Genomic DNA, 72,089 nt, shown 5'->3' on the forward strand with positions numbered 1-72,089 from the left:
CCGCGTGCGCCAAACTCGTGCTGCTGTTTTTTTGGAAATTTTTTTCTTACATATTTGGCAGCTTGACTGCCGCTTCGGCTGCGTGTGAGCCGCTTTTGATGATTTCAATTTGGTTTATTTATATTTTGCTTTTGTTGTTGCCATTTAATTTGTTGCATGTTTTCCATTTGCTAATTCAAACCTTATCGCATTGTCGCCTGTCTGCATGATGGCTGTCAATCAATTAAATGCGCCACTGCAACTAAGCTTGCCGCCGACCGACATTGTCGCCTACGAACATTGTGCTTTGTGTGTTGCAGCTTTGTGTGGCAAGGTCGCGTTTACATTGAACAACTTACAACAAAACAGCGGACGTGCAACATTTTTTTTGGCTTTCCTGCTGTGCTACATTTGAAAGGATTTTGCTTTGTGTTTTAATGTTTACGTTTAGCTTTTTTGGTATAGCTTTCGCTCATTTTTAGTTTTTTTTTTTTATTTGCTTCGGTTTCCTTGGCACATTAGCGGTTGGCGGTCACCATTTGACAAGGCGAATAGCGCATGGCCACCCATAAAGTGGCATTGGCAGGCGCGCGTGTGCTCTAGTTTAATTTTGTTGTTGTTGTTGCGGTGAGAAGTGTAAAAAGCGTCATGAGTTGGCGGATATGAATGAATGTTTGGGGTTACATATGACTTGCAATTTTACAAACAACAACAACAACAAGCAAAGTCGAAGCAGTTTTCTTTAATACATTGTCGTTAATTTTCTTTTAAAGTCTTTTTTTTCATCACAAGTCTTATTATACTCAGCTGAGCAGAGCTCACAGAGTATATTAACTTTGTTAGCATAACGGTAATCCGTAACGGCATAAACTAATCGAGATAGATGTAGACTTTTATATATCAAAATGATCTGGGCGAAAAAAGAAATTCATTTAGCCATGTCCGTCCGTCCGTCCGTAAACACGATAAATTGAGTAAATTTTGAGGTATCTTGATGAAATTTGGTATGTCGATTCCTGGGTGCTCATCTCACATCGCTATTTAAAATTAACGAAAGCGGACTACAACCACGCCCACTTTTTCGATATCGGAAATTTCGAAAAACCGAAAAAGTGCGATAATTCATTACCAAAGACAGATAAAGCGATGAAACTTGGCAGGTGGGTTGACCTTACCACGCAGAATAGAAAATTAGTAAAATTTTGGACAATGAGCGTGGCACCGGACACTTTCAAAAGAAGGTAATCTACAAGTTTTGCAAGCTGTAATTTGGCAGTCGTTGAAGATATCATTATGAAATTTGGCAGGAACGTTACTCCTATTACTATATGTGTTCCAAATAAAAATTAGCAAAATCGGATGACGAACACGCCCACTTAAAAAAATGTTTTTAAAGTAAAATTTTAACAAAAAATTTAATATCTTTACAGTATATAAGTAAATTATGTCAACATTCAACTCCAGTAATGATATGGTGCAACAAAATACAAAAATAAAAAAAATTTCAAAATCGGCGTGGCTCCTATTTTTTTCATTTAATTCGTCTAGAATACTTTTAATGCCATAAGTCGAACAAAAATTTACCAATCCTTGTGAAATTTTGTAGGGGCATAGGCTCTATGACGATAACTGTTTTCTGTGAAAATGGGCGAACTCGGTTGAAGCCACGCCCAGTTTTTATACACAGTCGACCTTCTGTCCTTCCGCTTGGCCGTTAACACGATTATGGCGATATGCGGAAATGGCGTCCACCTATAGAACTATGGACCACTCCCTTTTAAAATACTCTTGAATACCTTTCATTTAAAACCCATTCCAGGGTTACCCTAGGTTCATTTTGCTAAATGGTGATTTTCCCTTATTTTGTCTCCAAAGCTCTCAGCTGAGTATGTAATGTTCGGTTAAACCCGAACTTAGCCTTCCTTACTTGTTTTTCTAGATTAACAACACAAATCGTGCCGCTTTTGACTCCCACGCGCTAATGCTCATGCGCATGCGCACGTACCACACATTGGAATATTTGTTGTTTTTACGCTTTGACAGCGCTGTGTATATGCATGAATGTGTTGGCTGCTGTTTGAATACTGAAAATCCTCAGATACGTCCCTCGACCACAGACATTTTTCATTTTTTTTAGTATCAGTTTTTTTTATGCTGCCCTACAATCTCGATCGGTAAGTTTAATGCGAAAAAAATATATCAAAGAAAATTTACATGACACATTTGTAATTTTTTTGCGTGGAATAACCTTTTTTGATCCACAATTTAATGTTTTGGACAAAAGAAATAGTAATCGATCAAAGTGAAATATTTGTCATTGACAAATTTGTCAGTCATAGATAGATTGATGGACGGGGTATTGCACCTCAAATTCCTGAGCAAGCATTCTTCTCACTGTACCTACTTAATAGCAGAACTTTAGAGCAGAGGGGTGGTGAAGAGGGAGGAAGAGCGTCGGCACAGGAAATTGGGCACGTCACGGGAAGGGGGGCGGTTGTTTGTTGTCCCGTGCTTGGCGTAGAGGTAATGAACTACCGGCTATTGGATCTTGAGGAAGTAGTAAATTTTTGTATACATTAAGGGATATTTTACAGAGTAACCTAGGTCTCGTAACCAAGTTGTTTGAGTCATGCAGATAAGTTGTTAAACACAGCAAAAAAGGTGTTAACGCAGAAGTACGGAGTTCCTGAATTTATATTACCCTCTGCATAACATCTTAAGTTCGAGGCAGTGCTAAGGATGCATCAATTAGCTTAGAACGCTGTCGAGGGGCAATTGGCAATAGCTTGGACTCTCTCCAAAGGTGGTACATTGGCTGTACATTATGTTGGCCAAGCCAGTTCCCTTCTATAGAAATTTGGTCTGCTGGAGAGCTAGGCAATTCTTCCACTTTCAGAAGACGGTGCTATTGGTCATTGGTTGTAATAAGAAGAGCTTATCGTACAGCACCTCTAAAATGGCATTTAACGCATTGCTGAATCTATACTCGGTTGGCATTGTGGGCAAAAAGGCCACAGCCCGAGCGGCAGTGTGGTTTCTTGACGCGTGATGTGAATTTAGGACACTCCAGCACTCTGACCAGGCTCGACTTCGTCCCTTGTGTTAGTATTGTGGAAATATTATTGTTAACTGTGGTCCATTTTGTTGTGTTATATGACATCTGCAGCAAATGCAAGAGGTGGGAGAACCCTACTTTTCTGGTTTTAAGTAAAATTGAAGTGAATTGACTCACCAGAACAACTGTGTCGTAATGAAAAGTTGCCCTACTGTCAGGAACTTCTCTTCACAAGTAAATGAGGAAACACTCTGTAGTTTTTAATTGTATTTGTATTGACATACATATAATAATATATAGTTTGTATTACATTAATTTATTAGTTTTAAGATTTAAAAAGAATGAATCGCCAATCTGTGTGTATTCAATTAAAAACGTTGAAGAAGTGCTGATGCCGGAAGTTTAGAATCTATGCCGCGTTCCACTGAGTTGGAAGTTTATTGTACAAACTATGCCGCGTCCCACTGAGTTGGAAATTTATGGTAATGAAAAGATTAATGTTGCTCGTTGCATATTGTACACCTTGCAAAGCAGAATATTTTGCGTCGGCTTCCGATTCTGTTGTCACACTCACCCATCATTTTATCTTAAGGGAGAAATCGAGTGGGGAACTAATATGGGACGGGAGTCTCGTAAATATGTTTACGGACGAGTGGGTAGGGGTGTAGTATTCTGCCTTGAGCCTGGTGTAAGCTGGAAATTTAGGCTGGCCGATCACTGCAAGCGATTGCAATGAATTGCTTAGCTTCACTTGAAGTGTAACTTTTTGATCAAAACTACCTGAAAGCATAGGCATTAAAATATACCTGGCAAATATCTAGGTAATTTCTTCGCACGGGAGGCACTCCTGAACTGAACGTGTCTTCTAATGAAAACTTTTGGACTGCTCTGGCCACCTACTCTCTGCTTCAAGAAAAGTGGACTTTTTGGGATGCCAACAGGGAATTGTCCAATGGATATCCATGACGTGCAACTTAATAGACTGGACATCCCTAGCTGTGTTTGCTGTATGGAGGACGACGGGGTGGCATCATCAAGTTACTGTATGCTTATTTGTCCAGCCTTTGCTGGGAAAAGGCGTGAATATTTCGGTTGCGATATATTTAACTCTCAGAAGGATATTTCCGTGATCGATGTGTACCTCACTCGAGGTTTTATCATTGCCATTTAGCGATTCGCTAAACAACTAAAATCCCATTTCAACCCGGCCAACATAAAAGTGTCCAAGTTTCGTTGACAAGACAAATGCCACCCAACCCAACCTAACCTCCTTTAAACCCACCACCCTTACGAAGCTTTACGAGCTTTACGCAGTCATAAACGTAGTCCAACGAATTAAAACTCAGCGGCTCCGATGGCTGGGCCATTTTATGCGAATAAAAGATGATAAAGCTAAGTATTTTTAACTGAACTCGCTTCCGGAAGTAGAGGAAGAGGCCGGCTCCCACTTCGCTGGAAGGAAATAACCGTGGTTCCCATGGTGTTACCAATTGGTGCTAGTTAGCATAGCAAAAAAGCGTATGGAGCGCCTTGCTGGATAGCCATAACCGTTTAAATGGTTAGTATGTATTGTACACGGCACCAAGTTGAGATTGCCCTATGAAGGCTCAATAAAATCTAAATTTAATCACTGCGCGACACCCCCTAACCTTTTCTAATTGGGACCAAATTGCATATGTATTATCGCCAACTTTAGTATTGTAAGGAATTCTGGCGATTTCTGATAATTATGCACCTTCTGCTAACGTTCGTACCGCTGAACTGTCGAATAAATAACTCCAATATTCAGTATTGCAAATTGGTCTTTATTATATTACTTTGGGAGTAGTACAATTGTACTTCACAACTATTCTTTACTTCACAACTAATAGCGTTTTTAAATCAATCTCACTACTGATTCCTCAGCTTGCGCTGCTTTTATACTCTCGATTTCCTCGTTCACCCATTTCTTCTAAAGTCTAGTAATTTCGGGAAAATGTGTTCGAGAACAGTTTTATCTCATGCTTGGTTACCAACTATATACATTTACATTTGTAGTTTATGCTTTCCTACTAGCCATCTGCGTGTTTGTAGAAAATTATACTAGCTGCAGAACTTAACCGCTCTGGAACAATATGTTATAAAAGCGGGCAATTACTGTCGTATGTTGATGACATTGATATCATCGGACCAAACACCCGCGCCGTTAGTTTTGCTTACTCCAATCTGGAAAAAGAAGCGGTAAAGATTGGTTTTATAGTGAGTGAAGACAAAACGAAGTACCTGCTGTCATCGAGCAAAGAGTCAGCGCATATGCGACTTGGCAACCAAGCTACTGTTGGTAGCCATAATTTCGAAATAGTTAAATACTACGTTTACAACATTAGCTCCGAAATCCAGCGAAAAAACAATCTTGCCAATAAATGCTACTTTAGGCTAGGTAGGCAATTGACAAGTAAAGTCCTCTCTCGGCCAACGAAAATCCTACTCTACAAGTTACTTGTCGTACCCGTCCTGCTTTTTTGTGCAGAAGCATGGGTCATGACAACATCAGATGAAGCGGCTCTGGGAGTGTTCGAGAGAAAAGTTTTTCGAAAGATTTATGGACCTCAACGCTTTGGCGATAGCGAGTACCGAAGAAGCTTTAACGATGACCTGTACGAGCTCTGCGCAGACATCAATATTTTATTTATTTATTTATTACTTAAAGTCGACGACAAACTATGGTCGACTGCATAATATAAAAGATATATAAATATACAACTCAAAAGATAAAATTTAAGATATATCGAGATTTCAAAAATGTCATATTACAAACAAAGATATATTAATGAACATTACACTTTAGTTTCAGAATATAATAATAATAAGAAATATGAGAAGAAATAAGATCTTATACCGAGATCTTATACTGGCGGAATGCATCAGATTCCGCTCAGCATGATTTCGGAATGAAGTGGATTCCAATTTTGCTGTTGGAATTCAACAAGATTCCAATCAGCATTTCATGCCTGATGATGCCTGATGCCTGACCCATAAGTTTATATTGCCGGAACGCATACGAAAAGCATGTTTTTTACGTTGTTGGAATGCACCAGATTCCAATCAACACCGTACTGTCTTGTTCCTTCTTAATGATACATGTTGATACATTTTCCTCCAACCTTAGAGATAGTTCCTGTTTTTATGGAAGAAATAAATGCCGGCAAATTAAGTTAAATTAGCTTGTATCTCTTAAATTAGATAGGCAAGTATTGCAGTACGTATAGTGGAAAAAGTACATTCAAGACTGATACAGCTATAAAAGTCATTGTAGTGCGCGCACCAGATAAGAAGAGAATTACTTTTTAGCAAAGTTTTGTCGACAAAGGGGTAAATAAAAAGGAACGTAGTGTATGGATACTCTAGGGGGAACCGCAAAAAATAAGCGGCTGAGAAGGTCCGCAGAATCAATTTCCAAATAATGAGCTTATGGATGAACCATACCCCCAGTAATATTCTCCGATATTCCAGAGTGGGTAAGATAAGAAGAAGTCTACTTCTGTATGGAGGAAGGTGGAGACTTGAGTCCCTATTAAGGCAGCGCAATGCGAATATCAAAAATTGCTTTTGAACTGACTCAAACCGCTTTATATGCTTTTGAGAAACAGGGGACCACACGCAGGAGCAATACTCGAGTATTGGACGAACCAGCGATGTCTAAAGAACCTTAGTGAGGTACGGATCATCGAACTCTTTATCCCATCTTTTAACAAATCCAAGTAAACTCAACGCTTTGTGGGCAATAGATGAAATATGCATGTTAAAATTCAATTTCGGATCAAAAAGAACACCTAGATCATTTGCAATAGATATACGCTCCAAAGGCGTACCATCTATTACATAAGGTTTCAATGCTGGCTTCACTCGGTGAAATGTCATATGCTTACATTTAGAGCAATTTAAATCTAGTAAATTTGTTGTGCACCAACATTGGAACGAGTCCAAGTCGGCCTGAAGAAGATCCAAGGAACTCAAATCGGTAGGACAGTAAGTGTAGCAAAGTTTTACATCATCCGCATACATTATAGTATGGGAATATAATATTGTCTGTGGCAAGTTATTAATGAAAATGGCAAAGAGCAAAAGGCCTAGAAGACTTCCCTGGGTTACACCGGAGGAAACTCCGAACGATTCCGACAGATTGCACTTGAACAGGACTTTTTGGGTGCGGTTAGAAAGATAGCTTTTCAGCCACATTAATAGATGGAACGGAAAGCCCAGTAAATCAAACTTATGAATAAGTAACTCATGGTTGACGGTATCAAATGCTTTGCTGAAGTCCGTGTAGATAACATCCGTTTGCTTGTTCGCTAAAAATCCTTCCATAACTATAGAGGTGAATACAAGCAAATTTGTAGTGGTTGACCTTTGACGAATGATCCTTGTTGGCATGGAGATAAAAGACTAGAATTCTGATATTGGAATTGACTGGTAACAATCTGTTCAAAGACTTTAGGAATGACTGAAAGTTTAGCAATACCCCTGTAGTTTTCAACTTTTGACCTACTACCTTTTTTATACAGGGGTATAATAAACGACTGTTTCCAAAGTGCCGGGAATGACGCGGATCACAGAGATTGCTCATATAATTTTAAAATAGGCTCATACATGTTTTCGACGCAGTACCTAAGCACGCAACTAGGAACACCGTCCGGTTCCGGAGAAAAGGTGGACTTCAAAGATTGAAGACTCTGAAGAACAATATTACCATCAATAGCAGGATTCCTAATGGAATTCGAGCTATCTAAGCGATAGGGATATTGACCGGAATGAAAACCACTGGATGAATACGTGGACTTAAAGAACTCAGAAAATAGTTCAGCAACGTAGCCATCAGTGCAAGCTTTTTTACATCCAAAGGTTAATGAGGAAGGATTACTTACTTACTTAATTGGCGCTTAATCGTCTAAACGGTTATGGCCGTCCAACAAGGCGCACCAGTCGCTCCTCCGCTCCGCCAACCGGCGCCAATTGATCACACCAAGGGAGTTTAAATCGTTTTCCACCTGGTCCTTCCAACGGAGTGGGGGCCGCCCTCTACCTCTGCTTCCATAGGCGGGTTCCGATAGAAACACTTTCTTGGCCGGAGCATCATCTTTCATTCGCATAACATGGCCTAGCCAGCGCAGCCGCTGCGTTTTAATTCGCTGGACTATGTTGGTGTCTGCGTATAGCTCGTACAGCTCATCATTAAATCTTCTTCGGTACTCGCCATCGCCAACGCGTAGAGGTCCATAAATCTTTCGAAGAACTTTTCTCTCGAACACTCCCAAAGCCGCTTCATCTGCTGTTGTCATGGTCCATGCTTCTGCCCCATATAGCAGGACGGGTACGATAAGTGACTTGTAGAGTATGATTTTCGTTCGCCGAGAGAGGACTTTACTTTTCAATTGCCTACTTAGTTCAAAGTAGCATTTATTGGCAAGATTGATTCTTCGCTGGATTTCAATGAGGAAGGATACACAGAAGTTTTCCGCTTTGAATTTACGAAACTGTAAAACTTTTTTGGATTTTAAAAAAATTGGGCTTTAACTCAAGTAATTTTTAAAACAAAGCTGATTAAGACGGTGAAATTTAGAACAAGCTATTAGATATTTAGAAAAGTCTGCAGATGCTCCAGATTTCTTGAATCTCTTATAAAGCCTATATTTAATGTTATTAAGTCTAATAAGTTGCCTAGAAAACCAAGGGGGCTTATTCGAACATAGGGTATAGCGAGTGGGAATGCAGGTATCAAAGAAGGCATCAAGCGTACTGTAAAATATAGAGATTACAGAATCGGCCAATCATGGGAAGCCAACAGATCATTGAGGATAATGAAATTCGCTTTGTAAAAGCATCTAGATCGGGGACGGATTTTCGTAAGGGCAATACCAACCGAGCCATCCACAAATACTAAATCCAGCATTTTATTTTCACTATTTGGAACATTGTTAATCTGTAAAAGAGATGAGTCTAACAAGCAATTGAGAAACTCATGCTGAGCAGTGGGAGTTAAAACGTTTGAATCACTTGTATTAACCGAACTAACTGTTGGCAAGTTAAAGTCACCAACAACAACAAGTCGATCGTTATCTCCCAACTGCGAATGCAAATCGCAGATGGCCGAGCTATGACTAGCATAAACGTCCATATCCGAACGAGGTGGTATATACAAACAGCAAACAATTCCGCTATAGCTACCGAATGAAAGCCTAACTCCTATGAATTCGATATGAGAGATATTGTCCAGCGAAATCAACTCAGATGATAGGTTAGATTCAACAGCAATAAGGACACCTCCCGCTCTAGAGATGCGATCACGCCGATAAACAGCATATTTATTTGGAAAACCCTCAGAATTGTAATTATCAGGCTTAAGCCAGGTCTCCGTAAAAGCTACAACTTGTGTAGAAAAGTTGAAAGAATTAACAAAGAATGGAACAAGTTTTGATCGTAAACCACGAAAATTTTGGTAACTAATGAGAAGACGGGACAGATCAGCAATTACCTTTGTGTTGTTATTACTGTGTTGGTCATACCGTCCAGTCCAGCGAATTAAAACGCAGCGGCTGTGCTGGTTAGGCCATGTTATGCGAATAAAAGATGACGTTCCGGCCAAGAAGGTGTTTCTAGCGGAACCAGCCTATGGAACCAGATGTAGAGGGTGGCTACCACTCCACTGGAAGGACCAGGTGGAAAGCGATTTTTACTTCCTTGGTGTAACCAATTGGCACCGGTTGGCAGAGATAAGGAGCGACTGATGCGTCTTGTTTGACGGCCATAACCGTTTAAACAGTTAAGCGCCAATTAAGTAAGTAAGAAATATGCGTGTTTATGTTTGAGTATCAACTTCTGCTCTTAGCGGATGACTACATATGTGTACGTGAGATATTCTTCACTTCGAGCTGCTGGTTATGTGTGTGTATGTCCATAAATTTGGCTGCTTTCTGTATTTGGTGTTATGATTACTTACTAACAGCATAGTGATGCTAATAACACCACAGTACTATTGATTTTGGGTATCATTTATTAATAAAAATTATAAATTTTTAGTTTTTGGTATCCACAGAGAAATTTAATCTAGAAGGGGTGATTCTGGAAAAATTGTTTAAGGATTTGTAAGGGCCACCCCAATATTCATATATAAGATACTAGAAACAACATTTACACAACATGATAATATATTTGTGAATAGGTAGGAGCACAGGTTTAGGGAGTAGCCAATGCACTACCAATTTTGGACAATAAGAAACATAATAAAAAACACTTGTACATATTCTTTGCGAATTTTTATATCTGTGTCTATTAAAAAAATATTGTTCAGTTCACATATTATGCACATTATCAGCTTTGGCAGTTGTGCGTGACAGCAATAAATCAATTTCATCGCAAACTGAAATTGAGTGAATTCAAATGAAAGACATTTAGGAGTTACTGTCAGAAAATGTCTACAATCAAAGTATGTACCCGAATCAGTTTCTAGATCTATATTAGGGTGTTGCATTTTTCAAACTTTTTTTTAGTATAGCTAGTCGGTGTTCTGTTCACATCAAATGGTGCCTACAATCAACCTGGGCCCGTATTACGTGTTACGGTGAGTGACTGAAAACCATTTTCACTCAAACAATAACTATGCAACTGTCAAACTTTTTTTTTTAATTATAATAAGTAATGGATCTAACGAGTACTATTTGTCGCTAGTTCAAATATGGCATTCATCAGATCCACCTTTCAAGAGCTATTGTGATTTAAAAAATAAGCTTCGATTATGGATCGCAACACGTAATACGGGCCCTGCTGATATCTTTTACATAGTAGTTAGCTACTACCTTAAGTTCCGTCAGTATATAGCTGCCCATAACAGTTATAAACCTTGTGTTAGCTTGGTCTGGGCATTTACACAGGTAGTGTGCGACTGTTTCTTTGTTGACTACTTTTATGCAGCTTCTGCAAATGCTGTTTAAAGGAGTCCACATTCTCTCGCATGCAGGCCTAGCGGCAAGCGTCCCATGATTGTGGCAAATGATCATAAAGATTTCTTTTCTTGACCTATTAAATAGGTCCTCTATTCTCTTACTATCGCGATTCGGTCAGGCTTGCTTGGTTGCAGACTGCTAACTCCTTGAATCTACCATGAATGTGTTTCTTTTGATTGATGTAAGTAGATGATGTATCTTGACCGTCTGCGCAAGATCCAGCGGGGCCCTTGCCTATGCAAGCTCCTCTGCCTTTTCATTGCCCTGAAGGATTTTGTTTGCAAATCAGCTTCGCTTGAAGCGACCACTTGCAGCTGCTGACGGCCTTCAACGAAGTGATGGGGAGCCATAAGCGCTGCTTGGCTATCTCTGCTAAATGGACATTTCGCGCACCGAGTTCTCCGACAAAAGCGTACGTGTCCTCTCTATACCCAGAACTTGCGCTTGGAAGATACTAGCAAAGTTTGCAAGACAGACTGATGCTCACAGAACACAACCACTCACATACCTCAGTCCATTTTGGAACCATCGGTGTAGAATAAAATGACGTTCTTCCCTTGTACTCTATACACCCTCCAGGTCCGTCTTGAGCGAAATTTAACGTTATTACATTATTTAATAAAAACTATCTGTTGGCTTGTGATAATCTGATGATAACGCCTCACCGGAAAGCCTTCTGAGGATGTACATTAGTACTGCCTTGAGTCAGACTCGCGAAGTGCTATTGCCGAACAAGTTGCAGTTTTAATTATGAAGCTCCAGAGGTAGCTCAGTTATGAGCATTAGACTGGGTCGATTTATTAACCGATATCTCGCCATGGATTTTTCGATAGGATTTGGGATCTGGAAAAAAAGTTCCACTACGTATACCCAAAAAAATAATTTTCGAGCCTGCAAAAAAAATGACAAAAGGGTAAATTTTTCGACCAAAACATTCCCCTAAACCCAAAAACTATTTTTTCCAAAAAACTGTTATCACCAACGTTTTTACAACAGTTTTTTGAAGAAAGAAAATATTTTTTGGGTTTTGGGGAATGTTTTGGTCGAAAAATTTACCCTTTCGTCATTTTTTTTGGAACTTTTTTTCCTGAGCCCAAATCCTATCGAACAATCGATGGCGCGATATCGGTTAGCTTTCGTCCATACAAATCGACCCAGGTTAATGAGCATATTTGGCACATTAGTTAAATACGACCTTAATGCACCAGTTACACCCCCGAAGTCTGCCTGCTGTACTCTATTAATCTATTTAATTTTGTTCTCTTTGTCTGGCGACGGCCGTGTATAAACACATAGCAAGTCTGGCTTTTAGATCCTAGTTTATTTTACACAGGTTATATGAGCATTTTCAACCCTTTGTTCGATATTAGATTTCCAGTTCAGCTTGCTTGAAAATCAGATACTTGACTCTCGTAAACAGAGTGAAAGGATTTAGAAAGGGTAGTAGTGGAATCTGCTTTTCTGTTCTTGTTAGAATCAGCTCTCTTTTAGAAGGATTTACGTTAACACCTCTCTTGGCTGCGCAGACTTAAAACCTTCTAAGCGCCCCTTCTAGTATTTCATTTAAAGTGGAAAGGTATAGATCTGATACAGCAATTATGACGTCGTCTGCATATGTGACCTTCCTCTATTGAAATTTAACTCCAATAGTATTTGGTCGGCCACCCGTTTAAGAGGTGATAGAACTTCTCCCTGGGGAGTTATTCTGCTCATTAGGCAGTTATTTGTAACCGAACCCATGTTGGCTTATATTACTCTACTCCCTCGCACTGATTTCGGCGATTGGCAGATAATTTACGTAAGTATGACTTTTACAGCAAAAAGATAACATGATCAGTAAAAAAGTCATAAGAAAACGCTAAAAAAAATTTAGTTTATATTTTTAGTATGCAAAATAGTAGCAGCCAAGTAACTCTGACATTTCCTTAATCTCTGCATTATAAAAATATTGAAAATGCTTTTACGTTAACGAGAATACACAAAAAAAAAAAGAACTTACTAAACAATCTTTAAAAAAATTTTTTTATTTTTTGCGTGATTTAGGAAGAAATGTTTAATTTGTTCAGGAAACCCAAATTGTATAACTTCGAATAAAAATTCTAATTTCGAAAAAACTACATAGTATATCAAGGAAAACAAGTAAGGAAAGCTAAGTTCGGGTGTAACCGAACATTACATACTCAGTTGAGAGCTTTGGAGACAAATTTGTCTTTTTCATGGCTACATACAAATGGTAATACTAAAAAGTGGAGCAACTTGCCTTTGCTATCTTTCTTCAGCTCTCAGTTCGTTTTATTTGGAAATTTTTTTAAATATGAAAATTTTGCTAAATTTGAAGGCATTTTCTTATAATTTTTTTTAGGTCACCCCTGAACTATTTTCGAAGCGTTCTTAATTATGTGTACGATAAGAGTCCGAAATATGTTAGAAATATTTGCCTCGAAAAAATCCAAACCTATAATCATAAAAGACTCATATATGGCTCCTATAAGGTGGAAATTATGATACGTATGCCAAGAATGTATTTTTAATTTTGATATATGGAAGCCTACATTTATTTCGATTAGTTTATACCGTTATGAAATACCGTTATTCGAACAAAATTAATATACTCTGTGAGCTCTGCTCATCTGAGTATAATTATAGCTGCGTTGATTTCGTAGATGATTTATAAGTAGTTTTTAATTCCATATCACATACGCTAGGGAAATATCGACCAAATTGTGGACGAAGGGTGACGTTTTTTGCAACGATTTTCCTTCACCCTTTGTCAAATAAGGAAATATCACCATGTAGGAAAGTGAACCTAGGGTAACCCTGGGATATGTCTGTATGATATGAGTATCAGGGGTCAATATAGAATGTGTTTGTAGGATATGGGTTTCAAATTAAAGGTTAATGAGGGTTTTAAAAGGGAGTGGCCCTTAGTTATATACCTCAAAATTTACTCAAGTTATCGTATTCGCGGACAGACGGACGGACGGACATGGCTAAATGAATTTATTTTTTCGCCCCATCATTTTGATATATAGAAGTCTATATCTCTCTCGATTAGTTTACGCCGTTAATGGGTACTGTTATGCGAACAAAATTAATATACTCAGTGAGCTCTGCTCGGCTGAGTTTAAAATTGTTAAACCCAAAAAATTGTTCACGATCGCAAAATTTTATTACACTTAAGATATTTTAAGCCATTACGACAGTGTTTTAATTGGGTATGCATTAAAAAATTTAACTTTTATATTTTTGGAGCACCCTAATAAACATATATGCTTGTATGTTTGTATGTATGTGTTATATCTTAAATCTTTTGAAGTCATTTAAAAACATTAAACCGTTGTTACAAGTCAACAATTTAACACCTTGAGATTGATAATTGAAGAACAAGCATAGCCCGCTGCCTGGGTGCGGCTTTTCAGAAAAGGAAAAAAAGTACACAAAAATCAATGCTAGAGATATACAAATGAGTGATATTTGAACCATACTGTGCGCACATGCACATACACATGTTATGGTAAGATAAAACCATATCAAATTTAAATAATTGAGCTTTTTAACATTTATACAAATGCATTTATGTATGGAGGCTATTAAGATGACCCAACTTAAATTCAATGTTTATTCGTGAAAATATATCCAATTTTTGTGAATAGTTACGACCTCGCCTATAATGAAATATGCTAGAAAAAAGATTGAGGAAATCAGCGCGCTAAAGGTGTGGTAGCGCCTGCCGTTGAAATTGCGATCGTAAGTATGTTGTATAATTTGTAGATATATTTTAGCGCGGATCAGGAAGGGTTGTTAAAAAACAGTAACACTGTTTGGAGCTTGTACATAAATACACTTAGGCCCGGTTTTTCAGTAGTTATTAAAACTCCAGCTAAACAACGAAAAAGTTTTTCAGGCACGCCGGGTGAGCTCTTTTGTACGAAAGCATTGGTTTTTAAACGGTTTTATTTAGCTTGACTCAGTGTAGCGGCCGGCCGTTGCTTACGAATTTTGTAATTAAAATTTAAGTAACTTCCTGAAAAGCTAGGAGCTTGAAACTTGTAATTAGTTCAGAACCCGCTTACAATGCAATAATAAGAAAAAAACTCCGATAGGTGGCGCATGGATCGAAATATTTAAAAAAATCGGTTTTGTGGTGCAATTGGACTCATATTTGGAACAAATATTACTACAGCCCAGTAGAAGTGACATCAAAATACTTTGGAGTTCGAGGAGGGACCAGCATATGTGGCGCAGAGTCGAGTAAAGTCTTTGGAAGGATTATGTATTGAGGACTTAGATTGTAACAAATTGTCAGGGAAGAGTTCTTGTAATAATGAGTCACTAAATGAACTAAATAGAATGAGAAATAATAGGCAATTATATAAAAACTAAAAACTTGAAAATAAAATAATTAAAAAAAAGTTTTTTAAGTGAAACGGTTTTATTGAAAACAATACTTACATGAAGTAATAATAATACTAAAAGCTAGAAAATAACTAGGTAGGTCCAAGGTACTAGTCATCACACTCCCCACCAATCTAGGGCGTTGATGAGACAATTAAATTAAAGCGTTGGGCGTGTGAAAAGTCAACTTTTACTTGAAACCGAGGCCTTTAACAGCACCTTCTATATAAATAGGGTTTCCGTTTCGTACCGAACATCCAGAGCCGTAATAATATCCTCAAATCTCTTGCCGGCAGTACTTGGGGTAAAGATAAAGAAATGCTCATTACCACTTACAAAGCAATTAGCCAGCCGTTTGCATGCTACGCGTCCCCGATATGATCGCCAACCTAAAGACTACTCATTGGAAGAAAATACAGGCTTGCCAAAATACCGCCCTCAGAACCGCTACGGGCTGTCTTCTTATTTCCCCAGAACACCGTCTACATAATGAGGCGAGAATACTCCCCATTGGGGAGAGAAATGAAATGATAACCACACAGTTTCTGTTAAATACCCAGAAACCTGGGAATTCCGACAGACATATGATTGATGAGGCTACACCGCCCAGGGGCTTAAGGGGTAATCTCCGTAAGAATTATGAGGAAATGTGGCACATGAAAACACAGTCGTATGTAGCTAAAAAGCACAAGCAAGTCATCAGTGAAATCTACAAACAGGCGTCGGACCGCTATGCGGATCCATTACTTAAAAACAATATCCAAACCTAGGGAAACGCGCGTAACTCTAGCTCAACTTCCATCTAAGTACTGTAACAGGTTAACCTCTTACTTATCCAGAATCAACCCCGACATATAAAATGTATGTTTTACTTGCAATGTGTCCCCACATGACACCAACTATCTCTTCAATTGTATTGTGTAGCACTGCTACAACAACAACAGCATACATTTATAATAATAAATAAATCTATAAATGGTATAATAATGCTAAGTGCGCTTTGCCCAATTATCTTGCTATGTCACAGGGAATGCCATTAATGGCAGAATGAATAGACCGAATGCGAGTGAGGGAAATTTTTCAACTGTAAATACAAATAAATTTCATTATAAATAAATACACATACATATATACATACGAAGTTAATGTTGTTATTGTTGTATTAAATAAGTTTTAAATTATGCACTTTCACTGGCTTTGTTTTAGCCGCTGTCGTTGTATCTGTTTTTATTGATCAATTAAATTATTTATACGCTGTGGTAACATTAGTCATGATGTTTTAATAGCTATTGATTTGACATTTGATTTAAACATGGAAATGAAGATATATCACTGTAAATAGAACACTTGATGGTAGTCTGTTAAAAAATTTAAGCTTTTTGAACTCTTCATGCCCCTCAAAATGCCCAACAGAGAACTACCGAAGGGCTTAGCTTAAAACGAGTTTTGACTTTACCCACCTACATTTTTAGGGATTTTTGCCTTTGCTTTTTTACCTATAGTGTAGGGTTCGAGGTCTCTAGAAATATAACAACTTTTCTGAACCGCTAGGCTTTATTGCAAAACATTAAGTTAATGAAATTTTAGTCCGTGGAGCAATGTTTGCCTGAATTTGTTCGAAATTGAGGTGCATAAGGAAACTTTGGGCTCCTGACTTGGGAAAATCAACAAGTTAGCGTGTCTTCCTATATTCATAGTTTTCTCGCGAATCAAGGTTTCTTAGTTTCCACCTAAGTAACCGGAGTGGGAAATATCGTAAAAGGTAAATTAAGAAGGAAAAGTTCCCATAACTTACTATTGTTCGAATCCCGAAATGATAGAGAAATTGTTATATGCGGGCACATTGAGAGGAGTAGTAAAAAACTAAGAAAGTCAAAGTTCAGTCGCGGAAAACTAAGAAATAATGAAAATTAGGGTCATTTGCAGAACGAAAAGCTGACAATGAGAGAAGAAGTTAACGTTCCCCTTTGCAAGTGGGACTTAGCTTCCTAGATTTTATATGATTTCAAATTTCAATTTGGTGTGTGAACTCAAAAAAAAATTCTTAAAAACTAGGGAAGTAGAATCAGGAGAAGTGGGATTGATTTTGACACTAATAAATCCTTCGCTCAATCTAGATAAATCATTGCTGAAAAATTAATGAATTGCCATCAATATGTGATCGATTTGTTATCAGGTTCCTAACAATTGCTTATCGGAGTGTTATCGAAAGGATATCAACTACTTACCGAAAAGCTATCGATATTTAATAAAAAAGGATATTACTTTGTTTTAGGAAACATATAGGCTTGTTATCGGCATTTTAGGGAAAAACTATCGATTTCGTTATATAAAATTAATCGATTTGTTATCGAAAATTTATCGATTTTTTAACCGGATGCTAAAAGTTTGTTATCAAAATATTATTGGTTTGGTTACGATGGCTCATCGGCTTATTATGGTAAAGATACGACAAATGAGTAACTTTTCTATTACTAGCCGATAAGAAACCAACGACAACAACCAAAGCCGATAGCTCTGCAATAACGAGTGGAACAGATAAGTCGACTTAAATTACTCGGTATGCAATACAACTGTTCCATGTTCGTGAAAAGTCTACACCTTAGGAGAAATGTGTGAACGAGCCAACAGAGAGTATAAAAACAGCACAAGCTGAGGAATAACTAATCAGTTTGATTTAAAAACACTATTAGTTGTGAAGTACGTGATAGTAAAGTATAATTGTACTATTCCCAAAGTAGTCTAAATAAAGACCATTTTGCACTACTGAATATTGGAGTTATTTATACGACAGTTCAGCGATTTGAGCGTTCGCAGAAAGCGCATAATTATCAGGAATTTCCCCAAATTCAATGCAATAAATTATTTAAAAAGTTATCCGAATTGCGTTATTTACATACACTAAAAAAATATCCTGTAATTTTTTACAAAAACTAAATTTTTAGTCAAGCATTTTTATACTCAGCTGAGCAGAGATCACTGAGTATATTAACTTTGTTCGTATAACGGTAATCCGCAACGGCGTAAACTAATCGAGATAGATATAGACTTCTATATATCAAAATGATCTGGGCGAAAAAAGAAATTCATTTAGCCATGTCCGTCCGTCCGTCCGTAAACACGATAACTTGAGTAAATTTTGAGATATCTTGATGAAATTTAGTATTTGGGTTCCTGGGCGCTCATCGTAGATCGCTATTCAAAATGAACGAAATCGGACTGCAACGCCGCTCACTTTTTCGATATCGAAAAGCAGGAAAAATGTGATAATTCCTTACCAACGACGGATAAAGCGATGACACTTGGTAGGTTGGTTGACCCTAAGATGCAGAATAGAAAATTAGTAAAGTTTTGAACAATGGGCGTGGCACCGCCCACTTTTCAAATAAGGTAATTTAAAGGTTTTGCAAGCTGTAATTTAGCAGTCGTTAAAGAAATCATGATGAAATTTGGCAAGAACGTTACTCCTATTACTATATATGTTCTGAAAAAAAAAAAAATAGCAAAATCGGATGACGAAAGCGCCCAATTTAAAAAAAAAATCTTTAAAAGTCAAATTTTAACAAAAAATTGAATATCTTTACAGTATATAAGTAAATTATGTTAACATTCAACTCCAGTAATTATATGGTGCAAAAAAATTCAAAAATAAAAAAATTTCAAAATGGCCGTGGCTCCGCCCTTTTTCATTTAATTTGTCTAGGATACTTTTAACGCCATAAGTCGAACAAAAATATACCAATCCTTGTGAAATTTGGTAGAGGCATAGATTCTATGACGGTAACTGTTTATTTGTGAAAATGGGCGAAATCGATAGAAGCCACACCGAGTTTTTATACACAGTCGACCGTCTTCCTTCCGATATATCTCTACTAAGCTTAATTCACGTACTTGTCTGAACTCACTTTATATTGGTATAAAAAATGGCCGAAATAGGACTATAACCACGCCCACTTTTTCGATATCGAAAATTACGAAAAATGAAAAAAAAAAATGCCATAATTATATATCAAATATGAAAAAAGGAACGAAACATGGCAATTGGATTGGTTTATTGACGCAAAATATAACTTTAGAAAAAATTTTGTAAAATGGGTGTGACACCTACCATATTAAGTAAAAGATAATGAAAAAGTTATGCAGGGCGAAATAAAAAGCCCTTTGAATCTTGCAGGAATACTGTGCGTGGTATTATATATATAAATAAATTAGCGGTACACAACAGATGATGTTCTGGGTCACCCTGGTCCACATTTTGGTCGATATCTCGAAAACGCCTTCACATATACAACTAAGGGCTACTACCTTTTAGAACCACCATTAATACCTTTAATTTGATACCCTTAACGTACAAACACATTCTAGAGTCACCCCTGGTCCACCTTTATGGCGATATCCCGAAATGGCGTCCACCTATAGAACTAAGACGCACTCCCTTTTAAAATACTCATTAACACCTTTCGTTTGATACCCATATCGTACAGACACATTCTAGAGTCACCCTTGGTGCACCTTTATGGTGATATCTCGAAAAGGCGTCCACCTATAGAACTAAGGCCCATTCCCTTTTAAAATACTCATTAACTCCGTTCATTTCATACCCATAGCGTACAAACACATTCTATAGTCACCTCTTGTCCATCTTTATGCCGATATCCCGAAATGGCGTCCACCTATAGAACTATGGCCCACTCCCTTTTAAAATGCTCTTTAATACCTTCCATTTGATACCCATGTCATACAAACACATTTCAGGTTTACCCTAGGTTCATTTCCTAAATGGTTATTTTCCCTTATTTTGTTTCGAAAGCTCTCAGCTGAGTATGTAATGTTCGGTTACACCCGAACTTAGCCTTCCTTACTTGTTTCTTATAATTTTTAAAAAATTTACCCAAACCCACATAAAAAAAAAAAATTAGTCCAGCTGAAAAATTGTTTACCTTAAAAACATTTATTCAATTGACTTATTAAAATTAAGAATAGTGTGCGCTTATTTTTTAGAATATACCAAATTATACATATTTTGTGGTGTTGAAATTATCACTTTGCCAATTTTATTCCAAAGCTAGACAAAGACAATAAACAGTAATTAGTACACTTGTACCCTTGAACACCATTTCCAAATCCGCCAATTTCATTGCTACGAAACCATGAATTTGGTTGCGGTCCTCAAATGATATACTTAGCGTCCATTTCCAACATCTCGTAAAAATTATGCGCACGCCAATGATCAGTTGGGCCACGCTCTTGTAGTTTTGAAAGAAACTCATTTAAATTACGACAATGTAAAGAACTTTTTTTTAAGGGTGAAACCATTGGAAATTATTTATTAATACAAATATCGGATAAACGAAAAAGTGGGCGTGAAAATTAATGCTGCTGCTCAACATAAATGGTCCACATATCGGCGAGAGTAAAGGCGTAACGCGTATCCAAAGCATCACGTAAATTCTGTGAAATTATCAAATAGGGTAGTTTTGTATATTAATTGCAAAATTTTCATTCGTTTTAATCCATGCTAACTCTGTAGCACCAACAGCTATTTTAATACCACGTTGCAAGGTATCAGCAATCGACATATATTTTTTTACCAAATGGCGCATTTACATTAAAACTTTGCAAATAAATACAAAACGTTGTATTGACAATAACACCCGCTAAAATAATTTTTATATAAATAATTTTATATATGAATGGAATATGTTTCTTTATCACACAAAATGGCATACCCAGTAAACCATGTAAAATTAAATATGGGCAAAATTATGCGGTACTTTCATCCAAGGTGATAATGCCATCAAAATTACATTAATTAATAAAATCAGCAAACAAAAAACAAGCATTACGGTTTGATCTATAATCGTATAATAAAATGTAGATATTGGCTGCGCTTTTTCCAGGGGCACCATAAGACACCAAAGATTGCATTTAAATACAACCGAAAAGCTCATATTAGCATTGCTTTCGTTTGCTGCCGCAAGTTCACCAATATCAAGCGAATCATTTTCAAAAAACAAGTTCAATTCATCTCTTGAACGCTCTATGATTGTTGGACAAAATTGGTACTAGAGTAGCATTAATATATTGCACATATGCCACCAAAGCGCGTCCAAGAAGCCGCTTAATGTTGCATTACCATCATTTGGTATATACATATAACTTTGCGGATATCAAGAACTCTCAATTACACGCAACGGATAGCCACGCATATTTCTAGATAGACTTATAAATGTGTATAAATAATTTGCAGAAAATTTAAGTTTCAAAAGTTTTTGTACTGGATAAAGCCGTAAAGTCCAACATTTTATTTCCCTCATTGCCATGTCTGGCTGCAGCACTGCACAACGTGCGGGGCATGATGTTAGGCGCATAGTTTCAAAATTGTTTCTATATATGCGCCTTCAGCCGTATTGCCAAAAAATAAAATTCTGCGTTTTTTTTTTAATACGCCAGAGATGTTGCCAAAGTGTTAGCAACAATGTCTCATTTAACTCAGTTTGTTAAGTTTAGCTATAATAAAAACTTCGGTATTGAATTTTATATTTATTGAATATTATAATTTATATATATTCGAAGAGTACAAATGGTTGTGCATATGATTTTCGTAGCGCCGACAATATGCGATCGGAGTCCAGATGCTCTGCTGCATTCTGTACATGGATTTTTTCATTTTGTGCCAAACGAGGAAAAAAAAAACGTACGAAATCATTCAAAAATGTAACAAAAGTCTTCTAATGTGATTTTAGCCAAACTAGAGTTATTTTCTGCTTCTTTATCGAAAAACTGTTTTTAGTCAAGGAAATTTCTAACACAAATAAATAGTGGTATAACAGGGAAATATTATTTATGAAGAAATACTTTTCAAGTAAAAATATTAAAACAAATTTATCGATTAAATCGTACAAGTATGTACATATATAAATACATTTAATTATAAATTAAATACCACTAAGGAACATAAAATTAATATTAAAAAAAATATAGATATATATATAAAAGCTGCATTCAATGCAAAAATATCTCAAAAAAATATTTTAGATACAAGAGGTTTCGATTCAGATATAAAAGTTGACGAATTGTCGCCTATATCTATACTAATAACTGATCTTTTAATTACCACATTAACAGCTCTTCTTCTTTGAGTTCTTTTAACACCTCAGTTGCAAAACGCTTTTTTTCGTATATATATTATGACAACTACTGTTAGTTTATTTCATCAAGTCTTTAGTTTCTATTAAATTCGAAACTGTGTTTATAGTCTAAGAGCCCGTGACGCCCAGACCTTTGTCATTTTAGAAAAGTCGAAATTTTGTCAGTGCATACTTCCAACTGAAGCAGGATCGTTGGTCTATTATAAAACTTGATTCATGGTGGCTTTAACAGATATCGTGCAAAAATTTTGCAGAAAACTAGACCTTTCTTTCGTCATTTTATAAAGACTGATTTTCATATACGGTCTTCCTCAAGATATAAGTAGCCACTAGCCTTATTGCCAGACACTTTCCATAGTGGCTTTATCTAGCCACTTTTTGTAACGCAAAACTGTACTTTTTCATAAAATGAAAGCTGAAAGTTTTTTACAGCAAACAAAAATTTTAAAGTTTTTTTTTAAGATTTTGTATTCGAATTTCAGAATAAAATTGCTTCGATATTCTTTGAAGTTTAGAAGGATTAAATGTGTCTGGCTAATTAAAACCACTATGGAAAGTGTCTGGCAATGAGGCTAGTGGCTTCTTATATCGTGACGAAGACCATATATGAAAATTAGTCTTTATAAAAAATGACGAAAGAAAGGTCTATTTTTCTGCAAAATTTTTGCACGATATCTGTTAAAGCCACCATGACTCAAGTTTTATAATAGACCAACGATCCTGTTTCAGTTGGAAGTATGCACTGACGAAATTTCAACTTTTCTAAAATGACAAAAGTCTGGCCGTCACGGGCTTTTACTCTATTATTTGATGTCTAATTCTACACTTCATTTTAATTAAATTTTTTATAGAAAATATCCTTTCTACGTTTGCGGATGAATTTGGAATCGACAATATGCCTTAAACTATTCTATAAATCTTGGAAAACATTGGCGCATTAATTAGTTTTTAACTGATCTTTTATCTTCTCAAAATTTGCCTATATTTAAATTCTTAAATTTTTTAAGACTCTCATGCTCTGCTGAAGCTATAAATTCGGAATCAAATTTCTCTGTTTTATCAAATTTAGAATAACAATAATTTCCGTACCGAAAAATATTACCGGCAAATTATGCTCGGCAACAAAACAACTTTACCTCAAAGCTCTTTGCGGCTTGGCTTACTGAATTGCTTGCTTTATTGCCAACGTACTCCACAATTTTCGGTATAGTATTGGCTAAATTTTCAGCTCGAATATGGGCTTCGGAACACGCATGTCGTTTGGTATGTGCAAGTCCGCCTAGAAATGAGGAATTGCAAAAAATAAATTTTTTCTCCTGAGTAGATTTTTCCTCTTCCAACCTTGGATACATTTCCTTCCACTGCTGCCTCAATGCAATTTTATACTTTCCGCATCTTCTTTCGTCCATACTATGTACCGACAAATCAATTGCATTTTCTGAATTGGGTACATACTGGTTGTATATTTGTACACTTACACTGCTGTATGGTTGGAGTCTCCATCTTCTTGTTGGTGAGAATTTTTTGATTTAAGTGATCTGTATGTACATAAATTCGTTTACATACAAATGTGTAAGCGTATGTACGTATTTCACGGCTTGCTATTTCGCTAACGTACATTTTAAAAATAGCACGAATTTGGGAAAGTTTTGTGAGGTAAAAAAGATGGATACATTTTTTTCGAAAAATTTAAATTTTTTTTGTACACTCAGAGCTGCTTTGCAAAGGACTTGAAGTGTAGTGCGGTATTTGTACTATGTACCAAATATGTCAATGTAGTACCAACGTACTTTCGGGAAGCGAAATGTACCACAAAAAGTACAAATGTACCATGATTATCATCACTGTTCTGTACCGTTGTGGCACTTTCATAGCTAGTGTAAATAATGGTATCTATGTGACGCTCCAGCGTAGCTGCATGCACAATGTTAGTTAGAATTATGCTATGTTCTTGATTGAATGTTGTTAGGCCAATTAAGTTTAGTAGCGTTGTAAGATTTTTAAAATTTTTCATACTTGGAAAAATTTTACCGTATTTTTTGTCCTATCCTTTATCGTTCAAACTTAAAACTATATGTACTCACGCGTATAGTTCATTTACCAAGAATATTCACTTCACAAATTGAATACAACTAATAATACAAATACAATTAATTATAGCAGCGTTTAATGACCTATCACTTAACTTGTATGCTGAGTAAAGTTAGGTTAGAAACTTGTTTACTATTTTTGTTAGCTATGGTGACCATACGTTTTGAACATTTTTGAAAATGATTAGTAATAAAAATAAAAATAATCAATTCAAAATGTAACAATAAAAATTATGAAAATGATTAGTATTTCTTAATAAAAAAATGAAAATTACAAAAATAGATAATAACTATTGAATTAAATTTTTTCAAATTAAAGTAATTCATTTCTAAAATAATAAATAACTATATTTAATATTTAGAATTTAATTAAGTTTTGTAAAAATCAGTTAATTATTTTCCAATCCAAAATTAATTTCCCGATCGCTTTATCTGCGGCGGCGTGGGCGGCGCGACGGCGTACGCCGGTGTTCTTACTTTAAAAAGCTTGATTTTTCTATTTAAAAAATTAATTTTTAGGAAAGGTTTTGTTTTGTTTGTATGTATTTATGGAAATCAACGCTTTGGTCATTTCGGAAAGATCCGGGGGTTTTGCCTCAAAATCTCGCAGATCGTTCAAAAATTTTCAGGAGTAGCTCTTTGCGGAGGGATTGTCCCTCGTTGAATTCCCGATGATTAAGAGCTACAATTCCCGATGTGCGAACAGAAGCTACCACGCCTCCTGACCCTCACACCATATGCGAGCACAGAAGCTATAGGACTGCGACTTCGAACCTTCGTCAACGTCACTTTCCTAGAAGCTCTAGGTGTAGCTCCGAAGACTTTCTAACGGATGTTTTTGTCGCGCTATGCTGCCGAGCTACACCAGAGAGACACCTTGAAACGTTAGGGAGTGACTATTCGGCCAAGGATGCCACCTTCGAAACCACAAGAAGTCTAAGTGGATGTCATTGCGTAACTCATAGGTGAAAATCGTATAATCCTCGGTGCATCCACATAACTAAAATTTTACAAAGACCTTGGATAAAATTATTAAAATGTAGACCAAAGTTTGCAGACGTTTGTGTTCGCAACATTGATTTCAGTAGTCTTCGTTAAATCAAAACGATATTTTAGAATGAAAGTCGACCGATTTTAGGTTGAAAGATATTAACTGCTGTTTTCCGGCCTTATGATATAAGAGCTCATTATGGATGACCGCGTAGCTTCAGTTTTAAGACTAGTTCGTCTGTACACTACGTTAGGGTGGTAACACACATGGCCATTAGTTCGACTGTCTTGGGAAAGCTTTTGCTTTACCACTTTAATTGTTCTTGCGAAGGACAAAGCCTCACCTGGTAAATATATGTGCCATGTAAAAGGAGCCGTAACGCGTAGGTGATATTTAAACTTTGTTGATAGGCTATAATCAATGTGACTCATTCCAAGGGCATAGTTTCGGATAGGGCCGCCAACTTTAGGAAATGTTAAACCGGGAGACTTTCGTGTTGAAGGATGAAGTGTGAAAATTAAAATAAACATTTCAGACGCTATTTTTAAGTTTCGCAAATAAAAAACAGATGTTTGAATGTAAGCCCAAGTGATTTTTCAAACCCTTCTAATATGTACATATGTACATATAGCCTCAACTCAAAGGAGTGTCTAGAACCTACTAAAGGATTTTGCATCTCTGGTTTCGCTTATTCTTTCAACTAATCGCAATATAAAATTTAAAAAAATAGACACCTTTTTGAGTAATTTGCTTTTTTTAACAAATTGAGAACAATTTGAAAACATGTACGCCTTGGGTAATTTTATTTGAATTCATTGTTAATTATTAATTTTTTGAAAAAAAAAAAAAAATGCAAAGTGAACATATAAATTTATTAGATATATAATTTTTCTTTTAGTGTTTTGTTTCATTGACTTGGTTGATTGGGTGATGCAAAGTGCGTGTTAAGCTGACACCGAAAGCGCCTGTTTTTTTATGAACTTTTGAACAGTTAGAAAGAGTTAATATTCGCAATTAGTTTCTTATAACTGGCAGTGATGCGCATCCGTTCATACCACTTTCAACCATATCCGACCAATTTTCGACATGAACAATAAATGGCCTAAACAGTGTTAAACGAGTAGAAAATATGTCAATAATTAAACAAGAGGTGCCACAGGGTGGTGTAAACAGATGTTTAACTTCTACATACCAGAAGGAGTTACTATCGTGTCCTACGCCGATGACTGCACAATAATGGCCACAGGTCCAGGCCCACAGATCGATGAGCTTTGCAACAAAATAAAGGGCTACCTCCCTGATCTCTCCAGTTTTTTCACCTCGCAAAACCTGACATTATCACCAACTAAATCATCGGCGACCTTATTCACAACTTGGATCTCCCAAATGTCGACCATTTTGAACATCCACGTCAATGGCACTACGCTACCAACTGCCTTACACCCCAAAATTTTGGGTGTGACGTTCGATCAGGATCTACATTTTGGTGAGCATGCTGCCGAAATTGTACCGAAAATCCAGAGCCGTAATAAAATCCTCAAATCTCTTGCTGGCAGTAGTTAGTTGGGGAAAAGATAAAGAAACGCTCGTTACCACTTACAAAGCAATCGGTGCTACGCGTCCCCGATATAGTCGCCAAGCCTAAAGACCACTCACTGGAAGAAGCTAGAGGCCTGCCAAAATACTGCTCTCAGAACCGCCACGGATTGTCTTCTTATGTCTCTATAACACCATCAACATAATGAGGCGAGAATACTCCCCATCAGGGAGAGAAATGAAATGCTAACCAAATAGTTCCTGTTGAATACCCAGAAACCTGGGCATCACAACAGACATCTGATTGATGAACCAACACCGCCTAGGGGCTTAAAGAGTCATCTCCGTAAGCATTATGAGGAAATACGACACCTGAGAACACAGCCGTATAAAGCCAAAAAACACAAGCAGGTCCTCAGTGAACTCCACAAACAGGCGTAGAACCTGTATGTCAGGAACTGCCCGGTGAATCCTGTACTCATAGAACAATACCCTAAACTTGCAGAAGAGGAACGCACACTCCCTAGGGAAACGGGAGTCACTCTAGGTCAACTTCGAACTGGATAGTGTAACAGGTTAAACTCTTACCTATCCAGAATCAACCCTGACATACAAAATGTATGCCCTGCTTGCAATATGTCCCCACATGACACTAACCATCTCTTCAATTGTAACGTGGAACCAAAGCCTCTAACAACCCTCTCATTATGGTCCACCCCTGTTGAAACAGCAAGTTTCCTTGGACTCCCGTTAGAGGATATTGCACTGCTACAACAACAACAACAAGTAGAAAGATATTTTTGACATTCGGCGGTGGCGTGCGAAAAACGACCAAAATCGGCGGCGGCTTTTATCGGCTGCGTATATCTCTAGTACTTCGTTCCCCGTAAATTTTTTTCATAGATTTATTTATTAACAAAAAAATTATGAAAATGATTAGTAATTCTTAAATTTCAATAAAAATCAATTTTGTAATAAAATATAAATAAAAATTAATCAATAATTTAAAAAAATTTTAAATTTCTATATTAAATAAAATAAAATAATAAAATTTTAAATTATAAAACATTAATATTTAAAAATAATAAGTAACCAAATATAGTATAAAAATTAAGTTTAATAACACTAGTCAACAAGAGAAATTACTTTGAAGTCTAACTATTTAATTTCGATGTATTATGGCCCCGTAAGTACAAAAACACCCAAAATTTAAAATTCTATGGATACGATTTTTTTTTCTTTTTCTAAAATCACGAATTTTCACAGAGGACTTTTCATTTATTTTATCATATCTTGGAAATTACTTATCTAAATTCGTTGAGAGAAACACCAGTGAATTCCCCGCAAAATTTTCTTCAAGTCTTGATAAGAACATTTTTTTATATGATCGACGGTTGTGGAGTTATTCACATAAAAATGTAAAAAATTTTTTTTTTGCAAAATCGAACTTTTTTTTTATTTTTCAAAAATTCATAAAAAATCGAAGGTTTTAAAAACTTACCAATTTTATTTCACGGTCTTAAAACTGTAAATATTTTAAATAACTAAAACCTTATTTTGTAAAAATACATGAATAAATGTTGGTTTTATTGACAATAAAGTGAAAATACCCAATTTAGCGAAAATTTTGCATATCAAGCCTATTATTGTTTTTGACAAACAAATTATTTAGGTATGACATTTTGCGCAACTTTGTCTTTTTAAAACTTACTACGGGCATCGCCAGAAATGAGAAAACTCCATAATGACACTCAAGGAATTTTCCCCGTCAATTTTTCTTAAGGCAAAACGCAGACCATAAGAAAAAATGCCTCATACTCTATGAAAAATTTAAATTGCCAACGAGGGTTTTCGTAAGAGAGAAGTATTGTCATATATATTTGTTATCAAATAAATACAACTAGAAACTGTTATACCTACCTACTGAACATCCCAGCCTGCACAGGCCATTTCCCGTAGCGTATGAAGTTTTTTTGAAAACCCCTTTTTTCAAACCCTTTCGCAGGTAGTGGTTAAAAAATGTACAGACTCATTAGATGCCTGCCCTGTATGGTATATTGTCGTCAATTGTGACAAACTTAACGAAAAAAAATATACATACTTTTGAAAATCGAAGTGGCCTGCGACTATTTAAAGTAATTCATTTAGTTCATTCAATGTTATTTAACTAGCTTTCCTGATCGCGAAAAGTCAAGTTGTCAACAACAGTAAAAAATTATTAATTCGTTAGTGAATTTTAAAAAAATGAATAATAACAGTAGAAAATTTGTCTGCAAAAATGACCCGAATATATATTGTTATGTATGTGGTCTATACACTACAGCAAAAGGGTGGAGAAATTTCATTATTTCACTACAAAATTCATATAAGGATTATTTTAAAATAGATGTTGAGAATTTGAGCCAATATTGGACGCCAAATTCAATTTGTGATAGCTGTATATATATTTTAAAGAAATGGAAATCCTACCCTCAGTAAGTAACAATTACATTTATTACTTAAAAATATTTTTGATACTCATTTTTCACAGAAAAAACATGCAAATTGAAAAACCTATGATGTGGAGAGAAACATGTGATCATGATGCTAACTGTTACTTTTGTTTAAGTAAAAAAAAAAATGATTTGGAAAACATATGATTTGGTCTTATCCCACGATTTCAGCTGGTGGTTTTACTCTTCCCGTGCTTGATTCAGATGGAGTTCCACGTCCTGAAAATCGACATGATTCGTATACTGAAGTTCCTCCATCGCCTATTTCTTCGTCTTCAAAAATCTCCAGCATATCAGATGGATTTTGCCCAAAGCCTCTGACACAGTCCTTGTTAAACGATCTTATAAGAGACCTAGAACTTCCATAAGATAAGTCAGAGCTACTTGCATCCCGTCTAAAAGAAAGATATTTATTAAAAAACAGGTTACGATAACTACCTATCGTGAGCGACATAAGCCAAATGCTTGTTTTTATAGAAATAAAAACAATATATGTTTTTGCTATGATTTAACTGGACTTTTTGGAAAGATTGCCAAACATATGACGAAAGTGAATGGAGATTATTTATTGATAGTAACAAAGAAAGCCTTAAAGCAGTTTTATTACACAATGGCAATCAGAAGCCACTAATACCCATCGCACACGCCGTAGATATGAAGGAGACTTATGAAACCATGTCCAAACTTTTAAAATATATGCATTTAGAAAAATACGATTGGAAAATATGTTGCGACTTGAAAGTGGTAGCTTTACTAACTGGACTACAAGGTGGTTACACAAAACATTGTTGTTTTATTTGCCTTTGGGATAGCCGAGATCGAAGCGCACATTATGTAAGGAAGACTGGCCAGCAAGAACCAATCACGAAGTAGCCACACACAATATATTATATGCTGCTCTAATAAAAAAGGAGAATGTGATTTCTCCGCCATTACATATCAAGCTTGGATTAGTCAAGAATTTTGTTAAGGCGTTGAACAAAAATGAAAAAGCATTCGATTGTATTCAAATAAAATTTCTAAAATTAACCGCTACAAAAATGTCTGAAAGTGTTTTTGATGGTCCAAAAATCCGAAAACTACTACAGGGCTCAACATTCGAGACGTTACTATCACCCGATGAAAAGGCTGCTTGGAACTCTTTTAGGCTGATTGTTTCAAATTTTTTAGGAAATAATCGGGGTCCAAATTATAAGGAAATCATTTCTCATTTACTAACCAAATATTCGAAAATCGGTAAGTAGGAATATGATATGATTTTTGTATATTCATCATAATTGTAACCTCTAAATTACAAATACATATAATTTCAGGTGCAAACATGTCTCTAAAAATGCATTTCTTACACTCCCATTTGGATTTTTTCCCTTCAAATCTTGGTGATGTCAGTGACGAGCATGGAGAACGATTTCACCAGCAACTTAAGTCAATGGAGGAGCGTTATCAAGGATTCTGGAACGAAAATATGATGGGGCATTATAATTGGTTTCTTATACGAGAATGAAATTCAGAAAATTACAGTAAACAAGCAAAAAGCAGAAACTATTTTTAAAAATTTCAATTACTAAATTTTGTAGAATTTCTTTAATAAAGGTATCTTAAATAGCTAAATAAACAAAAATACGTATTTTCCCTTCATTCACTTAATTGTTAATAATATTACCGTTTATACCAGTGCACATGATCGACCAAGCGGGAAAGCGTGGGTTCAAGCGCGGGGCTGTAAAGTGTCGAAGATTATGTGTAGGTCTTACAACCTTAGACCAACACAGTTGGTCCTCTCATTAAAAAGAGAGGACTGTAGACTCATGACGGGTATTCTGACTGGACACTGCCTTCTGGCGTCACATGCCTTTATACTAGGCTTGGTCAGTGATAGCAGATGTAGGAAGTGCGGGTTGGAGGAGGAAACGATCGAGCACATTCTGTGCTTGTGCCCTGCACTTGCCAGGCTAAGACTCCAGCTATTAGGAGTGATACAGCTGTCAGATCTAGAAGCAGCAAGTGGCTTAAGTCCTAGGAAGCTTCTAGTATTTGCCAAGAGGACGGAGTTATTTTATAACATAGGTCCTGGTTTTTGATAGGGTTTTTCAGTTTGGTCGTTAAAACAAACTTCTGGTAACACTACGGACTCAATCAGTCTATGTGAGGTCCTCATGGACCGGCCAGTTCAACCTACCTGCCTACCTACCGTTTATACATGGATTTTCATGAAATAAAGCTTCCCTGATTTGCAATCTTCACAGTTTTACGATCATCTAATAAAAGTTGTAAGTTTTTGTCTCTTTCGATCTTTTACGAATTAAAGAAGAAAAAAAATGGAAATTTTTAATACAAAAAATCGATTTTTTTATAATGCGATGCAAATAACTCCGAAACCAATAAGTATTTAAAAAAATGGAATTTAAACAATTTTAAGGTAATTTTATTTGCTCTTATATGCTGTCCTCTCCAACAAAATCGGACAACCCATTCCAGAGATATGATAAAATTAATGGATCTCCCTTTTCAAAATAGGCAAATTTTAGAAAACAAAAAAAAAAAAAAAAACAAAAACGTATACATAGAATTTTAAATTTCGACCATTTTTATAATTAGGAGAAGATAATAAATAAAAGAAAAATGGTGGTGATCCAGGGTAATGCAAAAAGTTTAATTTTGTAAAGCAGTGTAATTATTAAAAATTAAATAAAATTTATAAATACTTAATTTAAAAATTTTAAATTTTTATAAATCATTTCATCATAAAAATTTTAGCTACTAAATTTTATAATTTAAAAAACAAATAGTTTCAAAATTTTCAATTTCTCACAAAATAAAATTTTTACAAAATCCAAAATTGAATATTTAATGCCATTAACTATTTTCTTATTGTTATTATTTTAGTAATATTTTATGAAAATTGTTAACTATTATAAGAAAATAAGAATAAACAAACAAACAAATAAACAAACAAACATTATGTCCTACTGCTCCTCAATAGAAAACTATCGGCCTTGGGGAGCGTTATCGAGTGTGTGGTCCTTTTCCGGATGCAGATCCGGTACGTTCCGGTAACAACCAATATTATGGTTAACGCCCCACACCCCCTAAATCTATAAAGAAATTGAATTGAAACAGGTCTCACCACCGGTAGGTGAGGTTGAGAATTGGGTTGGATAAGCTATATATTGCGCAGGCAACCTCTTGAAAGGGTTGCGCTACACAACCCCTTGAATCACCTAGAATGCGGCCACACACCAGGGTGCGGTCACACACTAGTAGAAAAATTTCTCCGCATGAGATCTCTGCTTCCATCGGGTTTACTGGATACAATAACTGAGAAGGGAAAACAGATTTGCAAGCAACAGTTTCTCCCCACTCAAATTGCCTGGCCTCGATGGCGTAACCTCAATGATGTTTTAAAACCTAGCTGATGTCGTTGTTGTTGTAGCGAAAAACACACTTCCTGAAAGTTTTAGGGAGTTTTATCGTTGTTGATCGTCCTTTGTCAGATATGGATTCGGTACGTTCCGGTAAATAGCATCATTGAGGTACAAGGCTGACCATGTCAGGAACGATTTAATATGACCACATTGAACCTTCTAAGCGATCCCGTTCGCCAACTATTAACTCCACGAGGAACCTGAGACGGCCAGAGCCTCGGCTGCTAGAGAAACAGGATTCGCCACGGGTAGGTGAGGCTGACAATTGGGTGGGAAGAGCTATACATTGCGTTGCAACCTTTTGAAGGGGTTGCTTTACAACCTCTTCAATCATTTGGGTATTTTAGTCGCCTCTTACGACAGGCATACCTGCCGCGGGTATATTCTAAACCCCCTAACCTGCTAGGTGATTCGATTGTACTCTGCCGTGTTGTGATGGTAGTTGTGCTAGGCCTACCACACCAAAGATCCTGGGTTCACACCCCGGGGAAAGTAACATCAAAGTTTTAGAAACAAGTTTTTTTCGATTAGAAGAAAATTTTTCTAAGCGGGGTCGCCCCTCGGCAGTGCTTGGCAAGCACTCCGAGTGAATTTCTACCATGAAAAGCTCTCAGTGACAATTCATCTGCCTTGCAGATGCCGTTCGGAGTCGACATAAAACAAGTAGGTCCCGTCCCGTCAATTTGTAGGAAATTTTTAAAGGAGACGACGCAAATTGGAAGAGGAGCTCGGCCTGAATATCATCGGAGGTTTTCGCGCCAAAAATTACACTTCTGCCCAAGGATGGCAGAGGTACGCGCGGAAATTCCAAAGACTACACAGCTATAAGCCACACATCTTTTATGCTCAACGCACTTGTAGGGTGTTGGGTACTAGTATCTACATAAGGTCAATATTAACAGGTGAAGCATTTCTAAGGTGCAGTTCGCTTACACGAAGGGTGGGTAAACTGAAACTGCTCTTCGTGAGCTCATTGGATCTGTGAAGCAAGCACACCACTACAAACAGTACACTCTGGCTGCCTTCTTACATATTGAAATCAGCGTTATTGACAAACCCACTACTTTGGGTTGTTACCCTGAACGAGATTCTACATAAACTCGACAGGAATGGAGCTAAGGTAGTGGCATATGCAGACGGCAAGGTAATTGCAGTTTTTGGATCTTTTCCTTCAACGTAAAGCGAAATCCTAGATAGTGCGCTAAGCAAGGTACTAACTGGGCTATTGGGAACATCCTCCATATCAACCCAGGGAAGACCAGAATTAATAATTTTAGATCGAAAATATTTCATTTTCGAATGCCCACACTAGAGGTCACTGAACTCTTCTTCTCAACTAGAGCAAGTGAAACTGGAAAGTGGATTGAAGAGAGGAGTATGGAAGGTATGCATCAAATACTTCTCGTCTAGGAGAATATTTAGAACGAAATGGGGCCTAGGGCCAAAGCTTATGATGTGGCTCTATATAGCGGTACACAAGTACCATCCTAGAGTAGGAAGCATTAGTGTAGAGGCCAAGCAGTAGGCGCTAAATGTTATCTCCTTAGCAAGCTGCCCCTGGACCTCCCCATAACTCTGACAGCTACCAGTTTAGCCATCAGAGTAAGCGCGTTTGGAAGTTCGAACGAAAAGCTGTATAACCACAGCGGTATCTTAAGATTTATCACAAACGTGGATGGAACAACACGACAAGAATTTCGAGGTTAGGTTTTCAGGTGCAAAATGGATTGCAGTGTTGGTGTGGGGCTTTCTCCGAAAAGCTAAAAACCCATCCGTTTCCAATCTTAGCTATTACCTTCTAAGTAGAGATACTAGTTAAAGAGAGGACCTGTTTTTTCCAGCCAGTGAATCTGGTAAGAGACGGTGATTCACCATATCCATTATCTGAGGCTATCAAGAACTCTAAGTGGGCTTTACATGAAGCAGCAAAGCTTTCGCCCATCAGGCAATGAAAAAGCGGATGAATTGGCTAATTTGGTGCATCGTTAGACTCCTCTGAGGCAGCCACAACGCACCGATCACTTTCATCAATAAAAAGTGACATTTGTATCAGTCGTGGTTCGTAAATGGTACTCTACGGATACTTGCAAAATCACAAAGCAAATATGGCTTGAATACAACTAGAGAAGAACAGTGTATGAATATGTCTAGGAACGAGATACTCAGGATCACATGCAACAGAGACACTAGCCATTCGACCGATATGGAAATGAAAGTCCCCTTTAACGACAGGTACAGGAGTTATTGTAGGGCCGCTTCTAAGAAGACAGTCAATTATTTCCTATTCTTATGCCCAGCACTGGCGAACAACATGAGGCTCCGAGCTGTAGGCAATTTTGTGCTAGCCAACCCCGGAGTGGAGTCAAAATGCTCCATAAGGTACATAAGAAAGTTATTGGATGTAACCAAAGTTTCAGAAAAATGTGCATCAAAATGGCGCCGCTTATTTTTCTTTTTATAGTGCTCCTCGTTCAGAAAATATATGAAACTACATTTGCTATTATCGGCCTAGAATCGCTTAAAAAGCGTTGCCACCTTGTAAATATGTATATATGACTGGATATGTAAGTCGAAATGCAAAGTAAATTTCAACGATCGATTTGTACCCGCCATTAATACGAATACTAGATACGTTCCAACTCAATGGAGTGGAGTAATACAAAAGATGAACAAATAAATTTAATTATTGCACATCTGTCAGAAGACGGTACAAAACATGGTCTGAATTTGCATAGTTTATTGTCGTACTATTTGTTTAAGCAACTAAATAATCATCACGCTCGAAAGTGACGATTCTACCATCTTTGTTGCGATAGCTTTTTGGTTTTTTCACATCGCTCACTTCTTGTCAGCATTTAGATTTTAAACATAACTTCTTAGTTGTTTTTGTGTCTACAGATATATTTAACGGAAGTAAGTTTTTACACCCGTCAGCGGTGTTGTTAACTTTATTTTAGTGAATGCTAAATAAATTCTTGAGTATTCTGCACCTTCTGTTATCGCTCGTATTGCTAAACTATCTAGAAATAACTCAAGTATTGCGCATAACAAAATGTTCTTTATTTACAACACTACTATTTTAACAAATCGTTACAATTAGATTACTGAGGTACTTCACTTACAACGTTCTAAATCAACTGATATCGTATTCCTTAGCTTGCGCTGGTTTTATACTCTCAGTTGCATCATTCGCTTATTTCTCCCAGGGTCTAACTTTTCACGGACAGCTTTCTCGTTTAGTTGCTTTGTTAATTGCCGCATACTTCTGCATCACATTTTCACTGTTGTTTTCTATGTACGTGTGTGTATATGCCTGAGTAATATGTGCTTTTTATTGCTGTGTACATCAGTGCTCGGCGCGCCATAGCTCAATTGAGCCAGACTTACTTCACACATATTCTTACTCTCAGCCACATATTTTTTAAACATTTTCTATTTCCATGGTTGCGGCAAATGTATCTGTTTCGGAAATATGATTTTTGAAGTGAGTGATCCCCACTATTTTAGCGTTATTTTCCGTAATCAGGCGTTTAGCAAACCAAATTTCATGTGCATTTGCATGTAAAAATATGGATTACCCTTCGAAGCGAATAAAACTATGGGGGACTTGGCAATATTTCAAACTATTGTTGAATCAAAAATAAAATTTTCCAAAATTTCTGGTATAACTGTTTTTAATAAATGCACCATCTGCATGCTGAAATTTAAACTTAAATTTTCTGCTGGGATGCTCATGCTATCGCTCTCACTAATACACTTACATTTTAATTTTTGCCGACCACTGGTGTACATGCACATACGAATCGAATTCGCCACAGTACAAAAATAGCTGCGGAAAGTCCGTAGTTCGAATGTGATGGAAGCCTTTTCTTTGGTTGTCAGCTTCTTATTTCAGTTCACTATGAAACGAATTGTCGGTGCTATATGAAGAAGCCTTGAAGACTTGAACTGCAATGCAATGATAAAAAAAATATGAAAAGGATGAATTCAGAAAATATTTCTACTCCTCCAATGCAGAATGGGCACCGTGTCAACAAAATCCACAGGGTGGGTAACCGATGTACATATTTTGGAAAGATTTTCCGCCATCCCTTGTAAAATTTCGTTTGAAAACAAACCGGTTTCGGCGTTGTGGGATCTTCACTGACGTTCAGTCAAAGCTTTATCAGAGTCGCAACAAGATCTGAAAGGCGCTCTTTGGCAACCTTGAGAAGAGACAAACTCACTGTTGTTGATATACAAACCTACTTTCCTTGTTGTTGTTGTTATATTAGCGAAACACTCACCGACGTTTTTGAGAAGTGTTATCAGTGTTAATGGTCCTTTGCCAGATATAGATGACGTACGTAACAATCATCATTGATGTGAAAGCCCGACCATCTCGGGAACGATTAATATGACCACACTAAACCTTTTAGGTTATCCCGCTCCAACAATTAGTTCCATGAGGAGCTTGGCGTCGCCAGAGTGTCGCCTGATAAATACGTGCATACTTTTAACAGGATTTCATACACTCTGAAGTTATAAAGCTTTGTATTGCGCTTATCAACCGCTTGAATCCCAAGCTACTTCTTTGTCAGTTTTGTGCTAGGCCTGGCCAATACGGGCCTCCGACTTAGAAAAACACAACTGAAAAAAGTTGAAAATTTTTTTCCTTGGGCATCATGACAGCGCAGTGCCCTCAAGTGGCCCAACGAAACCAGGCTAATTTTGTTTATGTGGAGTCGATGTAAAGCAGTTGTTCCCCAAAACTCCGTATTTATAGAGCGAAATTACATGATAAACATGCAGTTCCTATTGAGTTTACACCAACATGGAAATACCAGCAGACAACAGCTGCTAGATGCGGTTGAGTCTACAAAACAGGTAAAAGGCCCTCAAGACCTGGTAGCAAAGAACATAGCGTTAACCAATGCAACCAGGCTCGGTGCAGCTTGAGCGCCGAACATACCGCCATAGTAGTATAACGCCATCAATCACAAGACGAACAGACTACCTGATTCCCCATCTGCGCTTCGAGGGAGATCTTAAGGCCAAAATAGAACTGAATCGTTGGCGCAAATATACTCAAATGGCGGACGAGGCGATACATGTGTACACAGATGGTTCCAAAGTAGTAGAAGGAGTAGGGTTTGCGGTATACTGTGCCGATCCGGAAATATAAAGATCATACAGGCTGCCAGATTACTGTAGCGTTTTGCAAGCGGAAATATTGGCCGCAACAAAAGCAGTAGAAAGACCGGAAGATAATAGCTTAAACTGCACTCACTTTTATATTGACAGTCAAGCAGCAATTAAGGCAATAATAGCACAGCATTTTAATCCGTGTTAGAGTGTAAACAGTCTCTGGAGAGAATCGGGACAGGGAGAAGCTTTCTCCGTAGATGCCCCAATTAGGCTGGGCGAGATTAAGGGAAGGCGAGAGGTGCACATGATCGACCAACCGGGAAAGGCGTGGGTTCAAGCGCGGGGCTGTAAAGTGTCGAAGATTATGTGTAGGTTTTACAACCTTAGAATAACAAAGTTGCTTTTATCATTAAAAAGAGAGGACGGTAGAATCATGACGGATATTCTGACTGGACACTGTTTTGTAGGAAGTGCGGCTTGCAGGAGGAAACGATCGAACACGTTCCGTGCTCATGCCCTGCGGTTTCCAGGCTAAGACCCCAGCTATTAGGAGTGATAAAGCTGTCAAATCTAGAAGCAGCAAGTGGCTTAGGACCCAGAAAGCGTCTAGTATTTGCCAAGAGAACGTAGTTATGTCGTAACATAAGTCCTGGTTTTTGATAGGGTTTTTCAGTTTGGTCGTTAAAACAAACTTCTAGTAACACTACGTACTCATTCAGTCTATGTGAGGTTCAATTTGCTTAACCCCTCAAAAGGGGTCGCATTACCTTTTTCGAGTTCGGGAAGGGCACTACTGCTTAATTAACCCTGCCTAAGGTGCTCAACTTTACAGTCGAGTGCTCTTATACGCTTTAAGAAAAATTTTCACCCAAATGTATGAAAACTAATCGTGATAGGTATAAGCCCTTCGACACAGCCTTAAACAGTCCAGACCTTACTTGCTTTATAAATATTACTCGTGCTCTGCTTGTAGACATTACAACATAGTTTTTTTATTCGGTTAATATATTTGGTGCTATTGTTATATTAACACTATTTCCTGTTGCATATATTAGATGTTGTTGTGATGCATCCATTTCGTGCTATTTAGTCAACTTAACATGAAGTTGCAACATTAAGTTGGAAGCTTAAGCTTCAAGTGACAAACGCGACTATCATTAGTGCTAGTTTATGCTAATGTAAGCAATGCCGTTATTGTTGTTGTTTTTTATGCAGGTGTTGGAACTTATTGCATCTAAATTTTGGTAACATTTACAAAAACGTGCCACAAAATTTGTATTCTGCAACATGTTGAACATCTCAAATGTGCTACGGGCAATGTAAGTATTGTAAGTATGTATATTAGGATGAGACAAATTAAAAATTCTCGTTATCCTTTCGGATAGCTAGAATGTACCAACGCATAAACACCGGGTGCACCAGTAGCATTCGAACAGCATGAACGACAAAGCCTTAATACATAAAGGCATACCTATCCATCTTTAACCCTCATAGTGACGACCACCCTCCGTTGCACTTTATAGTTCTGCAATTAAATTGCAAAAGATCATGGGGATAGCTGAATGTAATTTGCTGTCAAAGAAGCCATCCCCGATAGTAGTGCGCTACTGAAAACCGTCTTATAAAAATAAAAAAATTATGTAAGGCGCGATAACCTCCGAAGAGATTTTAGGCCGAACTTTTCTTCCAATTTGCGTCGTGCCCCTTTTCGGTTTTCCTAAAAATTGGCGGGACGGGACCTACTTGTTGTATGCCGACTCCGAACGGCATCTGCAAGGCAGTTGAGTTTTTACTGAGAAGTTTTTATGTATTCCAGCCTACCTACCGACAGCAGAGGCACGGAACAAGTATAGTAAATAGACAGTACGACTTGCTGCACGGTAAATGCCGATGCTCACAGCTCGCCAGACATTTCCATCGTTAGAGCAGAACTTATAAATTGCGTTGCATAGCACGCGATGCTTACGTTAGCAGCTGGCCACCTGCCTTTACCATAATCATACCACATTTATTGGCCGAAGCTGCAACCGCACCTAGGGAACCTCATATAAGGAATCCAAACTTGTATAAAATGCGGCTGGCAAATGAATATGAACGTGTCAAACGGAGAGAGAATCAAAAGAATTGTAACCTCTCGACGCGTGTCAGTAAATTGTGATCAATTGTCATATTATTGTGTAACCCGATAAAGAACAACGAAAAAATATCCACCGCATTCGATGATAAAAGTCTGTTAGACTCGAAGGAATGCGCTAGCGCTTTTTGCCGACATTTTGTAATGCATCCTTCAGTAGACAAGGCCAGACGTCGTGCAAAAAGACGGACACAAAAACGATGTGAACCCAATGTTGTAGGTACAACAACAACAACAAGAACGCGCAACACATTGTCATCACCCCCACAGAGGATGTAGAAGCCACTAAGAATACCGAGCCCTCTAAATATATAGGTCAAGAGGGTATAGTCAGGCTAATGCTAAAACACCTTGGTGATGAGGAAGTAAGCTAGCTGACGCGCGTTTTCAACTTATCGTTGTAGTCTTTTGTTATTCTAGAACAATGAAAAGTTGAAAAAATAGTTCTACTACTAAATCCTGGGAAACCAGCTATCGAAAGTAAATCATATCGACCGATATCACTCCTTTCCGACGTTGCAAATCGACACCCGAAAAATTAACAGCACTTCCACCGCACTAAACGCCATAAACATCCAGTTTAAATACGGACTCAACCAGCCAAAATCTCATCATAAATAGGACGGTGCTCGAGCACTCGACCTATCAAAAGCTTTTTTCACAGTCAGCCACAGCACGCTACTTCAAGAACTAGAAGGCTCGCCCCTTCCCCCTTGTTTAAAAATATTGGCCTACAAAATATCTGAATGGTAGGCAAGTGGCCGCTCGATTTAGAAACAAAACTAAAAACCTAGAAGAATTAAACAGGGGGTGCGGCAGGACACCACGTCCCATTCCCACTTCTATTTAATTTCTACATTTCAAAACTGCCTTCCACACCAGCATTCCTATGCCAGCGACTATCTTTTCCTATGCCAGCGACTGTGCGATAATGACAAAAAGACAAGCACTTCAATACACGAATTAGTTTCGCAAATAAATAGCTATCACCCCAATATTACCCTCACTAGGGTAGGAATCTTGTGGTTGGTGTGAGGGCTTAGCCGATCTCCATAGCGCCCGGCTTTGAGGCGGAGTTGTTTGGACTGGCATTTACGCCGTTTCGCCTCATAGGAGGGCGGCGGGATGCCGGTGACCAAGAACTGCCAACCCTCTAATTTAGGGTGTTAGGCGGACCGTGCCTATTGGACGATTGCAGCCAGGGGATAAATTCGGCTGTATCCGAACGGAGCCTTCCCGATACCAAGCCACCTCGTGAAGTATTGATGGCCTTACCACAGTAGGGGGCGCTGCTGTGGCTGACGGTTCTTTCCCCGTATATAATACTGGACCGCTGAGCCCGCCTTGTCGGGCAGGTGGTCGTACGACCAAGATGAACGACTTATTACCTAATTGTAATAAGGAGGATGATAAGAGGAGGACTGAGTCGCAATCAAAGGACGACATATACGCATTAAGCTTTGCGTCGGACCTGGGGAGCGAGAGTAGTGCTGATTCAATGAACTCCGTGAAAAGCACACAAATGAAAACGGAGTAGAAAAGTGGAGAATGGTACGGAGCAGAGGTAGTAAAACAGGTATCTCGTAGTACCGTGCAGCACTAATAATTGTCCAATGCCTGGGAGCAGTGGTCGACCCAACAGAAGTGGAGATCGAGCGCTTGGAATGGGCCCATGAGGCGGTAGAAGTAGGTCGAAGTTCAAAAGATTTGCTGCGAGAAACCCTCGGTTCTGCAATCGGTACGAGGGGGAAGAAGCGTCGAATGGCAGAATGAAGAGGCAGCGTTCGGCGGAAGGTGACAGGCCTGCTTTCAAGAGGCAGAAAGGACCCAGTCCCACAGCCGCGAGGCAGGGCAGTCGCAAAGACAAGACAAGTATGCCCAAAGCTGTAAGACAGATGGACCCCAATAGCGAGGTAGCAACTACTTCCAAAGCTGCGAGTCAGAGGGAATTTCCAACTACGTAAGTGTGAAATAAGCCAAAGTGAGACAACGCCAAAGCTCCGGCTTTCTCGGAGGTGCTAAAAGGAGTTAAAGCTAAGACCCCGGCTTTCTCCGAGGTGCCTAAGGGAGTTAACACTAAGACTCCGGCTTTTCCCGAGAAGATGAGTGATGTGTCAAAGCAGTCACTGACTGTGGCGCTGGTTGATCGTAGCAGTTCCTTCGGACAGATGACTACTGAAAGGTGGGGATCTGTAGAAAGAGAGCTTACTAGCTTAATGCTTAAGATGATGCGGGAACCACCAAGTAAGCCCCTTCCAAACCTTTGATTCGTGGGGATGGTATAATGGTGTGAAGATGATAGCGTGTGACAACATCGCGATCTTGCGGTGGCTGGAGGAAGTGGTTCCATACCTCCAAAGTCAAGGCACGAACGTGCGGTTTGAGGTGTAGGATAAAACGCAAATCCTCACTGTACCAAAAGTTTAGGTATAGGTACCATGTGTGATGAAGTCGTAGGATACACTGCGACTTATGCAGAACCAGAATCCGAACATACCGACACAGGATTGGAAGGTACTTACTGTATCTCGGCCTACGGAGGAAGGTCAGTCCTACATCTTCCAAATAAACAAGCAGGCGGAGGATATATTGTACACGCAGCTTGGAAAAATGTCCTTCATGAAAAGAAGTCCCGAGGATAAAAATCCTAACATGCTAGAGATGGGCGAAGTCGAAAAGGACCTCAAAAGTCTAAGAGCAAAAACACAGGTGGAGGTAGCCGACGTCACCACCAAGGTGTTAGAAGAGGACCAACCGCCAAATGGTGCTGTGACTCGCACAGAGGAACACTCGGCACAACAGCTACGAGAGGCTGAAGGGAGCCTCGAATACTCTAAACCAAAAGGGCAAGGGGAGGACGACGACGTCACGACGAAGGTGCTGGAGGGGGACAAACAGCCCAATTGTGCTGCGAGTCCTACAGAAAACCTCCAATACAGTAAAGTGGCGTCGAACGAACTCCTCCTAACCTTTGAGGAGGGTTCGTTTGACGTGGCGCTGATCCAGAAGCCGTGGCTCTCTTCGGGAGGAAAGGTTCCTGGACTCGGCGCGCGCGGGTTTGGCGTTTACTATGCGTAAACGGAAGGACGGGTACGAGCTGTAGTAATGGTAAGGAAACAGCTGCATTCATATATGCTGCCTAATTACACTACTTAAGACCTCGTAGTGGTGGCCGTTGAGCAAAGGAATAAGCAGGCATTTATCCTGGCATCCTGCTACATGGCCCATGTTGCGGAGGTTCCACCGATGATGTGCAGGAGGCTAGTACAGGACGAAGGGCGCAAAGGGCGGTTGGTCATAGGCGTGGATGCAAATGCGCACCACAATGCGTGGGGAGGAGCAGATACGAACGAGAGAGGCGAATCTCTGCTTTGTTACATCCTGCAAAGCAATTTGCAGATAGCCAACAGGGAAAATGTTCCTACATACATTGGTCCAACATCTTGCAATGTTTTTGATATTACACTGAGCTCCGAACGTGATACATCAAGGTATGATTGGATGGTTCTTGATAGACCATCCTTCTCCGACCATGCGTATATCAGCTTAAGCATCCCCCTAAAGAGGGCAGAGAAGAGAAGAACCTTCATAAACCCTTGGTCAACGAACTGGACTAAATTCCAGAAACAGGTAGAAACAAAACTGGAACAACCCAAAGAGGTTGAAAATGTGGAGGAACTGGAGGAATCTAATGAATTCCTAACAAGGACGCTTATGACTGCGTATAACAAAGCTTGCCCTCTAAGAAGATTCAGAGGAAAAGCAAAGCCGCCATGGTGGAGCAATGAGCTGAGTCTTTTAAGAAGACTGGTAAAAGAGATGTTTAAACTGGCAAAGACCGCTGAAAGCGAAAAATTCTGACTGGACACTGCCTTCTGGCGTCACATGCCTTTAAATTAGGCTTGTTCAGTGATATCAGATGTAGGAAGTGCGGGCTGGAGGAGGAAACGATCGAGCACGTTTTGTGCTCGTGCTCTGCGTTTGCCAGGCTAAGACTCCAGCTATTAGGAGTGATAGAGCTGTCAGATCTAGAAGCAGCAAGTGGCTTAAGTCCTAGGAAACTTCTAGTATTTGCCAAGAGGACGGAGGTATTTTATAACGTAGGCCCTGGTTTTTGAGGTTTCAGTTTGGTCGTTAAAACAAATTTCTGGTAACCATATGGACTTATTCAGTCTATGTGAGGCCCTTATGGACCGGCCAATACAACCTAACCTAACCTGACCTCCCCAATCTTTTTGGTTTCTTCACCTCGCGTGATAAGTCTCTATAACCGACAAAGTCCACGGTCACTCTGTTTACGACATGGAAGGAAAAAATAACGCAAATGTTGGATGTTCGTGTCAACAGTAATAAGCTGTCGACTGTCAGTCACCAAAAGATCGTAAGTTCGATGCAAAAAAAAGTCGCCCACGTGCTACGCGTCGCCAGTCTGGTTATCTAACCCAAAATATATTTACTGGAAAAGACTGCCAAAAGACTGCACTTAGAGCTGCTGCGGGAAGTCTTCTTATGTACTCTGAATATCATCTGAATAGTGACACAAGAGAGCTCAATATAAAGAACACTTGATCTCCAAGAGGGATTAGTTAGTGAAAGTAGTGTGATGAGATCCGGCAGCCACCCATTCAGCGTTTTGATCCATATAAATATAATGAGCCCCTGTATCTAACCTCCACTTAGTCGGTAAACACCTTCGCTGAGTCGCGCCCTGCGAGTCTCGTTAATATTATACATTTTCCAAACCTTTGCAGAAGAAGAAAGCAGACCATTAAGGCGGGTAACTTAGGCCCAACTTCTGTTAGAGTACTTTTATGACTAATTTTGTGTGGTTGCACCTGCTTATTGGAACGAATCACTGTTAACACAGCTTTCTACGCAGAATTGTACCGATAAACTCCATTTAAGATACGATTTTTTATTTGGCTCACCCTAATATAGATAAGCATCTATATGCTGTGACGTAAGTATGTTTCTAATGCTATTGCAAAACATGCATTTACCTACATATTTATTTTGTGAATTTAAAAGATATCTATCATTATAAAAGAAAGGGAAGCAATTTGTTTAAATTTTTTTGTAAAATAATTGAACTACAATTGATGATGACAATCATGAAATAATTATCTTTGAAATAAATGAGATTTGAAATTGTTATAAAATCTGACTATCTCTATCTAATCGTTCCAAAGGCAGCCGGTTCTATGTAACGGAGCGACTCGGGATTTTTCCCGACCAAGGGCTGTCATTTCAGTGTAACCCCATTTAATTTGTTGCGTCCTTGGTCGCACCTATTGGATGGGGCGAAGCACTGCTACAACAACAACATCAACTTTATCTATGCATATGATCCATCAAGCAGACAAGGGGCGTGGACAGATGATCGCTGCTGCAAAATTTCAAAGTTGCTCATGTCTCTAAATACTTAAGGCTCATGATGAGCATACTAATTAGACTCTACCTTCTGACATCAGCTGCTTGGTTATAGAAAACTCTTGGCATTTACCTAGAGGACAGAAATATTATTTTAATTTGGTGTGAAATTGGGGGTTTTCCCGTTTGGTCGTCAAACAAATTCTAGTAGCACTATGGACAAGTTCAAGCTATGTGAGGTCTTTATTGACCGGCCAGTCCAACTATAAATTTAAAAATAAAGATGATAAAAAATATTAAGTACTACCTTTATATAAATGGACCAAAAAATAGAAGGCAATTTTTCCTTTAATACAGACATAGTCTTGTTGAATTTTGACTAAAAAACTTTAACAATAGCTCTTGTAAAAGAATTTTGGGATTTAAAATTAAAAAAGTTAGAGCGCGTGTTTAAATTTTATAATCAATTAGTTAATGTCAAGTACATGGTTTGCCTTAAATTGAAAGATTGCACTCCACCTTTTTATACTCAGTTGAGCAGAGCTCACAGAGTATATTAAGTTTGATTGGATAACGGTTGGTTGTACATATATAAAGGAATCGAGATAGATATAGACTTCCATATATCAAAATAATCAGGATCGAAAAAAAATCTGATTGAGCCATGTCCGTCCGTCCGTCCGTCCGTCCGTTAACACGATAACTTGAGTAAATTTTGAGGTATCTTGATGAAATTTTGTATGTAGGTTCCTGAGCACTCATCTCAGATCGCTATTTAAAATGAACGATATCGGACTATGACCACGCCCACTTTTTCGATATCGAAAATTTCGAAAAACCGAAAAAGTGCGATAATTCATTACAAAAGACAGCTAAAGCGACGAAACTTGGTAGATGAGTTGAACTTATGACGCAGAATAGAAAATTAGTAAAATTTTGGACAATGGGCGTGGCACCGTCCACTTTTAAAAGAAGGTAATTTAAAAGTTTTGCAAGCTGTAATTTGGCAGTCGTTGAAGATATCATGATGAAATTTGGCAGAAACGTTACTCCTATTACTATATGTACGCTTGATAAAAATTAGCAAAATCGAAGAAGGATCACGCCCACTTTTAAAAAAAAAAATTTTTTTAAAGTAAAATTTTTACAAAAAAATTTATATATCATCAGTATATAAGTAAATTATGTCAACATTCAACTCCAGTAATGATATGGTGCAACAAAATACAAAAATAAAAGAAAATTTCAAAATGGGCGTGGCTCCGCCCTTTTTCATTTAATTTGTCTAGGATACTTTTAACGCCATAAGTCGAACAAAAATTAACCAATCCTTTTAAATTTTGGTAGGGGCATAGATTTTATGACGTTAACTGTTTTCTGTGAAAATGGGCGAAATCGGTTGATGCCACGCCCAGTTTTTATACACAGTCGTCCGTCTGTCCTTCCGCATGGCCGTTAATACGATAACTTGAGCAAAAATCGACATATCTTTAATGAACTTAGTTCACATGCTTACTTGAACTCACTTTATCTTGGTATGAAAAATGAACGAAATCCGACTATGACCACGCCCACTTTTTCGATATCGAAAATTACGAAAAAAGAAAAAAATGCCATAATTCTATACCAAATACGAAAAAAGGGATGAAACATGGTAAGGCAATTGGATTGTTTTATTGACGCGAAATATAACTTAAGAAAAAACTTTATAAAATGGTTGTGACACCTACGATATTAAGTAGAAGGAAATGAAAAAGTTCTGCAGGGCGAAATAAAAAACCCTTAAAATCTTGGCAGGTATTACATATATAAATAAATTAGCGGTATCCAACAGATGATGTTCTGGGTCACCCTGGTCTACATTTTGGTCGATATCTGGAAAACGCCTTCACCCCACTCCCTTTTAAAACTCTCATTAATTCCTTTAATTTGATACCTATATCGTACAAACACATTCTAGAGTCACCCCTGGTCCACCTTTATGGCGATATCTCGAAAAGGCGTCCACCTATAGAACTAAGCCCCACGCTCTTTTAAAATACTCATTAACACTTTTCATTTGATACCCATATCGTACAAACATATTCTTAAGTCACCCCTGGTCCACCTTTATGGCGATATCTCGAAAAGGCGAACACCTATAGAACGAAGGCTCACTCCCTTTTAAAAATACTCATTAGCACCTTTTATTTGATACCCATATCGTACAACCAAAGTCTAGAGTCCCCCTGGTCCACCTTTATTATGATACCTCGAAAAGGCGTCCACCTATAGAACTAAGGCTCACTCCCTTTTAAAATACTCATTAGCACCTTTCATTTGATACCCATATCGCACAAACGAATTCTAGAGTCACCCCTGGCCCACCTTTATGGCGATATCTCGAAACGGCGTCCACATATGGAACTAAGGATTACTCCCTTTTAAAATACTCATTAACACCTTTATTTTGATACTCATATTGTACAAACAAATTCTAGGGCCACCCCTGCTCCACCTTTATGGCGATATCTCGAAACGGCGTCCACCTATGGAACTAAGGATTACTCCATTTTAAATACTCATTAACACCTTTCTTTCGATACCCATATTGTACAAACAAATTCTAGGGTCACCCCTGGTCCACCTTTATGGCGATATTTCGAAACGGCGTCCACCTATAGAACTAGGGCCCACTCCCTTTTAAAATACTCATTAACACCTTTCGTTTGATGCCCATGTTGTACAAACAAATTCTAGGGTCACGCCTGGTCCACCTTTATGGCGATATCTCGAAACGGCGTCCGCCTATGGAACTAAGGATTACTCACTTTTAAAACACTCATTAACACCTTTCTTTTGATACCCATATTGTACAAACAAATTCTAGGGTCACCCCTGGTCCACCTTTATGGCGATATTTCGAAATGGCGTCCACCTGTACAACAACCACCACTCCCTTTCAAAACCCTCATTAATACCTTTAATTTGATACCCATATCGTACAAACACATTCTAGAGTCACCACTGGTCCACCTTTATGGCGATATTTCGAAACGGCGTCCACCTATAGAACTAAGGCCCACTCCCTTTTAAAATACTCATTAACACCTTTCGTTTGATACCCATATTGTACAAACGCATTCTAGAGTCACCCCTGGCCCACCTTTATGGCGATATCTCGAAAAGGCGACCACCTATACAACAACCACCACTCCCTTTTAAAACTCTAATTAACACCTTTCATTTGATGCCCATATTGTACAAACGCATTCTAGAGTCACCCCTGGCCCACCTTTATGGCGATATCTCGAAAAGGCGACCACCTATACAACAACCACCACTCCCTTTCAAAACCCTCATTAATACCTTTAATTTGATACCCATATCGTACAAACACATTCTAGAGTCACCACTGGTCCACCTTTATGGCGATATTTCGAAACGGCATCCACCTATAGAACTAAGGCCCACTCCGTTTTAAAATACTCATTAACACCATTCGTTTGATGCCCATATTGTACAAACAAATTCTAGGGTCACCCCTGGTCCACCTTTGTGGCGATATCTCGAAACGGCGTCCACCTATGGAACTAAGGATTACTCCCTTTTAAAATACTCATTAGCACCTTTCATTTGATACCCATAACGTACAAACGCATTCTAGAGTCAACCCTGATCCACCTTTATGGCTATATCCCTAAATGGCGTCCACCTATAGAACTATGGCCCACTCCCTCATAAAACACTCTTTAATGCCTTTCATTTGATACACATTCCAGGGTTTCCCTCGGTTCATTTTCCTACATGGTTATTTTCCCTTATGTTGCCACCATAGCTCTCAACTGAGTATGTAATGTTCGGTTACACCCGAACTTAACCTTCCTTACTTGTTAATTTTAAATCCAAAATTCTTTTACAAGAGCTATTGTTAAAGTTTTTTAGTCAAAATTCAACAAGACTATGTCTGTATTAAAAGAAAAATTGCCTTCTATTTATATAAAGGTAGTCCTTAAAATTTTTTTATCATCTTTTTATTTTCAATTTTAAGGTACTGCCTACAAAAAGGCAATTGCAACTTTGACTAGTAATTTAAGTAATTCCTAAGTGAAAATTCGTATCTTTATTTATTTGTTCAAAATAGCTACCCGTTCTTTGGCGTTGCTCGGGCGTACTACGTCTATATCTATATTCGGCTTAGGTGACTGTAGAAAGATGTATGTGTGCTACATATAAATCGGTGAGTTATTGTAGCTTTTCGATGTTCTTGATATTGGAGTGGGTGAGTTGGACAAAGAGGATGAATGTGGTGAATGATTCTTGTTGGCGATTATTCTCATAATTGACGAAGCCGCATAGTGCAACGCAATCGTTGTTGGTGGATATGATCACAATTGTTGAGGCAGTAAGTTCAACACATCCGAAAGCGGTAAAATAGTGCAGCTGTTTAAATATTGATATTATAGATTTCTGAATTTATTATTTTGTTATGGAGGCCTTAATTGTCGCATTCGTTTCCCGCATCCTCGTTGCATGGAGCTTTCCTGTCAATTTGGTGCAATCTAGCTTTTCTATACGCAGGCCGTGTATGCAAAGACGTGCATTGAGTTCGGCCTTCAACGAGGTGGAATTCTACAACGTCTGCAACACTCAGGAGGCTAGCCATGAAGGTATGGCCTAATCTTCTAAATAGTTCGACTTGTGCGTTACGTAGCTCAAATTTTTTAATCAAACATTCCACTGTCGCCGAGTTTTAAACTATATTTCAGGTTTCAAGTCTCTAGATGTCAAGGAAGGGAATTAAAAATCGATTGCAAGATTCCCAAGTTAAAACTAGTTTTCTCAATATATCGATCTATGCGCCAGCTAGCGGAATTTTTTGACAAAATATTGCATTGTTACCGAGTTCTGACTTACGGCCCAAGTTTCATAGCTCATCGGGAAGTTACTCGAAAATCGATTGCAAGATTCCCCCGTTTTTAAAGGATTTGCAGTTATCTTGACTAGCGCGCCACCTAGCGGAACTTTGTTTCCTATAAGTTGTATTTTCACCAGACCTCTAACTAATTGCCAAGTATCAAGTCTCTAGGTAACCGGGAAGTTAGTTAAAAATGGATTGAAAGATTCCCAAATTAAAATTTGTTTTCTTACTATCTCGATCGGGGTTCTGACCCACGGCCCAAGTTTCAAGTCTCTAGCTCACCGGCAAGTTACTCAAAAAGCGATCGCAAAATTCCACTCATTTTTGAGGGATTTGTAGTTATCTCAATTAGCACGCAACCTAACGGAACTTTGTTTTCTATAAATTGTATTGTCACCGAGTCTCGAACTATGTGCTAAGTTACAAGTCTCTAGGTAACCGGGAAGTTAGTTAACAATGGATTGAAAAATTCCCAAATTAAAATTAATTTTCCTAATATCTCAATCCATGCGCCACCTAGTGGATTTTTTTGAAAAAATATTGCATTGTCACAGGGTTCTGATTTACGGCACAAGTTTCATATCTCCAGCTCACCTGGAAGTTACTCAAAAATCGATTGCAAAATTCCCCTCGTTTTTCAAGGATTTGTAGTTATCTCACTTAGCGCGGCACCTAGCGGAATTTTGTTTTCTGTAAATTGCATTGTCACCAAGCCTCGAACTATGTGCCAAGTTTCATGTCTCTAGGTCACCGAAAGATTCCCAAATCAAAACTAATTTTCTTAATATCTCCATCCATGCGTCACCTAGCGAAATTTTTTTCATCAAATATTGCATAGTCGTCGGGTTCTGACTCACGGCCCAAGTTTCAAGTCTCTAGCTCACCGGAAAGTTACTTAAAAATCTCAATATTCCCTGTGTTTTTTCAGGGATTCTCGTTTATCTCGATTCGTCTGCCACCTGACGGCATTTTGTTTTCCACGAATGTAGTGCCATTGACTCGCAAACCATGTGGAAAGTTTCAAGTCTCTGAATCAGCGAGAAGCTAGCTAAAAGTCGATCGCAAAATTTCCATTTTAAAATTAATTTTCTGTATATCTCGATCCGTGCGCAACCAAGCGGATTTTTTTCTCTTGCATTGTAATGTCCCCCAGACCTGAACTATGTGCTAAGTATCAAGTGTATAGCTTAACGGGAAGACTTTTCCGTGGATCAGAAATTCGTATGGAAATAAGAAAAGGACTTAGTATAAAGGTAGTAAAATTCAAAGACACGTGGCATTTATATGCTAATGTCGTGAGAGTTTTCCACGAATCTGGCCAGAGGGAAATTTCCGTGTTCAAAATTTAGGGTAATACCTTCGTCACCTTCCCGGCAAGCAAGCAGTGAACAGAAGTATTCTTACCATAAGTTCAGAATACTTTGAAGGTCGATTAGTTGTGGCCGTAATTATCACCGCAAGATTTGCAAAGAGAGAAACTTCATACTTGTACACAGGGTATTATAACTTTGAATGGAAAGCGGTTGGTTGTACAGGTATAAAGGATAATCGAGATAGATATAGACTTCCATATATCAAAATCATCAGTATCGAAAAAAAAAAATTGATTGAGCCATGTCGTTCCGTCAGTCTACGTACGATAACTTGAGTAAATATTGAGATGTCTTCACCAAATTTGGTACACGAGATTATCTCGACCCAGAATTGATTGATGTTGAAAATGAGCGAAATCGGATGATAACCACGCCCACTTTTTATATATATAACATTTTTGAAAACACAAAAAAAAAAATGATTATTTAGTAAATAATACCCCTAGAGTGTTAAAATTTGACGTGTGGGCTGATACTGAGACTCTTGATAAAAATTTGAAAACATTTTTTAAAATAGGCATGACACCGCCCACTTGTGATAAAATCAATTTTACCAATATTATTAATCATAAATCAAAAATCGTTAAACCCGTCGTAACAAAATTCGGCAGAGAGGTTGCCTTTACTCTAAGGAATGCTTTGAAGAAAAATTAACGAAATCCGCTAATGCCCACGCCAACTTTTATATAAAAGATTTTTACGAGGGTTGCTATTGTTATTTTGAGCCTTGGCAACACTAATTGTTTGCCGGCGCCATCTGACGTTTTCAATTGAAATTTTGACGTTTTTAAGCATAACCTTCAGAAAATCTAGACATTTGAGCACAACTTGTGTTGTTAACAGTAACTTAAATATTGTATCTCAGCGAAAAAATGGAATTAACTCGTTAAAATTTTCGTGTGATGATTTTTTACGTCTTTCGACGTGGATTATCAAGACAGTAGTGCTTTGAACAACTTACTTCCGCCTTTGGTGATGAAGCCCCATCCTTTGTAACTGTGAAACGCTGGTATAACGAATTCCATCGTGGCCGCCGTTCGCTCAGGGACGAAAGTCGTGAAGGTCGTCCAAAATCAGTTGTTGTGCAACAAAACATTGACGCTGGGCGTGAACTTATATTACAAAATCGTCATACGACTTATCGTGAGAGTGAGGCATCCCTGGGCATTAGTATGATGAGCATCAATCAGCTGTGAAAAGGCTCGTGGACGAATAAAATAAGCTATATCTTTGCAAACAAGAGCTTTATATCAATGGTATTTCATTTCCCAAGTGGATTTATAACAATAAATAGGAAAAACTTGAAATTTAAAAAAAATGGACGTGGCACCACTCTTTTATAACTAAGCAATTTTCTATGATTCGGAAGCCATAACTCGAAGGAAAATTAGTTCAGATTAGAACCATATGTATATGTATTATTGCGCAGCCTTGTAACACTATTAAGCACACAAAACAAACAACAACAGCATTTCAAGTGTACAGGAACTTAGACTTCCTTACTTGTTTTTTTTTTTTTTTTTTAATTAGGTTTACTATCTATCATTGACAACATTGTGCACTAACTTCAGAAATTGGTCACATAGCGTTCCCGCGTCTCCCTCCCATTTATGGCAGAAATACTAGTGAAAGGATTAGGACTCGAGCTTTTACGATCAGCATTATATTTGTTATTCACTTCTGGCTTATCAATGTTACCTTTGAATAAGCTATTTCTCGAATGCTTCCGTTGCGAACGCAAGGTTCCTTTTAACTCACGTGATCTGAAAAACTGAAATCTATTTTTAAAATTTAAAGAACCTATATCATTACCGATATGGGTGAAAAATTGCAAAGTTTACAAATGGCGTTGGTTACTAGGACATGTTTCTGGATTTCACTTCTTCTTCAGCTAGCTTCTTGGGAGCTGAGTCTTGTACACATCAAAAAAAATCAGTTTGAGTGATAGTTTTCGTCAGACACTAAAAGTCCAGTGCTAGTTTTCGTATGGCATGTCGATATATGTTTATTCGATGAACAGCAAAAAACCTGTGCAGTTGTTATTTCAATATTATTTCAAATTATATATCGACCATGCTGTAAATTGTCAAGTGTTATATTCCCGAAAGTGTTATAAAAATATCAAGCTGTTGACACTCATCATTACTGTTATCACTATGAGTGAGTTAAATTTTTCGCGTGCATGAAATTGTTCAATAATAAGTATTTTGATTCAACGGCAAAAACCTAAATGTATGAAATTTTAAGATGCCTGATAGACTAGTAGGTAGTGGTAGGTCGGCTGAGGTTATTGGAATTTCTCGCTCCATTCTGAGACATTTTTGTCCATTCAGTGAGTGCCATATTCGTCCAACCAGATTACTTCCGAGTAGTCCCCAACAAACCATTTGCTTTTTATACTCAGTAACAGCACAAACTAATCGAGATAGATATAGGCTTCTATATATCGAAATGATCTGGGCGAAAAAAGAAATTCATTTAGCGATGTCCGTCCGTCCGTTCGTCCGTCCGTAAACACGATAACTTGAGTAAATTTTAAGGTATAATAATGAAATTTGGTATGTATGTGCCTGGGCACTCATCTCAGATCGCTATTTAAAATGAACGAAATCGGAGTTTAACCACGCCCACTATTTCGATATCGAAAATTTCGAAAAACTGAGAATGTGTGATAACTCATTACCAAAGACGGATAAAGCGATGAAACTTGGTAGGTGGGTTGAACTTATGACGCAAAATAGAAAATTAGTAAACTTTTTGACAGTGGGGGTGGCACCGACCACTTTTAAAAGAAAGTACTTTAAATGTTTTGCAAGCTGTAATTTCGCAGTTGTTGAAGACATCATGATGAAATTTGGAAGGAACGTTACTCCTATTATTATATGTGTTCTAAATAAATATTAGCAAAATCGGATGACGAAAACGCTCAAGATAACTATTTTCTGTGAAAATGAGCGAAATCGGTTGAAGCCACGCCCAGTTTTAATACACAGCCGACCGTTTGTTCTTCCGCTCGGTTGTTAACAAGATAACTTGAGCAAAAATCGATATATCTTTACTAAACTCAGTTCACGTACTTATCTGAACTCACTTTGCATTGGTGTAAAAAATGGCCGAAATCCGACTATGACCACGCCCACTTTTTCGATATCAAAAATTTGGAAAAATGAAAAAAAGGCATAATTCTATACCAAATACGAAAAAATGGATGAAACATTGTGATGGGATTGGTTTTTTAACGCAAAATATAACTTTAGAAAAATCTTTATAAAACGGGCGTGACACCTACCATATTAAGTAGAAGAAAATGAAAAAGTTCTGCAGGCCAAAATCAAAAGCCCTTGGAATCATGGCAGGAATACTATTCGTGGTATTACATATATAAGTAAAATAGCAGACCCGTCAGACGTTGTTCTGCCCTAAATTTGGTCTATCTACATAAAATTTAATAAGCCTTTTCCGTCTAACTCTGCTCCCCCCTCACTTTTTCTTAATCATTTTATTCACTCCTCCCTCCGTCTTTTCGCTTCATCCATCTTTATCTTCATCTCACCCTTTCTCAGTCTACTTCTCCTTCCATCTTTTCTCTCTCAAGTTTTTACAATTTTTCTTCATCCCTTATTGTCAGGAAAATCGAATAGGACGTATGAATAGTTATGTGGGTATTATTAATTCATGTCTTTATTTCGGTATCGCATGCATATTTATCAGTTTTGCCAGGCTGATGCGACTAAATCGAATATCAAAATGAAAATTACTTTAAAGCTCTCAGCAACAGCTTCCATTTGATATCCCAATTACACACGCATTCTAGGGGTATCCGGGTCCAGGTTTTGGCCTATATCTTGAGACCCTAGTCACTCAGCGGTATAAAAATTACCCTGTACTAAAGCACCCATCAACAGCTTCAATTTGATAACCATAATGTAAAAACACATCCTAGTGTTACCGTGATCCACATTTTGGCATATATCTCGAGACACTTCTCAAATAGGTATGAAAACTACCCTGTACTAAAGCACTAATCAACAGCTTTCATTTGTTATCCATATTGTATAAACACTTTCTAGGGGTACCCGGGTCCACGTTTTGGCCTCAATCTCGATCTCATTTCTGCTCAAAACCTTTGAGAGGCTGATAGATGTGTACATAAAGTCCAACGTGGATGAAAAGCTGCTCTCCCCAACACAGAATGCGTACACCAAAGGCAAGTCGGTAGACACCGCATTGCATAGGGTGGTAATAAGCATAGAGAAATCCCTGGAATATAAGGAGTATGCTCTAGGAGTCTTCTTGGACATTGCCGGGACTTTCAATAATGTTGCAAAATGGGCGATTATGGATGGTCTTAATTACATTAAAGTACATCCTGCCTTAATCAGATGGATCGGCTGCATGTTAAATTGCAGAAAGATTACATCACAATGGGGATTGTACGAGGCCACGAAATCAGTGGACAGGGGCACGCCGCAGGGAGGGGTGCTATCACCTCTGCTGTGGACACTGGTCATCAACCAACTGCTCACGCAATTCGATGAGGGACCCGTAAAACTTACGGCTTACGCAGATGACGTTGCAATTGTCATAAGTGGAAAATGCCTTCCAACGATTAGTTCTTTGATGGATCGGGCGCTTCGGGATATTCATACCTGGGCATCTAATGTCGGGCTGAAAGTCAATGCGGAGAAGACGGATATGGTCTTGTTTACAAAGAGGTACAAGGTCCCAAATTGGGCCAGGCCTAAGTTAGGAGCGGTGACCTTACAGGAGAAACCTTGCACAAAATATCTAGGAATCATCCTAGACAGTAAGCTGTCATGGAAGCTCAACGTGGAGGAGAGGGTCAAGAAGGCCTCAACGGCACTCTATGCATGTAAAAGAATGCTGGGGTGTACGTGGGGCCTATCGCCCTCTCTTTCTCATTGGGTTTTTACAGCGATTATAAGCCCTATTCTATACTATGGAGTTCTTGTTTGGTGGAAAGCCACACAAAAAACAACATACCTCAAAAAATTAGAGGGGGTATGCAGACTATCGATGCTTTGCATTACGGGAGCCCTGAAAACAACCCCGACGGCTGCACTGTATGCCATTCTGCACATTCCACCTGTAGACCTGGTAGCAAAGAACAAAGCGTTAACGACCGCAACCAGGCTCGATGCTTTGGGGCAGCTTGAGCGCCGACCATATGGCCATAGTAGTGTATCGTCCTCAGTCACAAGACGAACAGACTACATGATTCCCTACCTGCACTTTGAGGGAGATCTTAAGGCCACAATAGAGGTGGACGGTTGGCGCAAGGGTGCGCAAATGGCGGACGAGGCGATACATGTGTACACCGATGGTTCCAAAATAGTGGAAGGAGTAGGGTCTGCGGTATACTGCGCTGATCCGGAATTAAGCAGATCCTACAGGCTGCCGGATTACTGTAGCGTTTTCCAAACGGAAATATTAGCCGTAACCAAAGCAGTAGAAACCCTGGAAGAGAATAGCTTAAGCTGCAACCGTGTTAACTTTTATATTGACAGTCAAGCAGCAATTAAGGCAATAATCTCGCATAGCACAGCATCTAAATGCGTGTTAGAGTGTAAGCAGTCTCTGGAGAGAATCGGGACAGGGAGAAGCATACATCTATATTGGGTCCCAGGGCATATGGGAATAGATGGGAATGAAAAAGCGGACGAATTAGCTAAAAAGGGCGCATCCCTTGAAGCTTGCTCCGTAGACGTCCCAATTAGATTGGGCGAGATTAAGCGAAGGCGAGAGGTGCACATGATCGACCAAGCAGGAAAGGCGTGGGTTCAAGGGCGGGGCTGTAAAGTGTCGAAGATTATGTGTAGGTCTTACAACCTTAGACTAACACAGTTGCTTCTATCATTAAAAAGAGAGGACTGTAGACTCATGACGGGTATTCTGACTGGGCACTGCCTTCTGGCGTCACATGCCTTTAAATTAAGCTTGGTCAGTGATAGCAGGTGTAGGAAGTGCGGGTTGGAGGAGGAAACGATCGAGCACGTTCTGTGCTCGTGCCCTGCACTTGCCAGGCTAAGACTCCAGCTATTAGGAGTGATACAGCTGTCAGATCTAGAAGCAGCAAGTGGCTTAAGTCCTAGGAAGCTTCTAGTATTTGCCAAGAGGACGGAGTTATTTTATAACATAGGTCCTGGTTTTTGATAGGGTTTTTCAGTTTGGTCGTTAAAACAAACTTCTGGTAACACTACGGACTCAATCAGTCTATGTGAGGTCGTCATGGACCGGCCAGTTCAACCTACCTACCTACCTCGAGACCCTAGTCATCAATAAGTATGAAAACTATCCTGTACTAAAGCACTCATCAACAGCTTTCATTTGCTATCCATTTTCTATAAACACATTCTGGGGGTACCCGGGTCTACGTTTTCGTTTATATCTCGAGACCCTAGTTACCCGCGGGTGCGAAAAATACTCCGTATGAAAGTACTCATAAACGGCTTCCATTTTATACCCATATTGTACAAACATATCCCAGGATTACCCAGGTCCTCGTTTTGATCTCAAGACCCTAGCCAGAACGGGATAAAAATTATCCTATGTCTGTCTCCTTGTTTTAAGCTACCACTCTTTATCTATTAAAAAAAGCGCATCAAAATCCGTTGCGTATTTTTAAAGGTTTAAGCATTTAAAGGGACATAGGGACAGAAAAATCGACTTTGTTTTATACTATGTAGTGATGTACATCCATACATACCTATAAAGCTACGCCCGAAGTTAAATAACGCAGCGAATGCTATGTGTCGCCTCACTCAAAAGCAATTATCGCGCACAGTTCACAGCGAACAACCGCACAAACACATTTCTTGGTAAAAATGTCACTTTTGTTTAAACAATTTGGCTGATATAAGAAAGGAATCAGGTATTTTTTTTGATGCAGATCGAAGGTAAATATTTCGAAGTTTTACTGAAAAGTAGAATTTTTTAAATCCATCCATCCGTTTATAAGTTATAGCTATGTAAACAAAATTTTTTTGATTTTTTTACAAAATTTTGGCAATTTGGCACGCCTCTATAACATACATCTTCAAATTATATTAACTGTACCATTTCACGTAGCCAGGCTTTCAAATGCAAAAAACCCTTTTAAAATCGGAGCATTCTGTGTGAAGTTATGTGAATACATGGGATTTCGCGACTTTATTTTATAAGATTTATAGATTAGCGGTACCGGACAGATGATGTTCTGGGTCACCCTGGGCTCCATTTTGTTCGATACCTCGAAAAAGCCTTCACATATACAACTAAGGGTCACTCCTTTTTAAAACCCTCATTGATACCTTTAATTATAAACCGATGTCATACAAACACATTCCAGGGTTACCCTAGGTTCATTTTCCTACATGGTGATTTTCCCTTATTTGACAAAGGGTGAAGGAAAATCGTTCCAAAAAACGTCACCCTTGGTCTACAATTTGGTCGATATTTCCCAAACGTATGTGATATGGAATTAAGAACCACTTATAAATCATCTACGAAACCATACGAAACCAACACAGCTATAACCATACTCAGAAGAGCAGAGCTCAAAGAGTATACTAATTCGCATAACGGAATTCCGTAACAGTATAAACTAATCGAGATAAATTTAGACTTCAATACACCAAAATTAAAAATACATTCTTGGCATACGGCTCATAATTTCCACCTTATAGGAGTCATATATGAGTCTTTTATGATTATATGTTTAGATTTTCTCGAAGCACATATTTCTCACATATTTCGGACTCTTATCAGACTGATAATTAAGAGCGCTTCGAAAATATTTCAGGGGTGATTTAAAAAAAAAATGATGAAGGAATACGTTAAAATTTAACAAAATTTTCATATTTAAAAAAAAATATTAAAATAAAACGAATTGATAGCTGAAGAAAGATAGCAAAGGCAAGTTGCTCCACTTTTTAGTATTACCATTTGTATGTAGCCATGAAAAAAACAATTTTGTCTGCAAAGCTCTCATCTGAGGTTCGGTTACACCCGAACTTAGCCTTCCTTACTTCTTTTATATAGATTTAACGCTCTTACAAAGGTCGACATATGTCCTGGCACCTGACTGTGGTTCTTTCGTTTGGTCGTCAAGCAAATTCTGGTAACACTATGGACACATTCAGTCTATGTGACGTCTTTATTGACTGGCCAGTTCAACCTAACCTAACTTAATGCTCTTACAAAACCAGTGTTATAAAAACGAACATTGCACCACCCTTCCCACCAAACTGGTTATATCCCTGCCATAACTTCATGCAATGTTCGGTAGTCTTTGTCCATTCGACTTTCATCGTACAGTTATACACTATGTGGACGTTTTCTAAAGTCACCTTGAATGGGACTTATTTCGTGACCTGCACCTTAGATCCGTCAAACCCTGTAAAGCATTTTTAGTTTCATTGATCTGCATAACCATTTCCACCATAAGCTTCGTAAGATTTCTTCGCTTGCTTTGCTTTTCAACCTCTCCTCTTTTGGCTTGCCTACTAATCTAGTTTTTTAATTAGGTTTGCCATCTATCGTTAACAACATTGTGCACTAACTTCTGAAATTGGTCTCATAGCGTTCCCGAGTCTCTCTCCCATTTATGGTGGAAATACTAGTGAAAGGATTAGCACTCGAGGTTTTACGATGAGCATTATATTTGTGATTCACTTCTGGTTTATAAATGTAGGCTTTGAATAAACTATTTTTCGAACGCTTCAGTTACGAATACAAGTCCTAGTTTTCGTCAGACACTAAAATTCCAGTGGTAGTTTTCGTATGGCATTCGATATGTGTTTATTCGATGAACAGCAAAAAATTTATACAGTTATTATTTCAATATTATTTAAAATTATATATCGATCATGTTGCAAATTGTCAAGTGTTATATTCCCGAAAGTGTTATAAATATATCAAACTGTTGACACTCATCATTACTGTAATCACTACGAGCCACGTGAGTTAAATTTTTCGCGTGCATGAAATTTTTCAATAATAAGTATTTTGATTCAATCGCTAAAACGTAATGTGTGAAATTATAAGATGCATGATAGACTAGTAGGTAGTGGTAGGTTGGCTGAGATTAAGAGGGCGTGCATGGGAATTTCTCACTCCATTCTGAAACATTTTTGTCCATTCAGTGAGTGCCACGTGGAGGCACATTCGTTTAACTAGATTATTTCCTAGTGGTCCTCAACAAACCATTTGCTTACTCTGATGAACCTACATAAGTAGGAATGAAATATCAATTTTCCCAAACTTTACTAGAGTGTGGAAAACCTATGGGCCCTGCAATCTGATGCATCTTGTTCGCAGTCCTGGACATCGGCAGAGAAACGGATGAATCGATTTATCTACACCTTCATCCTGACAGCTTCTGCAGAGGGAGTTTTTTTCGTATCCGCCATAGCAAATATTCTCACTGCTAATTTGTTTAGCTGGAGAACGAAGCTAGTTGCTTTCCTATACAAGCATTGCTATAAAGACCATTAGACCTCACCGTCATGCCGGTTGTTCCAAAGCAAGTCCGTAGCCTTAATCTCAATTTCCTCGTTTTTCCTCAGGAGATAATCAAGCGATGCACGTATGGAGCAATACAAGGTACAAATTTAGGTGCCTTGGGATTGATAAGCGCAATACAAAGCCTTGTGGTTTCAGAGCTTCCGCAAACAAATAATCAACCTCACCTACGTATGAGAGATCCTGTTAAAAATATTCATGTTTCATTCACATATTTAACCGGTGAGGCTCTGGCGACCGCTCTTAAAGTACTAGAGGATGAGGAAGCAGTATGATCTATAAGGTTTAATGTGGTTGTTTTTGTTGTTGTAGCGATAAGAACACTCCCCAAAGGCCTTGGAGAGTGTTATCGGTGTTGATGGTCCTTTGCGGGCTGCTGATCCGGTAACAAGCACCATAAAGGTACGCGCCGACCGCCTCGGGAACGATTTGATATGACCTCATGAAATCTTCTAGTCATGTTATGAAGTAGTCTAACTTACGCTATACCCCGATGACATTGCATTCATCTTTTAGGTATCTAATAACGGGTCGACCGTCAACTTTAAAATTACGGACATGGTACAGTTTCCAAGAGATATATGGTCCCAAATTGGACCAGGCTCAAACTAGGAGGAACTCACATAGACTGAATGAGTCCATAGTGTTACCAGAAGTTTATTTAACGACCAAACTGGAAAACTCTATCAAAAACCGGGACCTATGTTATGTCTTCTTGGCAAATACTACAAGCTTTCTAGGACCTATGCCACTTGCTGCCTTAAGATCTGAAAGCTGTATGACTACTAATAGCTGGAGGCCTTAGCCTGATAAGCGCAGGGCACGAGCAGAAAACTTAGACAGTAAATTGTAGTGGAAATGTGGAGGGGACAGTGAAAAAAGAAGCGGGAACAGCGTCAAAACACTATGGAATCATTCAGTCTGTGTGAGGTCCTCACGGACCGAGCAATTCAACCTAACCTTAACTTTTTACTTGAAAAATCGAGTCGGAGCAAATGCTTTTTATGCATGAGGCACTTTATTTTGGTGCGCACTGTACCAGTATCCACAAGTTATTATAGAAAATACATACGTCTATTGGGTTTACGAATTACGTATACAATTGACGCCCTTTTGTGTACTTTAACTTTATTTAATAGTTAAGTGCAAAATTAATATAAAATCAATAACAAACAAATGCATTTTATAAAATTAAATAACTAAAGATTAAATCATTCCGTCCTATAATAAAGTACAGTATCAGGGTTATGTGATTTTTATTTGAATGAATCACGAATCCAAAAATAAAATGTATTTTTTATTTCAAAATATTTTAAACTCAAAGGTATTTTTATGCTTAGTTGAGCAGAGCTCACAGAGTATATTAACTTTGATTGGATAACGGTTGGTTGTACAGGTATAAAGGAATCGAGATAGATATAGACTTCCATATATCAAAATCATCAGTATCGAAAAAATTTGATTGAGCTATGTCCGTCCGTCCGTCCGTCCGTCCTCCGTTAACACGATAACTTGAGTAAATTTTGAGGTATCTTGATGAAATTTGGTATGTAGGTTCCTGGGCACTCATCTCAGATCGCTATTTAAAATGAACGATATCGGACTATAACCACGCCCACTTTTTCGATATCGAATATTTCGAAAAACCGAAAAAGTGCGATAATTCATTACCAAAGACGGACAAAGCGATACAACTGGGTAGGTGAGTTGAACTTATGACGCAGAATAGAAAACTAGTAAAATTTTGGACAATGGGCGTGGCACCGCCCACTTTTAAAAGAAGGTAATTTAAAAGTTTTGCAAGCTGAAAGTTGGTAGTCGTTGAAGATATTATGATGAAATTTGGCAGGAGCTTTACTCTTATTACTATATGTATGCTTAATAAAAATAAGCAAAATCGGAGAAGGACCACGCCCACTTTAAAAAAAAATTTCAAAGTCAAACTTTAACAAAAAATTTAATATCTTTACAGTATATATATGTAAATTATGTCAACATTCAACTCCAGTAATGATATGGTGCAACAAAATTCAAAAATATAAGAAAATTTCAAAATGGGCATGGCTCCGCCCTTTTTCATTTGATTTGTCTTGGATACTTTTAATGCCATAACTCGAACAAAAATTTAACAATCCCTGTGAAATTTGGTAAGTGCATAGCTTTCATGGCGATAACTGTTTTCTGTGAAAATGGGCGAAATCGGTTGAAGCCAGGCCCAGTTTTCATACACAGTCGATCGTCTGTCCTTCTGCTCAGTCGTTAACATGATAACATGAACAAAAATCGATATATCTTTACTAAACTTAGTTCACGTACTTATCTGAACTCACTTTGAATTGGTATAAAAAATGGCCGAAATCCGACTATGACCACGCCCACTTATTCGATATGGAAAATTACGAAAAATGAATAAATGCCATAATTCTATACCAAATACGAAAAAGGGATGAAATATGGTAATTGCATTGGTTTATTGCCGCAAAATATAACTTTAGAAAAAAACTGTGTAAAATGGATGTGACACCTACCATATTAAGTAGAAGAAAATGAAAAAGTTCTGCAGGGCGAAATCAAAAGCCCTTCTAATCTTGGCAGGAATACTTTTCGCCGTATTACACATGTAAATAAATTAGCGGTAACCGACAGATAATGTTCTGGGTCACCCTGGTCCACATTTTGGTCGATATCTGGAAAATGCCGTCACATATACAACTACCGCCACTCCGTTTTAAAACCCACATTAATACCTCTAATTTCATACCCATATCGTACAAACAGTTTATAGTGTCACCCCTGGTCCACCCTTATGATATCTCGAAAAGTCGTCTACCTATAGAACTAAGGCCCACTCCCTTCAAAAATACTCATTATCACCTTTCATTTGATACCCATACCGTACAAACAAATTCTAGAGTTACCCCTGGTCCACCTTTATGGCGATATCTCGGAAAGGCGTCCGCCTATAGAACTATGGCTCACTCCCTCTTAAACCACTCTTTAATACCTTGCATTTGATACACATACCATACAAACACATTCCAAGGTTACCCTAGGTACATTTTCCTACCCGGTGATTTTCCCTTATTTTGTCTCCATAGCTCTCAGCCGAGTATGTAATGTTCGGTTACACCCTTAGGTTAGGTTAAGTTAGGTTGGGTGGTAGCTTCCCTGATAGGGGAAGCTCACTTGGACAACATGACGGTCCGTTTTGATACCACATATAATAAACTAAACTAACGGTGACGTAGATATAACTACTTAGAGAATCGTTGGGTAGCAACGATAAAGTTCCGAATGATCCCGATTCCAACCTTGGATAGCTCCTCGTGAGATCCAAGTGAGTCGCGACCGAAATACTTTCGCTAATAGTTCTGGCAAAAGCTGGGCAGTCAAGCATAAAATGATTTGGTGATTCCACCTCATCATCCTCCATACAGCTGCAGCAAGATGGAGTTTCCAATATATTGAGACGTATCGCATGGATACCCATGGGACAGTGCCCTGTCAAAACCCCAATGACCATTGATAGGTGAGCCTTAGTGAACCGAATTATTTCAGCAGACCTCCTGCCATCCACTTTCGCCCAGAAAGATCTTGATACCCTGCAAGACGTAGTGTCCGCCCAACGTTTTCTGAGCTGACTCGAGGCCCAGCTATGGAAGAGCAATCCACAGGTGGCTAGCGGAATCCCGAGATCCATACAGCCATCTTCATCCGGTTCAGTTGTACCGATTCGGGCTAAGAGATCTGCTTACCCGGAATATCACTATGGCCCGGGACCCACATAATCTTAATTATAAAATAATTCGATGCAATCGCAAGTGAGGTAAGGCACTCCCAGACCACCCTTGATCGCACTGTAGTTGAGCTCAAGGCTTTTATAGCCGCTTGGCTATCAGAGTAGATGTTAAATTCCCTAACCGTAGTAGCGCTGGATAGCATTTCATGCACCGCCTCCTTAATCGCAGCAACTTCCGCTTGAAATACACTGCAGTGATAAGCCAACTTAAACTTGCGGCTTACATTTAGCTCTTGACAAAAGAACCCCCCCCCCCCCCCCCCCGCCAACTTTTCCGTCCAACATCGACCCATCCGTGAACAAGTTAACTGGTCCCATGCCCCAGATAAATCCTCTTATCCACTCCTCCCTCGAGGGAATGACTGGGGTGAAGGTTGTATAGGGAGCGGCCACCGGCATGCAATATTCCGTCCTGTCCGGAATAAAGTCGAAACTAGTAAGAAGGCTAGAGTGTCCGAAATCAGAAAGCATATAACCCATATCACGAAGCCTGACCAACGACCGGGCCGCGGCTGCCTTTCCCGCAATATCTACTGGATGTATATTCAGCATGACATTCAGTGCCAAGGTAGGTGTTGTTCTCATAGCGCCACTGATACCAATAACCGCCGTCCGTTGCACTGACACTAACATTTTGGAGGTGCTCGCCGTGTCCAGTGCTTTCCACCAGACCAGAACCCCATAGAGCAGAATCGGTTTGACCACCATCTCATAAAGCCAGTGTACTACTCCTGGCGAGAGGCCCCATTTCTTTCCGATAGCCCTCCTGCAGCAGTATAGGGCAACCGCGGCCTACCTGGCCCTATCTTCCACATTGGGCTTCCAGGACAGCTTCTTGTACAGAACAATTCCCAAATATTTAACCCTGTCAGTAAGTACCAACTGTACCCCTCCAGAAGGAGTTCTGAAGTCGGGTATCTTATATCTCCTTGTAAAAAGAACCAATTCTGTTTTTCCCGGGTAGACCGCCAATCCACATGATTCAGCCCACCTAGCCACAGTATCCAGGTAGCCCTGCAGAACATCGCGCAGGGTGCCCAGAAATTTGCCCCTGACTAGGATAGCGAGGTTATCTGCATAGGAAACCACCCATCAACCATTGGCTTCCAGCTCCACAAGAAGCTCGTTGACTACCACAACCCAGAGCAGAGGAGATAGGACACCCCCTGTGGCGTGTCCCTGCACTCTTTCCTCCTAATTATGGCCCTCCCCACTCTGCTGCGACAATTCTGTCGCTTAGAAGTTTGCTAATAAATTCAACCAGAGCCTCTTCGACTCCTAAACCCACCAGAGCTCTTTCGATTGCCCCCGGTAAAACATTGTTAAAAGCCCCCTCGATGTCTATAAAGGCACCCAGAACATACTCTTTATGTTCTAGAGACTCCTCTATTTGCTTTACAATCGAATGGAGAGCCGTTTCCGTCGATCTGCCCTTGCAGTACCCATGCTGTGAAGCCGACAGTAACCCCCCAGGTATCCTTTCCCGTAAGTACAGGTCAATCAGCCCCTCAAACGTCTTAAGAAGAAACGACGAGAGACTGATTGGCCTGAAATCCTTAGGTGACACATGAGAGCTCCTGCCGGCCTTCGGAATGAAGATGACCCTAACCGTGTTCCACGACTTAGGGATATAGTTAAGCCTGAGGCAGTTAGTGTAGATGATGGCCAACCAGCGGAAGGAACTCCATAAAGACCTTTGAAGTTGCGCAGGTTACACCCTTACTTGTTTATCTTTTATTTGATGCGGCATTCAAATAAAAGATACTTTTTATTTGTTATTCGATTCTTCAGTCGAATCAATGATACTTTTTATTTTTTATTTGATTCGACATCCAAATAAAAAATACTGTAACGAATTTACTGCAATTCCCCTTATTTGCTATCTTCTGCTAACGTTCGTATCGCTAAACTGTTGAATAAATAACTCCAATATTGAATAATGCAAAAATGGCCTTTATTAAAGTACTTCACAATAACACTTATACTTTGCAACTAGCTTGCTTAATAACCAAACTGAATGATAGCTTAAATGAAACTGAACTCTCGCCTCCACTGTTGGCACCATTTTATACTGTCCGACCTCCTCGTCGCATATTTCTAGGCTTTTCTAATTCCAGAACTTACTAGTTAGTTATACATTTCTCAGCTACAACTACAAATGTGTAATTTTTATAGCTTCTCTCATACCCCATGCGTTGTATGTGTATGCGACACTCCACAATTACAATTGCATACCTTTAGGAGCATCCCAGATAAGATATCTGCATGTGTTTGTGCATCACTTATCCGCTGCGTGTACGTACATAGGTGTAGACAAAATGATTAAATTATTGATGTGCATTCACGTCACTTCTTAGCATCGGCATAGAGATGGCAGTACCCCTTACTTAGCTAACATTCGCAACAATACTTTTTACGTGTTACTTGGTTCTTTAGGGAAATCAAAGACAATTTTTGTTTCCGATTTGGGTCGCTATCTGAATGAAAGGTACCTTATGCTTCTTACTTGATACGTGTTACAAATAAGTGCTCGTGTATATCAACTAATTTTGAGCTATGTGTCACCTTTCACCATCTTTAAATGATTGACAGACTCCGACCAAATTTTGAAATGATGAATCTGTAAAATATATCCCAAGGTTATTTATAGTTAACGAAACAAATAGCGAGCACCGAAAAAATTAAAAGGAAGATTTTTTTGATTCCGACAGCGATGTTGACAATAATGTACTTAATGAAGGCTTTCCTTTTTTATTAAGAGACTAGCAGACCCTGCAGACGTTGTTCTGCCCTAAATTTGCCCTATCTGCATACGTTTTAATAAGCTTTTTCCTTCTAAATCTGCCCTACCCCTCTACACTTTTTCCTAATCTTTTTATTCACTCCTCCCTCCGTCTTTTTCGCTTCATCTCCATCTTCGTCTCATGCTATCTCTTTCTAAGTCTCCTCTATTTTCTCTTCTCTCAAGTTTTTCTCCTTCTTCTTCATCTCGTATTGCCAGTCCCAGAGGGTGGTATGTATTTCGTTCCTGTCCCATTCCGAGTCTCAGTCCCAGTCCCACTCCGAGTCTCAGTCTCAGTCCCAGTCCTAGTCCTAATCTCAGTCCCAGTCTGTCGCTGGTATACTTCCCGGAAAAAAGCATGGTAAATACTAATATAGGCAAATTAATATACGAAATTTCAGGCAAATCGAATAGGACGTATGTAAATAGGTATGTGGGTATTATTACTTCTTGTCTCTATTTCGACTTCGCATGCATATTTATCAGTTATGCCAGGTTAAAAAAAATAAATGCAAGGCGCGATGACCTCCGAAGAGATCTAAGGCCGAGCTTCTCTTCCAATTTGCGTCGTGCTCCTCCTGATTTTCCCTACAAATTGGCCGGACGGGACCTACATGTTTTATGCCGACTCCGAACGGCATCTGCAAGTCAGATGAGTTTTCACTGAGAGCTTTTCATTGCAGAAATACACCCGAAGCGCTTGCCAAACACTGCCGAAGGGCGACCCCGCTTAGAAAAATTTTCTTCTAATTGAAAAACTTTATTTCTAAAATTTTGATGTTGCTTTGCCGGGGTGTGAACCCAGGGCATACGGTGTGGTAGGCGGAGCACGCTACCATCACACCACGATGGCCGCCAGGTTGATGCGACTAAATCGAAAATCACAATGAACTTCATTTGATATCCATATTGTATAACACATTCTAGGGGTACCCGGGTCCACGTTTTGGGCTATATCTCGAGACCCTAGCCTCCCAGTTGTATAAAAATTATCCTGTACTATAGCAATCATCAACAACTTTCATTTGATATCCATTATGTATAAACACATTCTAGGGGTACCCGGGTCTACGTTTTGGGCTATATCTCGAGACCCTAGCCTCTCAGTTGTATGAAAATTATCCTGTATTATAGCACTCATAAACAGCTTTCATTTGACATCCATATTGTATAAACACATTCTAGGGGTATCCGGGTCCACGTTTTGGCCTATATCTCGAGACCCTAGTCACACAGGGGTATAAAAATTATCCTGTACTATAGCGCTCGTCAGCGGTTTTCGTTTGATATCCATATTGTATAAACACATTCTTGGGGTACCCGGGTCCACGTTTAGATCTCAACACCCTAGACACGTAGCGAAAAAAAAGTAGACGTTGGCCGATTTTCAGACCTACCCAATATGCTCACAAAATTTCAAGAGAATCGGTTTAGCCGTTTCGGAGGAGTTCAGCCTCTAAAACCGTGACAGAAGAATTTTATATATTAGATGAGTCTGAGTTCAGGCACATTTTCAATAAAACTTTGACTTAGCTTCATATTTTTAATGACTTTTTCAGTAAAAGAACTTTTTCTGGAATATAACACATCTTTACCTTCCTCAGCGCAGGTTTAACGGGTATTCTCGTTTGCAACTTTATTGGATTTACCCAAGTACAACCGGATGGCAGATTCACAGTTTGAAAAAAAGAGTCTTATATAAAGCGAATTCAAAACTGTTTGAAAAATCATAAAATTTTACAAACTCATAGACTATGTTATTTAATATATCGTTGCTGCGCCAACAAAAAGAGCTATGCGTTTTTCAGCAACTTTTCAGGAGAGCAAAAAAACCGTTTCCTGGTGATCCTAGAGAATATTTTTTTAGTTTGCATTGTTAACTAATGATACTACACATATGTGATAGACTTTTGCAATTTTTTTTACTTTTTTTGACCAACCACTTCGCATGAAGTATTTGCGCCGTTTTACAGCTATTTCTCTTTTTACAAATTATTTCAATTTGCTAGTGGGGTATTGGGGGTAATCCTCTGATATCGCTGACAGTGGCTTCCCCAGATTTTTTACCTGGTCTTATAGTTGAAAGCTTATTTGGAACTTATTCATAATTTAAAAAAAAGTGTACTCTAAATAAATAACAATATAAGGTTGTCAAGGCCTTGCCTGCCTCATACGACTTACATAGTCCATTGGTGAATAAATGGGTGGCTTAAACATGCTGTCTAATGTAGGGTGGACGCTGTCAACCTCCATCATAGTATGTCCTTTTTCTAAAATTATTTGCTCTATTTCCAAGCCACCTCCTGATGATAGGTTTGCTAAGGCACTGCTAAGTATTCTATTTTTGTTCTGGTACATGCATCCATCGGATATCATGATCACTTTTTTATATGAAGTGCAATATTCCTTTAAAAAGTGTACAATACAACTCGTTATATTGTTAGCTGTTACACCGCCGTCGCATTCATGCCATACGTACAAATATACATCTTTGGTATTTTTTAAATAAATCGAAAAGTTATGTACTGCTAGCTTCATTTTATAGTATTGTTCTGAAACAAGGAGTTTCGGACAGAGCAACACACCCTGCATGTCCATTGTCAATACTAAAGTTTCAGCTGACTTCTTTTCTAAAGCCAAATTTTTTGCTTCCCTAGCTTCATTTTTTTTGGCAATATGTAATTCATAATTGGAAACGGTAACATTGTCCTCTTTATATCCAACACAAGTGTCGCACTGGTCCTTCCTGGGCTTGAGTAAAGATATTTTATTGGAGTTTAGAGCTTCACAAAACTTTTTTCGCATAACAGGAACCTCTTTATTGCTGCTACACTATTCAGTGTACATTTTATGCATATGCGTTTTAGATTTAAATATATCCTCCACATAAATGCGATTAGACGTTGCTCTGCAATAGTGATTAGGTACCTTTGATAGTATATCCAGCCACTTTAAAACAGAATCAGACCTTCTTGGTCTTGGCTCCTTTGGCAAGGATACGGATACAGACGATGAAGGTCTTGACTTCTTTGGCAAGGATACTGTATTATTTGTTCTCACCCAATGAGTAAATACATTTTTGTCTAAATCAAATGTAGCTAGAAAAAACTCTTTACATACACGAAGCTTGTTTCCATTAGATGCTGTCAAAAAGCAATCAAATCCAAATATTTTTCTTTGTTTTTTATGGGAAGGGTCTCGCTTGATAATTTTGCGAGTTCGTACTAATCCATTAAGATATGCCCTCTTTGCAGCCCATAAAGGTAAACTCCAAAAATAATTAAAATACTTAACTCGTCCATCTTCGTCCATTGCCGAACAAACAAAACTTCGTTCGATTTTTTTTCTGCCAGGTGCTTACATGTTTGTTTCCTGATTTCCCTTCCCTTTTTTTTTTTGAATAAATACAACATCGTTTAAATTCTTTTCATTTTTTACCCATTTCAATCCTTCATATTTTTTTCCTAAAAGTCTCAATCTCCGATTTTTTTGTATTCGTTTCCCCTTCCCTATTTTACCTTCTGACTCAATTTCTTCGCTATCTTTCCGGTTATCCTCTGGTATATAAAATAATCCAGCCTCTTCGTTAAGGAAGCATCCCGTTGCTTCCATATTTTGACCGCTATCACTGTTGAGGTCCTCGAATAAGCCGGTTTCTTCATTGAGATTGCATCCCATTTTTTCCATATTTCAGCTGTCCAAAAATGTACATTCATGGTAATTTAAAGCGTTATTTTAAGTCTATGACTTTTTACCTGCCTTAAAGCTTGGATTTCAATAATAGGATGGTTAATATCTATGTATAGTCTTCGGGACACCTGAACTATATATACATAGCTTTTTTTAAATAATTTTTTTAACACAAAAATAAAAGCAGGTTCGCCTGCAATCAAAACCAATTATACGCAAGTAGATGTATAACTGATTTTACAGAGCATTTCTACTACTGAGAGCATATCGCTGTTTTTGATAACTTCTAACCAAAGAAA

The 72,089-nt window shown here is 38.4% G+C and overlaps 1 pseudogene; it reads right to left on the reverse strand.

The window, feature by feature from the left end:
* Positions 1-20,577: 20,577 nt before the first annotated feature.
* On the reverse strand, positions 20,578-24,573 carry LOC137236996 (uncharacterized; annotated as a pseudogene).
* Between the last annotated feature and the right edge of the window lie 47,516 nt (positions 24,574-72,089).

This window comes from Eurosta solidaginis, chromosome 1, assembly GCF_040869045.1.
Source record: "Eurosta solidaginis isolate ZX-2024a chromosome 1, ASM4086904v1, whole genome shotgun sequence".
NCBI lineage: Eukaryota > Metazoa > Arthropoda > Insecta > Diptera > Tephritidae > Eurosta > Eurosta solidaginis.